Consider the following 72,089-nt stretch of genomic DNA (forward strand, 5'->3'; position numbering starts at 1 on the left):
CCTTACTGGATTTAACGGTCAAATCGGCCCCCTGCAACCTAGCAAAAACTTGCGGATATGTTCCAAATGCTATTGAAACGAACGACTATAAATTACCAAATCGTCCAGATAATTAAAAAACACAGACTAATTTCAAGTCTCCAAGCAAGTCTCCAGCAAACGAGTAAGGATGGCTGCACCAGTAGCCAAACCGAAGGGGACCCTGTTAAACTCAGATTCCAATCAGTACAGAATGCCGTAACGTGTTTACATTATTCAGCTATGGGAATCTCATAATAGGCCTGATTCAGATGAAGCACGGTGAACCAGTTAGCCCCGGCAAACCAAGTAAAAGACTTATGAAGATCAGGTAAAGGAACTGATTCTAGGATAACTTTCGTTTTTAGGCGACGGTAGTCAACAACAGGTCGAAAATCCCGCCCCTGATCCTTAGGGACGAGGAATGTAGGGGAGGCATAAGCAGATGTAGATGGCCTAATAAATCCTTACTCAAGCAGTTTGGAGATCTTTCCCCTAAGTATCTTCATCTTAGGCGGTGAGAGACGATATGGGGACTGCCCGACAGGAATATGGTCAGATAGACGAATACGGTAGTCAAGAACATTAGAAACACCCAGTCTGTCACAGAGAAGCTCTGGGAACCTCTCCAACAAACCCCCTAGTTCAGAGGCCTGTTGGGAAGAATATGAGTGAGATCAAATTCACTAACATTAGTAACAACAGCCAGCATTGCCGCATCTCCATGCACCTTACGTTTAGCATATTCACAGAACCCAAATTTCTGAGCAGAAGCGATCTTAAAGAAAAAGGCGTACCCGGAACAATCCAAGACAAGACCAGTTTCACCGATAACCAAGGACAAAGACAAGGGCCACGAGAAATCGCCAACCGAGATACTCCCTCGGACCCAACCATGCAGAGGCAACACCTGCCCATTGGCAACATCTCTGCACCGGAGAAGGGACCGACCTAAGCCTCGCAAGATGACCAAATTCAAGGAACCATTCCAAACTTAACAATGAAAATTAGCTACCGGAATCCAAAAGCGCACAAACAGGTTCACCACCAACTCGAGAACAAATATAAGGCAGAGGAGGTGAGGATCGCGTAGCGACACGGGAACACCAGGGTTTAAAGGCTCGATCCTGGTGTCAAAAATAATGGTTCAAATGGTTCTGAGCACTATGGGACTTAACATCTGTGGTCATCAGTCCCCTAGAACTTAGAACTACTTAAACCTAACTAACCTAAGGACATCACACACATCCATGCCCGAGGCAGGATTCGAACCTGCGACCGTAGCAATCGCGCGGTTCTGGACTGCGGGCCTAGAACCGCTAGACCACCGCGGCCGGCGATCCTGGTGTCGCTGCCCAGCCAGGCGTCATTTATTGACTCTGGGTGTCCGCAGCTGAACGCAAGTACGAACTAAATGCCCTGTCCGACCGCACCTGAAACAACGCAGCTGATGTAGATAATCCGGAATTCTTCTCGACAACGCCCGGGACTGAACTTCAACTTCACGGCACCTATCGTCCGAGAGCGGCAACGCGGATATCGCTACAACGGCGGCACGAAGTTCCTCCCAAGTGGAGAGACGACCACGAAAAACAAAGTGTGACTTATCCGCCGCTCGCATCCCCCTCAGGATTGCGAATACATAGAAAGAAGGATCCTTTACTGTATGATTATATGATAGCAGAACAAACATTGGTAGCAGTTACTTCTGTAAAATATCTGGGAGTATGCGTGCGGAACGATTTGAAGTGGAATGATCATATAAAATTAATTGTTGGTAAGGCGGGTACCAGGTTGAGATTCATTGAGAGAGTCCTTAGAAAATGTAGTCCATCAACAAAGGAGGTGGCTTACAAAACACTAGTTCGACCTATACTTGAGTATTGCTCATCAGTGTGGGATCCGTACCAGATCGGGTTGACGGAGGAGATAGAGAAGATCCAAAGAAGAGCGGCGCGTTTCGTCACAGGGTTATTTGGTAACCGTGATAGCGTTACGGAGATGTTTAACAAACTCAAGTGGCAGACTCTGCAAGAGAGGCGCTCTGCATCGCGGTGTAGCTTGTTCGCCAGGTTTCGAGAGGGTGCGTTTCTGGATGAGGTATCGAATATATTGCTTCCCCCTGCTTATACCTCCCGAGGAGATCACGAATGTAAAATTAGAGAGATTAGAGCGCGCACGGAGGCTTTCAGACAGTCGGTCTTCCCGCGAACCATACGCGCTTGGAACAGGAAAGGGAGGTAATGACAGTGGCACGTAAAGTGCCCTCCGCCACACACCGTTGGGTGGCTTGCGGAGTATAAATGTAGATGTAGATGTAGGATACTAGAATCTATCTCCTTTTCTGGCAATTCAACTAACAAGGCCAAACAGGCCGTCTTGACTCTTTCCACATATTGATGTAACTCAGAGGAGTTACATCAATATGGGACCATGGGAGTTAGCAAGCAGCTCGAGTGTCGGTATATTTGGACATACCAACACTCGAGCTGCTTTGCGAACTTCCATGGTCAACCTCTCGCTAATTACAAGCTCCCTCAACTGCTACAAGGAAAACCCTTGTGCCATGGCCCTGGATACCAGAGTCCTCAATTCGCCTCTAGTTAAAGGATACAATAGAGACAAAGCTACTTGATGCAAAATACCAAACGCATCAGCATGTTGTTCAAAGCGAGCCAACAACCATAACAACCTTTCAATTTGCTCGAGTCGGTCAACAACTAATTCCGTGATATCTCGAAAGAAATGCACGAGGACATTAGGCAGTTTAGCAAATGCCCCATCTAACCTCTCGGGAGACATAAGGGTGTTACTGCTGGGCTCGCTAGCGCACCGCCCGGACGATATCAAATCTGCTTCCCGATCCTCTGCCCATCAAGTTCTGAGCATGTGACCTTAAACTGCAATTTACTAACCAAGGATCCTAATTCAGCTGTTGATTTCTTATCACGATCCTCTACTCGCCTTAAATCAGATATCCGGTTGGTCAAATGTATCAACTGCGTCCGCACCCTGTCTGACTGACTGCCACTAGGTTGAGTGCCCTCCATGAAACCGATGTTATCCGCTAGTGGCAGCAGCGGCAGTTACCGATATCTAGTAACGGTGGTACTATCTTTGAGGCGACGTTGTGGTGTTTCCATGTTGTGTGAGTTGGCAGTTCGGTTGGGGACGGACCAGCAGCCAGGTCCACACAGAACGCGAAAATGCTGGGACCACTGGCGGCACGCATGCACTGCCGGATGGAAGGGCTGTAGTCGTGAGGGGTACAACCTCGTTGTCAACCGGACCCAGCAAGTTTAAGTTTAGTGGACCTTAATTCAAGTAGTGAAACCTCCACCATTGTGAGATCTCGCCATTTGCTTGCGTGTTGTTGCTCGCAGTGTCGCCGAGATGAAGAGCAGCGAATTGAACATTTGGGGAAGGCGAACCTAATTAGACTTCCTCCACTTCTTATTATTAATTGATGCATTCTACACTCCTGGAAATGGAAAAAAGAACACATTGACACCGGTGTGTCAGACCCACCATACTTGCTCCGGTCACTGCGAGAGGGCTGTACAAGCAATGGTCACACGCACGGCACAGCGGACACACCAGGAACCGCGGTGTTGGCCGTCGAATGGCGCAGCTGCGCAGCATTTGTGCACCGCCGCCGTCCGTGTCAGCCAGTTTGCCGTGGCATACGGAGCTCCATCGCAGTCTTTAACACTGGTAGCATGCCGCGACAGCGTGGACGTGAACCGTATGTGCAGTTGACGGACTTTGAGCGAGGGCGTATAGTGGGCATGCGGGAGGCCGGGTGGACGTACCGCCGAATTGCTCAACACGTGGGGCGTGAGGTCTCCACAGTACATCGATGTTGTCGCCAGTGGTCGGCGGAAGGTGCACGTGCCCGTCGACCTGGGACCGGACCGCAGCGACGCACGGATGCACGCCAAGACCGTAGGATCCTACGCAGTGCCGTAGGGGACCGCACCGCCACTTCCCAGCAAATTAGGGACACTGTTGCTCCTGGAGTATCGGCGAGGACCATTCGCAACCGTCTCCATGAAGCTGGGCTACGGTCCCGCACACCGTTAGGCCGTCTTCCGCTCACGCCCCAACATCGTGCAGCCCGCCTCCAGTGGTGTCGCGACAGGCGTGAATGGAGGGACGAATGGAGACGTGTCGTCTTCAGCGATGAGAGTCGCTTCTGCCTTGGTGCCAATGATGGTCGTATGCGTGTTTGGCGCCGTGCAGGTGAGCGCCACAATCAGCACTGCATACGACCGAGGCACACAGGGCCAACACCCGGCATCATGGTGTGGGGAGCGATCTCCTACACTGGCTGTACGCCACTGGTGATCGTCGAGGGGACAGTGAAAAGTGCACGGTACATCCAAACCGTCATCGAACCCATCGTTCTACCATTCCTAGACCGGCAAGGGAACTTGCTGTTCCAACAGGACAATGCACGTCCGCATGTATCCCGTGCCACTCAACGTGCTCTAGAAGGTGTAAGTCAACTACCCTGGCCAGCAAGATCTCCGGATCTGTCCCCCATTGAGCATGTTTGGGACTGGATGAAGCGTCGTCTCACGCGGTCTGCACGTCCAGCACGAACGCTGGTCCAACTGAAGCGCCAGGTGGAAATGGCATGGCAAGCCGTTCCACAGGACTACATCCAGCATCTCTATGATCGTCTCCATGGGAGAATAGCAGCCTGCATTGCTGTGAAAGGTGGATATACACTGTACTAGTGCTGACATTGTGCATGCTCTGTTGCCTGTGTCTATGTGCCTGTGGTTCTGTCAGTGTGATCATGTGATGTATCTGACCCCAGGAATGTGTCAATAAAGTTTCCCCTTCCTGGGACAATGAATTCACGGTGTTCTTATTTCAATTTCCAGGAGTGTATATGTTATTATTTGTTAAGTTCAACCAGTGGTATTTTTCCTGCCTAGTGGCCGCTAATGCCCCAGTTACTCGCCCTGGAGCTAGTGTATGTTACAGCAGTGTACTTTTCATCAACTTGCCACTGCTGTATGGTAAGGCATGTAGTTCGACAGCTTCCTTGACTTTTGGGCTGGATGGTGTTTTTTTCTGTACTCTGATAGTAGTGGTTCCTTTCTGCTTCTGGATGCTCTAAACACTGGAATCTGAAGACATAGTGCTGACTGCTGGTTCCCCACTGAACCCATCTCAGTCCTGGTCAACCAGCACCTCCAACCCATCCTTTGCAAATGAAATCAATCACTTCCTGGAACATTTCAAATCCATTCTCATCCTTCTCTCACCTGCAAGCATTCTTGTGATTACTGAGGTGACCTCACTTTATGCTAACATCCCAGACATACCAAGCCTGTTAGCTCTAGTAAACTACCTGTCCCAATGACCAACTGGAAGTCTTCCTAAAACTCATTTATTGTCATCATAGCTAACTTCATCCTTACCCTCCCTGAATCCATCAACACCTACACCAATAACTTCTCCAAGGACTTTCTCTCTTCTAATCACCCCATAGATCTTATTCAGGAACATTCTAATAGGCTTTATCCTCCTCTCACTGACTAATACAGCTCCCACTTCAAACAAAATTCAAAACAGTCCTTAGGCCTTGACACCCTAAATGCATTACTATGCAAACAAAGTCAAGCCTTGGGAGGAGACCTTCTCTCCCTGATATCCTCTCGAGACCAACCAACACCACCATAACCCTCCTAATCTCCGTAACAGCATAGTCAAACCATATGACAGTCCCCAACCATTATCCCTACCACAAGTTTGCAGCTCCTGCAATAATTCCCACTGTAAAATCTGCTTTGTGCACCCACCTACCCCAGCCCAGCCCTGCCCTGGTAAAGCAGAGCAACTTTCAAAGCCACATATGCCATTTATGAACTAAGTTGTGTCCACTATGTAACATTTCATGGAGGAAGAGGACCACTAAACCTGCAGAGCACACGGATGAATATAGGACAACTGTGCTTGGGGCACCTAGTAGCTAGTTCCTGAACATGCTTTCCTGCACAATTCAAGAGACCTGAGTGCCTGCTATACCACATGTGCATTTGGATCCCCCCCATCTGATACCAGTTTCCTTAAAATCTGTTGCTCAACACACCTCCTGCACTTAACCTCTGTTAATGCATTTCTCCTCCTATTACTTCATCATCATTTTACACACCTCACTGTGTTCCTTATTACTTTCATGTTTTAATTTTCATTTTGTTTCCTCCCCTGCCTCTCATTTCCACCCCCAACCCCCTTAGGTTTTAATTTTCTTAATTTCACTATTCATTTCTCTTCCTCTAATCCATATTTACTTTTCACTTAGTTCTTACCATCTCTGGCTTTTAGGCACTGTGCTTATGAATGTACTATTTTGACCTCTGATTGTCTCTGACAGCTGCCCTTCATCCATGTCGCCCCTGATCCACATAACTAGTGGCTCGTTTTCATCCTGGGGTGTGAGTGACCTGCACTTCTACCTTAACCTTCACCAAGCTACCCCTCTCACATCCCAAAGGGTGCAACTAATAGATTCTTAAGCTAGGACATGGTGTGTACTTTTATGTTTGTACATTGGTAGTGTTAAATATTTGATCTAAATGTAAACACCCCCCTGAAACTCTGTCTTATAAAAATACCATAATTATTACATTAATGTTAGGGAAGAGCATGTGGATCTTATTGAGTAATAAAGATTTTTTCTAATATTTTCTATTTTTTATTGAGTTAGGCCATGGAAGTTTTGGACAGATGACAAGTATTAGATTTATTTGCAGTCTCAATGTTGAAGTCATATTTTCATTGCTAGGGAAATTGGGTAAGTCATTTACCTTGACAAAGGATTTACTCTAAAAGATAGCAAGCTTCCTTCCTCATTTGTGTGCACCTGTTGATGACTTAAGGTTTCTACTATTTAGAAAGTAGTGTCCATTACAAATTATTCGCATTCCACCAGAAGATTTCTACTATATTTACAATTAATGATAGTTAAAACAATTCGTAGACACAAAATCATGGTACACTCACTCAATCATAGGAGTTATTCATATACAGGGTGAGTCACCTAACGTTACCGCTGGATATATTTCGTAAACCACATCAAATACTGACGAATCGATTCCACAGACTGAACGTGAGGAGAGGAGCTAGTGTAATTGGTTAATACAAACCATAAAAAAATGCACAGAAGTATGTTTTTTAACACAAACCTACATTTTTTTAAATGGAACCCCGTTAGTTTTGTTAGCACATCTGAACATATAAACAAATACGTAATCAGTGCCGTTTGTTGCATTGTAAAATGTTAGTTACATCCGGAGATATTGTAACCTAAAGTTGACGCTTGAGTACCACTCCTCCGCTGTTCGATCATGTGTATCGGAGAGCACCGAATTACGTAGGGATCCAAAGGGAGCGGTGATGGACCTTAGGTACACAAGAGACTGGAACAGCACATTACGTCCACATGCTAACACCTTTTTATTGGTCTTTTTCACTGACGCACATGTACATTACCATGAGGGGTGAGGTACATGTACACACGTGGTTTCCGTTTTCAATTTCGGAGTGGAATAGAGTGTGTCTCAACATGTCAGGCCAATAGATGTTCAATGTGGTGGCCATCATTTGTTGCACACAATTGCAATCTCTGGCGTAATGAATGTCGTACACGCCGCAGGCTGCCACAATACGTTGTCTCATATCCTCTGGGGTTGTAGGCACATCACGGTACACATTCTCCTTTAACGTACCCCACAGAAAGAAGTCCAGAGGTGTAAGATCAGGAGAACGGGCTGGCCAATTTATGCGTTCTCCACATCCTATAAACGCCCGTCGAACGTGTACCTCACCCCTCAAGGTAATTTACATGTGCGTCAGTGAAAAAGACCAATAAAAAGGTGTTAGCATGTGGATGTAATGTGCTGTTCCAGTCTCTTCTGTACCTAAGGTCCATCAGCGTTCCCTTTGGATCCCTACGTAATTTGGTGCTCTCCGATACACACGATCGAACAGCGGAAGAGTGGTACTCAAGCGTCAACTTTAGGTTACAATATCTCCGGATGTAATTAACATTTTACAATGCAACAAACAACACTGATTACGTATTTGTTTATACGTTCAGATGTGCTAACAAAACTAACGGGGTTCCATTTAAAAAAATGTAGGTTTGTGTTAAAAAACATACTTTCGTGTATTTTTTTATGGTTTGTATTACCCAATTACACTAGCCCCTCTCCTCACGTTCGGTCTGTGGAATCAATTCGTCAGTATTTGGTGTGGTTTACGAAATATATCCAGTGGTAATGTTAGGTGACTCACCCTGTATAATACAAAAGTGTACTGCTTTCTGAACTTCATTAACTCAGTAATATGTTATATAGGATAATACTATATTTTGTGACTGTAGCTAGTCTTACTTAGATGATATTTGTTTAGCTTTATTTTATGGAATCTTCAGTGGTTACTGTAACAACATGATTTGTCTTACAAATCTGTTTGGTATGGTCACACAAGGTTGCTGATCAAAACTAATCCCAAACAAAAACAAAATTGTATGTAAAGCTTTTTGATTCACAGATGATATCAGCATTTAAACATTTAACAAAAAGGTAAATATAAAATTTCTTTAAGTGTGGATGGACGACACTCCACTGCGAGACATACATAAAGGTACAAGGGCTATCCAGAAAATAACCTTGATTAGACTATAAATAAAATATTGGACTGTGTAAAACAAATTTATAGGAAAATTTATAAATGAAATATTTTACTTCTCTATATAATCAAACAATGTAAAATCCAAACCGCATGCACGCACATGCACACGCTCATGTGTACACGCACACACATGTGTGTGTGCATGTGTGGTCCTACATTGTGCCAGCTACACACACATTATGCTGGGTTAGTATTCCAGCAGGTGGACTATATTTGATCCTAGACAGTTGCATTGGGCTGGGCGTGGCAGCTTTGGTCTCCTTCACTCCTAAATTATTTAATTAGTACTAAGCATACAATTTAAGTTCATCTTGTTCTTCGTGCACACATTAACATCCATATAGTTGAGTGTAGATTTCATTTTCTGATTAGCATTTCTTAAAACTACAATTAGTATCCATGTCTCTAGTCTCAAATTTTCATTGTCCAAAGATAACTAAAACAATTCCTCATTATTCTATAAAATTCAATTTTGTCTAGTCACCTACTAATAGTATGTGCAAAATATTGCAGAACTAAAGTGTTCTTATAAGAAAAGTGTCCAAATTCAGTTTCCAGATCACTTCCTTTTATTTGCTTATGACCATTTTTGGGCCAGTTGCCCATATTCGTAAACATTTGTTATAGTTACACGATAACCTGTCGACAGGTTACTCTGTAACTGTAACAAATGATCTGAAACTGCTTGTATGGAAATAAAGGAAAGTTATTCGGAGACTGAATTTGGCAATTGTGGTAACTCCACTTAGACAAATATGTCTAGTTTTGATAAAGTGTACTTTATGATCTAAATGAAAAAAAATAACTTCTATTAACTGACTCAAGTACCCATTACTGTTTGTTGAGAAAAATGAGCTTGGAGAGTTTGAGCTGTTGTAGGAAAGTTAGCTCTGATGTGCTACGCAGCTGTAGTGAGGATAAAAGCTGGACAGATGGGGAAAATTTAGGTCCCTTAAGGGTTGGCTGGACAGTCCTAGGAATGGGAAGGTTGAGGGGTTGGGTGTGGGGGTGATGGTGGGGGTGGAAGGGAAGAATGGGAGGTGATAACAAGAAGTGAGGCACATACAAAGAAAATGGTATACAACAATTTTGTCATTGGCACAAGAAATGCCTTGGCCTTTCTACCTCAGCAAGTTAAGGGAAGTCTCAGAGTCTCAGGTAACGTAGTACAGCCATGGTTCAGCAGATAACTAATTGTTTCTCACATAGTAGGAAATAGGTTGAAAGTCCTTCTGATAGGTAGTAGTCATAAAAGAGTTGTGTGCCAACTATTGTAGGAAGAATTAGTGGCCAAGTATCATGCCACAAACTTCTACAACCCAGGTTGTAGAGGACAAAAGTTCTATATGCAAGGATTTTGGACAGGAGGTACATCTTATGAAAGTGGCTGGTGCAGTAGACAGTATTGACATGGATCTTGGATGTAGTATTCGTAATACCACCATAAAGATGGGTTCAGCAACAGTTCATACAAAATGTTGGTTTTGCTCCTGTTTTGGTGCATTACGATTGCCCCAAATTGAAAAGCTCTGCAAGGTCAGTAAGGAGTTACACTGAGGCTTCAGTCAGTTCCTATTGATGTTATTAGCAAATAAGGTTTTATGAATCAGTGGGAAAGAGATAGGAAAACTGACTGGGCTAACTATAGATTATTTAAGACCAGACACTGCAATTTGTGGAAACATTCCTGTAGTCACTCGTGTGAGGGCAACCCAGTTTTGAGGTTACCCCAAAAAACAGGCTATCATTATTTGAAGGTAGTAAAATAACTGATAATTTTGAACATGAACAATGTGAAGATAATAAAGGGAATTTAACTTACTGAAACAAAATAACAAATGGAACAGAAGGCTATAAATCATATACATACTATTCGTATTTCATTGGAATCTTGACATAGGAAACATGAATAAGGACAGATACAACTAAGCATCCAGTTGCTGCAGGTCAGGTATGGCAACAGAACGTCAATGTTTTTAATGTGACAACTACTCCCAAGATTTTGCAGTGATCAGCGTCTTTGAGTTTGTGCTCAGAAATAAATGAACATTTAACACTAATGGTCAGAACATACGGCACTCCAACTGGTAGTTTTGAGTTATTCATAAAATAACTTTATTCATTATTAACTTTTTTAACTCATAAATATAACAAGTTAACACTAACGGAGATTTTAATTTAACTGTTTAGAGAGTATCTAGTCTAAAATTATATGAGATTTCCTCGCCATTTCATATAATGTAGCTCCCTTACACAATTTTCAACAAGAGTTAGGGGTGTGAAGAGCACTGCTATCGATAGCAGTTTTATAGGTGCATCAAGACTGTGAAGTAAAAGTATAAATCCTATAGTTAAAGCTCTTTCAGAGCTTTCTGCTCAACTGCTGATGTTTAATACTGTGCTGCCCAACATAAAAAAATAAGAATGGAAGCATGCAAATGTAATAAATGAAACAAGGAATACAAAAAGTATTTGCAAAATATAGACTAGGAAGATTTAATCAAACATGCATGATGATGTAATTTTTTGATTTACAAAGCACAAATCACTCTGACCACAGGTTGCAAGGGACTAACCTATTGTGAGGATGAGAGAACACACGGGAAGGAGGGGGAAGACATTAATGTTTAACGTCCCATCGACAATGAGGTCATTAGGGATGGAGCACAAGCTCGGATTTGGGAAGAATGGAGAAGGAAATCAGCCTTGTCCTTTCAAAGGGGCCATCTTGGTATTTGCCTGCAGCAATATAGGGAAACCATGGGAAACCTAAATCAGGATGCCCAGATGCAGGTTTGAACCATCATCCTCCCAAATCCAAGTCCAGCATTCACTTATTATGAGAGAAGACAAAGATAAAGCAATCATTTACTTTATAACTTTCATAGGCTACTTTGAAACATTTCATTCTATAAAGACTAATTCACATAAGAAAATTACAGTAAATGTTCCTAAACATGAGTTTCAAATAGAATCACAATCTCATGCTAAACTAAGAGAAAACTTCCAATTTTAACAAAATAATGTAATGGGGTAAATAAGAAATCTACTCACCAAGTGGCAGCAGAACACTCACATAAAACAAGATTATAATTAGGCAAGCTTTTGGAGCAAGTGACTCTTTCTTCAAGCAGAAGAGTTGAAGAGGAAGGAAGACGAGTAAAGGAAAAGGACTGGAGAGGTCTAGGGGAAGGAGTAGATTTTGGGAAAGTCATCAGGAACTGCAGGTCATGGGACAATTACAAGACAGGATGAAAAGGAAAGACTGATTGTTGGGGACTGCATCGGAAAAGATTTGAAAACCCTAGAGCTTAAAGGTGGAAGGCAGGATAATATGCAAGAGACGGATTACTGCTTAAACATTGTGCACGAGTTAATAAGAGTGAAAAGCAAAGTGCATTGTACATAACAGAGGTGGAAGGGTGTTGGTGAAAAATAGGCAAGTAAGACACTGAAAGATGTAGAAAACTAAAACAAAGTGAAGAAAAGAGTAGTTACTGTCACGAAATGCTGAGATGGAAGAAATTAATGTAAATTAAGATTAGGTGTGTGGTGAGAACCAAGGATTTGTTGTAGCATTAATTCCCACCTGCAGAGTTCTTAAAAACTGGTATCTGGGGGAAGAATCCAGATGGCGTATGTGGCAAAACAGGCTCCAAGGTCAGGATTGTCATGTAGTAGAGCATACTCTGCAATAGGATATTGTGTGTTGCCTGTGTACACCGATGTAAAAGGCAGAACAGTATTTACGTAACAACTGGTATGGTGGTGGTAGGAGGGTGTATGGGGCAGGTCACGCAGTGGGGACGTCACAGGATTAGGAGCCGTAGGGTAGGGACATGTTTGCAAAAGGAGCATAGGGTCTGACAAGAATATTGTGGAGACTGGGATGGCAATGTAAAGCTATTCTAGGTGTGATGGGCAAAATCTTAGACAGAATGGCTCTCATTTCATAGCATGATTTTAGGAAGTCATTCCAGACCAGGATGATACTGAGTGAGCAGTGGTGTGGTCCGAAAGTTTTTTTGAGGGATCAGCAATACCAGGATTGCATCTGTTGTTGGCCTGGAAAATCTGGTTTTGTACTAGCCTGGTGGGGTACTTACACTCAGTGAGGGCTGAGGTGAGAATGGTGGTGTATTGTTGTAAAGAGTCTAAATCTGAACAAAAGTGTTTTCCTCAAATGCAAAGGCTCTATGGCAGGGAATATTTGACACGGAAAGGATGCAACAGTCAAGATTTAAGTGGTGTTGTTTTTTAGTAGGTTTAATGTGGACAGAAGTGTGTAGCTGGCCTTTGATGAGGAAGAGATCAACATCAAAGAAAGTGGCATGGGTTTTGGAATAGGACCATGTGAAATTTAATTGGGAGAAGACATTCAGAGATTCTAGGAATTTTAACAGCTCAGCCTCACTGAGTTCATATGGTAAAGATGTCATCAATGTATCTAAACCAAACCAGGGGCTGAAGGCTTATGTATCCCAGGAAAGCCCCTTACAAGTGACCCCTGAGAAGGCTGGCATAGGAAGGAGCCATCCTGGTTCCCATGGCTGTAGCCCTTATATGTCTGTATGTCTATTCCTCAAAGGTGAGGTAATTGTTGGTAACCATAAAATTGATTAAGGTGAGTAGGAAGGTTGTCATAGGTTTGGAATCAGGTGGGCTCTGACTAAGAGAATGTTCAGCAGCAGACAGGCCATGTACATAGGGGATGTTGATACAGAGGGAGGGAGCATCAATGGTGACAGGTAAGTTGTGTGGTGGGAGTGGGATGGGCACGGATTTCAGACGATCTAGGAAATGGTTGGTATCTTTGATATAGAAGGGAAGTTCCACGTGTTGATGAACCAAGGCAGATACGTGTTTGGTGAGTGCTTTGAAGCCAGCAACTATAGGATGGCCAGGATGATTGGGTTTGTGCATTGTAGGAAGACGGTAAAATGTGGGAATGCATGGTTTGGGTGGGGTGAGAAGTTCTATGGGTTGAGATGTTTGTCTTTGTGAGGGGTCTGAGGTTTTAAGGATGGACTGCAGGTCAGTTTGAATAAGAGGGATGGGATCTTGATGGCAGACACTGTATGTAGAGGTGTCAGACAGCTGGCGTAGACCTTCACTAACATACTCCTCTCAGTCAAGTGCCACAGAGGTAGATCCTTTGTTGGGATGATAATGATGGAGTCATCAGCTTTTAGGAAACATAGAGCCTGGAGTTCTGCAGAGGACAGGTGTTGTAGGAGCCTAAGGAAGGGTTATGAAGCAACGTTGGATGTGAGGGATTCTTTGAAGGCTTGTAAGGGATGATATTGAGGTAGTGGATCAAGTTGGGATCACGATTGGAACTGTTCAAGGCAGGGTTCTATGTCAGGTTTTGAAAGGTTTTGGGACTGGGTTGCAAAGTGATATTTCCAGTTGACATTACGCGTGAAGGAAAGCAGGTGCTTCACCTAAGCAGTATGATCAAATACAGGTTTACAGTTGCAAGTGAGACCCTTAGATAATACACATAATTCAAGAGGGGAAAGTGCTTTAAACGAGTGGTTGAGGACACTGTACTGTTGTGACTGGTTCTTGTGATTATGGATTATTCTTGTCTGGAGGCAGTGGTGAAGACTGTGGGATGTTAAGGAGATTGGACAAGCTCGGTTTGTAGGAGAGGAGTGATGGTTGACAGTGTGACTGTTTAGGGAGCTGCAGAGAGACAGGAAGGGAAACACCACTGTTCAGGTAGTTTAGGAGAAGGTGGGATAGCTCTTTAAGGTGAAGTCTGGCATATTGTTTCAGTTTGAAGTTGGCTTGGCAGATGATACCATAAAAGGAAACATGAGGGGCAGGTATCTACAGGTTTCTGTAAAAGGAGTGAAGTCTGGTGGACTGGAAATTGGCTGAGGAGGCACATAGTTCACAGATCAGCTGGCTAAGAGTAAGAGACTGCCGAGACAGAAAATTAATGTAAGTTAAGGTCAGGTGTCTGCCCCGATAGCTGAATGGTCAGCTCGGCAGTCTGTCATGCCAAGGGGCCCATGTTTGATTCCCGGCTGGGTCAGAGATTTTCTCCACTCAGGGACTGGTTTTTTGTGTTGTCATATACCAGCTGTTATGTCAACACTGTTCGGCCTTTTACATCAGCATGACTACCAAAAAATTGTCAGTTAGGACGAATGGGCATAGGCAGAGATTGTACACTGGCAAAACGCAATATCCTGTTGCAGAGCGTGCTCCACTGCATGACAATAAAGACCTCGGTGCCTGTTTCACCACACACACCATCTGAATTTTTCCCCAGACACCAGTTTTCAGAACTACGGAGGTGGCAACTAGTGCTACAACATGTCCTTGCTTCTCGCCACCCACCTGGTCTTGTTGTTGTTGTTGTGGTCTTCAGTCCTGAGACTGGTTTGATGCAGCACTCCATGCTACTCTATCCTGTGCAAGCTTCTTCATCTCCCAGTACCTACTGCAACCTACATCCTTCTGAATCTGCTTAGTGTATTCATCTCTTGGTCTCCCTCTAAGATTTTTACCCTCCACACTGCCCTCCAATACTAAATTGGTGATCCCTCGATGTCTCATAACATGTCCTACCAACCGATCCCTTCTTCTAGTCAAGTTGTGCCACAAGCTCCTCTTCTCTACAATTCTATTCAATACCTCCTCATTGGTAATGTGATCTACCCATCTAATCGTCAGCATTCTTCTGTAGCACCACATTTCGAAAGCTTCTATTCTCTTCTTGTCTAAACTATTTATCGTCCACGTTTCACTTCCATACATGGCTACACTCCATACAAATACTTTCAGAAACTACTTCCTGACATTTAAATCTATACTCAATGTTAACAAATTTTTCTTCTTCAGAAACGCTTTCCTTGCCATTGCCATTCTACATTTTATATCCTCTGTACTACCACCATCATCAGTTATTTCGTTCCCCAAATAACAAAACTCCTTTACTACTTTAAGTGTCTCATTTCCAAATCTAATTCCCTCAGCATCACCCGAGTTAATTTGACTACATTCCATTATCCTCATTTTGCTTTTGTTGATATTCATCTTATACCCTCCTTTCAAGACACTTTCCATTCCGTTCAGCTGTTCTTCTAAGTCCTTTGCTGTCTCTGACAGAATTACAATGTCATCGGCAAACCTCAAAGTTTTTATTTTTTCTCCATGGATTTTAATACCTACTCTGAACTTTTCTTTTGTTTCCTTTATTGCTTGCTCAATATACAGATTGAATAACATTGGGGATAGGCTACAACCCTGTCTCACTCCCTTCCCAACCACCTGGCCTTAATTTATGTTAATTTCTTCCATCTCAGCATTTCTTCATAGTAATTACTATTTTCTTCACTTTGTTTCTGTCTACTATATCTTTCATTGTCTTACTTGCCTATTTTTCCCCACCACCCTTCCATCTCTGTTATGTACAATGCACTTCGCTTTTCATTCTTATTAACTCATGCACAATGTTTAAGCAGTAATCTGTCTTTGCATATTATCCCGACTTCCACCTTTAAGTTCTCAGGTTTTCAAATCTCTTCCGATGCAGTGCCCAACAATCAGTCTTTCCTCCTCATCCCGTCTGGTAATCCTCCCCTGACCTGACGTTCTAGATGACTTTCCCAAAATCTACTCCTTTCCCTAGACCTCTCCAGTCCTTTTCCTTCACCCTTCTTCCTTTCTCTTCAACCCTTCTGCCTCAAGGAAGATTCACTCACTCCAAAAGCTTGCCTAATTATAATCTTCTTTTATGTGTGTGTTCTGCCACCGCTTAGTGAGTAGATTTTTTATCTATCCAATTAAATTAACATAAAACTTTACTTCATGTCAAGGGACATGAAAGATAGCAAGGTTAAATCCCATAAAAAGTGTATTGGAAAATTTTAAGCAAAGCCATCACAGCATCAAAATGAAAACTATCTGTAACTCAGTAAAGGTAAGTCAGCAAAAACAAAACAATAAAATGGTGAAGCTGCTTTGAAGGGAAATAATGAACTGATGAAATACAGCTCCAAAATTGCAGACCCTGTAAGAATATTTTTCAGTCAGTTGGAGACAGTTTGTGTCTGGCAGTTACACCACAAATATAATCGCTGTTGTTGTTGTGGTCTTCAGTCCTGAGACTGGTTTGATGCAGCTCTCACAACTCTCTCAAAAATAAATGTTCCAGTGGTTATGATAAACCAGTACAACAGTAAAATGATGTTCAGAAGAGCTTTGCACTGTGCTAAGTTATGTAGGTAACTAACCTTTCCAGTGTGGTATATTCCAGAAGGATTTAAATACACTGCTGGCAAAACACTTAAAAATTATAATAGCATTTGGAAAGTCCATGTTGGAATATCAACAATATTATGGAAAGGATAAATTGCACTTAATCTTTATATCTTTGTTTTTTTTTTTTATCAGAATGGGGATATGATACAATATTTAAAACAAAATCTTGGTTTTAACCACAAATCCATAGTTGTGATAGGTCATCGAAAACATTTGACTGATAATGTACACTACTGGCCATTAAAATTGCTACACCACAAAAATGACATGCTACAGACACAAAATTTAACCGACAGGAAGATGATGATGTGATATGCAAATGATTAGCTTTTCAGAGCATTCACAAAAGGTTTGCGCCGCTGGTGACACAAACAGCAGTTGACTGGCGTTGCCGGGTGAAACGTTGCGATGCCTCGTGTAAGGAGGAGTAATGCATACCATCACATTTCTGACTTTGATAAAGATCGAATTGTAGCCTATTGCAATTGCGGTTTATCGTATCGCAACATTGCTGCTCACGTTGATCGAGATCCAATGACTGTTAGCAGAATATGGAATCAGTAGCTTCAGGAGGGTAATACGGAACGCTGTGCTGGATCCCAGTGGCATCGTATCACTAGCAGTCGAGATGACAGGCAGCTTATCTGCATGGCTGTAACAGATTGTGCAGACACGTCACAATCCGAGTCAACAGGTGGGGACGTTTGCAAGACAACAACCATCCGCACGAACAGTTCGACGACGTTTGCAGCAGCATGAACTATGAGCTCGGAGACCATGGCTGCAGTTACCCTTGATACTGCATCACAGACAGGAGCGCCTGCAATGGTGTACTCAACGACGAACCAGGGTGCACTAATGGCAAAACATCATTTTTTCGGATGAATCCAGGTTCTGCTTACAGCATCATGATGGTCACATCCGTGTTTGGCGACATCGCGGCGAACGCACATTGGAAGCGTGTATTCGTCATCGCCATACTGGCGTATCACCCGGCGTGATGGTATGGGGTGCTATTGGTTACACGTCTCTGTCATCTCTTGTTCGCACTGATGGCACTTTGAACAGTGGACGTTACATTTCAGATGTGTTACGAACCGTAGCTCTACCCTTCATTCGATCCCTGCGAAACCCTACATTTCAGCAGATAATGCAGACCGCATATTGCAGGTCGTGTATGGGCCTTTCTGGATACAGAAAATGTTCGACTGCTGCCCTGGCCAGCACATTCTCCAGATCTCTCACCAATTGAAAACATCTCGTCAATGGCGGCCGAGCAACTGGCTCATCACAATACACCAGTCACTGCTCTTGATGAGCTGTGGTATTGTGATGAAGCTGCATGGGCAGCTGTACCTGTACATGCCATCCAAGCTCTGTTTGACTCAATGCCCAGGTGTATCAAGGCCGTTATTACAGCCAGAGGTGGTTGTTCTGGGTACTGATTTCTCAGGATCTACGCATCCAAATTGCGTGAAAATGTAATCACACGTCAGTTCTAGTATAATATATTTGTCCAATGAATACCCGTTTATCATCTGCATTTCTTCTTGGTGTAGCAATTTTAATGGCCAGTAGTGTATAATTGGTCCTGTCTGCATATGATATAAGTACAGCAATCAAAGTAGCAGCAGTCCTTTTACTGAAAGACAGTTAACGAAGTACTAGAAAACAGAAAGAGTGTTCAAGGTGAATGGACTATCATTACATTTTAAAAAGACTAAGTATATGAAATTCAATAATTCTGATACATCTCCTCAAGTTATAAACAAACTACAAAAATAACTGAAAAACAAGAAGTATATCACATTTAGTTTTTTGAGACTAGCTGAATTTGGAAACCCACACCCTAGAATTAACTAAGTGTCTTCGTTTAGCTACATTCACAGTTCATGATTAATGCAATAGGTGATTCAAACATGAATAAACTAATTTATTCTGCATATTTCCATTTACTGATGAATTAGAGAACCAGTTTTTGAAGAAACTCACCATACAAGAATATTTAAGTATTTTGGCTTTTGTTTCATATATTCATTAAGTCCTTCGCTCAATGATGGAATACAGCATGAATATAAAACTAGGACCAAACTCAAGCTCTAAAATGACTAAAGTGCTTAACATTAGTACAGAAAGGAGTCCACTACATGGATACACATGTATTCAGTAATCTGCCAGAGTATATTAAATGTCTTAGGCTCCATTGATAATGTGTTGTAGTTTAAGACAGAATTAAAGAACTTTGTATTGGACAGTTTCTTCGACTGTGTCATAGATTATCTTCACCAAAACACTTAAAATTAATTTTATGTTGTTCTGTACAATAATATTTCATAATGTTAAGCCATTTGTTGTACTGCACTTGTCTGTAGGGTTGACAGATATGACTAATGTATTGTAACCCCCTTATTAAAATATTCCAGACTATTATGCCAGGGTTAATGAATTTCTTGGGAAAAAAAACAATGTTTTGTTCTCATCTTGCTGAGGATATCTTCAAGAAGGCTCATAGCTTCTATTCTTTTATGGGGATGAAACACGGTTCCTCCAAGCCATTCATTTACAAGTGGCACAGTAGTATGGAATATTTTAATAAGTGTGACATTTCTTGTCATGAAATGTTTACATTTTACAGTTATAAACTGGCATACATCATTGGAATTATAAATCGGCAGGCATCATTGGTAGAACTTTCTGAATGCTCCGAGACAAATTATTGGTCAAAATAATTCACAGAAGTGGACCACGCATAGAAAGTTAGAGGTATAGTTTTGGCAGTAGGTATCTACACATCTTGTATATATTTCTCAAAAAAGTTGTATTTATGAACCATCATAAGCTGCTGATGGGAATAAATCTTTATGGAAACGTAGAGATAAAGGTTTATTTCATCAATATCCCTAAATCTTTTTTTAAAGAAGTCTCTCTTCAGATTAAAAGTACTGCTCCTCCCACTATATGCTCCTTTGATTGTGTGCTTTCATCATTATTTGAAGTGACTGAAAGTTTTGTACCTTAAAACTTCCAGGCAGACAAAAAAGCTGGGTAAGAACTTGCAACCTTATCCTTTGTAGGCACTGCTTTTGAGTTATTCAGTACCTATCCTCCAGTTTCTGAATGTCGCAAAAGTGAGTCGGGGTTTATGCCTAAATGGCTCAGTCAGTAACAGCATTCTCTGCAATAAGTCAGTTCCCAGTTTTAAATTCTGCACCAGCACTCAGTTTAAATCTGCCAGGAAGTTTCAAGACAGCCCACACTCAGCTGAAGGCTGAAAAACTCCATCTGGAAGCAACACCTAGATTTTGCCTATAACATACTTCCGCAAATCATAATAAACCAGGATCTGCAGGGGAGCATCTGTGGAGTTTGGAAACAAGGAGAAAGGTATTGCAGAATTGAAGCTGACAGTATGTCATGAATCATGCCTAAAAACAGTAATGGACAGCAAGAAAGGCAAGGTTCAACATTTGAGCTCCGACTCTGCAGAAAGTTTTAACTCACAGGAGGTTCTAAACACAATTTCTTTGATGCTGCAGCATGCATTCATTGTAAATGAAACAAATGTATAGTGCACTCCACATGAGCAAATACAATTAAAACCCACCTTGCATCTTCAATAAATTAATGATTTTTCATGCATCGTGAAATTTTATTCAATATTTTTTAGTATTATGTGCTTTCAGATTTATTCATGACTATTTTTGTTACAAAATTTCTTATGTAATACTTACTATTTTTGTTACAAAATTTCTTATTCAATACTGAAACTTCAGTTAAAATGTCAGTAGCAAGTCTTATTAATGCACATAATCAGAACTGGAAGTTGATTTACTATGTTCCATATGTAACAAAGTACTATTTACATAACATATACTGTGAACAACTCAGTGTACAGCGCCCACAAAAGATTTTGTGGCTAAAATGCACTTCCAGTGTAGAAGCCTCTTCCACTGCATGCTGCTATTGGCAATGTGTTCCTGTCAGTGGCAGCCAACTGGGGGACGGTATAAGATAGACAGTGAGAGTCAATGAATATAGTTTTTTCTTTCAGCAGAAGATGTAAATTGACTACATTTGTTTTTGATATGGAGAGTGGGCAGAAAACTGAATATGCTGACAGATTGATCTGTGGCACAATGCCAGGTGTAGGATGGGTAGGAATGTTGTTGTGAGTTGGTGAAGCCAACAAATCTCAACAGAAAAAACATAACTGTTACAACAGATTAATGAGAAGTGTAGCCCAAGATATAAAGATATAAGCCCACCATTGCAATAACCTACATGTGTGTCTTAATTCCAAGTTTTGCTGAAAATTCTAATGATGGGATTAAAGTTAACTTTTTGAGTCATCAGTCTTCTGACCAGTTTAATGCCACCAGCCATAAATTCCTGTTCTGTGCCAAACTCTTCATCTCAGAGTAGCACTTGCATCTACATCCTAACAGAACACAATACCAACTCATTACATTTACAAACCCTAAGAAATTAAGAATGGGCATTCTGACCTGCTACCGGCAACCAACTCGCAATCTGTCAGTTCACTCCTCATAATCCAGCCAGCCGGAGTGGCCGAGCAGTTCTAGGTGCTACAGTCTGGAACTGCGTGACCGCTACGGTCGCAGGTTCAAATCCTGCCTCAGGCATGAATGTGTGTGATGTCCTTAGGTTAGTTAGGTTTAAGTAGTTCTAAGTTCTAGGGGACTGATGACCACAGAAGTTAAGTCCCATAGTGCTCAGAGCCATTTGAACCTCATCATCCATCACACAAATTTTTATCAACTGTGGCACACAGTGGAAGAACCAGGTACACCCTAAGTACATTTTTACTGATTTTACAAGTACAGCAATCAGTTTTCACTTAAATGTAATACAGAAGATGACATGTAATTATATTAGTATCTCCAAAATGATGTTATCACATACAATGTTCATTCTCGTCCAAGAATTAGACAATAATGTGTTTTGAGAAATCTTTCCCAGATCCTTTTACACACATCAGATGTTAGCCTAACACCAAGTAAATCTGTTCAACAATGTGCAGTCATTGTATAACGTTATACACAGCAATTTCACAAAGATAAACTCTCACTGAAGTATAGTACGATGGCCATTATGAGTAGTACCTATTCACTTCTTTTATTAGTCCCATGACAGTATGCTCATTTATTTCCACAAAACGTTTGTTTTGCCGACTAAAATAATAGATGTCACCTGTGTATATATCAAACCACAGCGCATGTATATGCAACTGATGTGTTTCCAAACGTTTCTTGAGGAACCCGTAACTTGCGATGTTCTGTAGTTGCTGGAGACAATTGACCTAAAGTAGAAAAATTCTTAAAGTGAATTATCTAATCACTAGCAAATGTAAATACTGTGTAATTCAAAGCAAAAACATTTAAAAAGAATTCTTGTGTGATATTACAAATTGTTAACAATGAAGAATTAGAATGAAAGGTAAATGAGGAGGAAACTGATTACTATCAGTTATCAAAAACAATGGCTGTACTTAAATTATGGTCTTTGTATGTGCTTATTGATGATCAGTAATTATGAATTGTTATTGGAGTACATCATCAAACCAGTCACTTTGCATTATTACTTCCATTTCAAGGTCTGATGTATTTTTATAATCACTTTTTGATGACATCTATGACAAGGAGGACAACAGTTTTTTTTTTCCTTTCCAATTTTAAACATTTCACAGAAACCATTATAACCTTCCAAGTACATATATGCATTTGAAAACTCAGTTTAGCTGGGAACAGTAAATAAAGACAAATAACAGCAGGTGTCTGGCAACTGATTCATACAAAACATTTTTACTGGAAAAGTAAAGGATTTATCAAATATCAATAACAGTCTGCTTTGGAGTCATGATAAAATACTAAAATACAGATTAAAACCAAACAGAATCCTAACTAAGTGAGCACAGTCTGTCATAAATATGATGACTGAATAGAGTCATCAGATTTTCTACAAAATCCATTTCTAAAATAACCAGTATATTACTTTGATACTCTACCCAATTAATTAGTCACACTTAAAACCACACATCTAAATTAAAGTTGTTCACATGAATAATGACACCACACTACACACCTGTGACAGCTTGTCTTCAATACTGAATTTGTTATCAGGATCAATATATGCCACAAATTTGCGCATGGGAGTCTCAGCTTGAAATAACAATGGTTGGTGAAATCCTCCAGTCTCCAACTTTTCAAATTTCTTAAGTGATGCATTGGCATGGGCAATAAGCCATGCACGAAGAGGTGATATAAGCCTATTATCCCTTGAAGAGAATTCTTCACACTTCAGGCGATGCAGCAAATTCATTGCCTTATAAAAGCAAATGGACAAAAATAAATAACAAAGAGACAATAAAAATCAAACTACTAGTAAATAATCAAACAACAGAAAGTCCCGGATGGAATAACTGCAATATTATGAAAAGAATAGATCTTTACTTGCCATATACAGGAGGTTCTAAGTCACAAACAGACACAATTAAAAGAATGATAGACATTTAAGCTTTCATACAGAGGTCCTTCTGTGGAAATAGAACATGCGTGCATTCACACAAGCACAACTTTCTTACACACATGGCTGAGGACTTTTTCCCAAAAGCTTAAATTTCTGGCAGTCTTTTCACTGCACCTGTCTGCGACTCAACTCTGGCAGTCTTTTCACTGCACCTGTCTGCGACTCAATGCTTCCTCTATGTAGTGAGTAGTGATCTATCCTTTTCATAATACTGTCACTAGTAAATATTGCTTGACAAGGAATTTAAAAAAATCCTCCTCACATCTTCATGAGACATTTCTTATTATTAATTTAGAAGTTATTTTACTTATTTACCATCCAGTCATTTTCATAATGGTTACACTTTCAAATTTAGATTAGTAACACACCACAGGTCATTACAGAGTTGTGTTCAATATCAGAGAGAAAAAAGTCAAATAGGACATTAGGCAGTCAGGTAGGTACATGCATGGTATGATCACACCTTTTGCACAAATTAGTTGAGGAAGAACTTACATTAAGCTGACAAGTTTATGTGTCTCTGATATCTGAGTCCAACATGGTACAACTTTGCCAACTGTCTTGTACACAACAGGGAAACATAGCACTTTGTAGAATTCTTTGCTACATCACAGAAAGTTGTTTCAGAATGTTTATGTACACAATAAGAGTACCAAAACTTACTTTAAATTTACAGTTCTCCTCTGAGTTTAATTCAAGTACTTAATTTTATCCTACATGAAAAGCACAACTGGATGTGTCAAATTAGAACTATGTATTTCATACAGTTATCTAAACCTTACTATTCATGATTAAGTATCAATAAATTTAAATGAACTAACCTTGCAATCTGAGTGACCACATACTATAACATGTCTGATGTCATTTATAACACAACCAAGTTCCAATGCTGCTGGTTCAGTAGTTGTAACTTCCTCTGGAAAATTCTGTGAATTTGGTATCACATTACCAGCATTCCGGACTGAAAACAAATAAGTTTCAATTCTGGTGAATCCACAACATACCCATTGAAACAGGACACACATTCAATAAACTGCTTTAGTATCTGACATAAAAAAACACTCAGTTTGTCTTGACTTCATCACAGTGTTTAGAGGGAGAAACAAGCAAACCACCAGTTCCTTAAAGAATTGAACATCCATATATAAAACTGATTCAAACACCTAATTATTTTACAAATATTTAATGTTAAGAATGTAAGCAAAGAAAAGGCCTGAAAATATGCTTAAAGTTTATTGGAGTCATCATGAAACACTGGATGAACATAGTCTGGGAAATTTGCATTCCATTTTAAGCAAAAGCACATTTCTCATGAATCTCAATGTTTATCACATCATCTCTCCTGAACTGTGTCTTGTACAATGATATAATTTTGCAGGCACCATTTCGGTGGCATATGCAAAGACTGTCTGAAAACTATCTTGCGAATACGGTGGGTGATATGGAAGTAATAAATTAAACATAGTATCAGATGCTGAAGTTTGGCTGTATGAACAGCAAAAATGTAGTAATCCAAACTTTTTTCCTTTCATCATTTTCTGTGGAGTGTTAGTGAAAAAATGTCTCTTAACAATTTGAAACAATGCATAAAGTTTGTTGGAAGTTGCTAAGAGCTATCATTCTAAAATAACGGATGAATACAGTCTGGGTATTTGCGCACCACCAGTTATGCCACCTCAAGACAAACACAGTTTCTAACTGTAATATCTGTCTTACTGTGTTAAACTTCTAATATAAGATTATATATCTTAATGAACAGACTAAGACAGCACTTTAAATTTTTAAATTCAGGCAATAATTATTATAATATTGAAAATCAAATTTCTGTTGTCCTGGTAAGCCATTAGATAGGCAAGCTGCAACTGGTTCTGGGTTCCGGGATAGTCACTTTGTAATACAGATTACTGGACATATGCTGGAAAGAAATTTATAAAATAGATATTTCTGATGTAAACTGAACTATTTCCTTAAACATTTTTCTAAAGCTCTGACTCTTATTTTCCCCTGAACCATATTAAGGGCATAATTCAACATAATCAAGAATACGAGGTGAGTAACTCCTAGTATCAGAGCATCTTTTGTTAAGAACACAGAGCTCTACATAATTAAAAGAACTAGCAGTAGCCAAGATTAAAAACTCCATTAGCAAAATTACTGTCGAATTCCCCACTCTTTCATTAAGGTGTGGGCAGTGGGAGGGGCTGGAGATCATATACTGTGCTCAAAAAATTAAACACTCCAATAATAAGGGAAAAACTATGGTTTCTGTTGCTGATAATAATAACCAGTTTCAGTTTAACTATATTATACGCCATGAACCAGAATGGAGTTATGTACTCTGGTGGTAACACATTCACCAAGTTCCTGTGTAACATAAAGCAAGAACTTTCCTGGCATTTCATCACACAAGTGGATGGCATTGCCAAAGATTCAGTCACCACGGCTTGTGGCATACTGTAGTAGAGCCCTCAGTTGGATGTCACCTTCACTTTCACCAGTGTCTGAGGGCCTGGTCGTTACTGCTGTAACTCTCCCCTTGTTACCTGCAAACAGTCAGTTGCTGCAGCAGAGGAATATAGGATCACTTTGCCTTGAGGTGCCCTTCTTTCTTGCTGCAACTATTGCCATGCTTATGCATTTCAATGGCTCTCCTTGACAAACAGTTGTAGTGGCTCTTCTCCACAGCAAGAACTTCCTTGTCAGTGAATTTTATTCTTGCTTGGTCTCTCACTGAGTGAGCCCCACCATAGCTGATATTTATTTTCGATTATATCAATACTGGTGGGCCATTTGTTCATTCCAACAAGGACTTTAACACATGTACACAGTGTGCAGTATATTCCCAACACTGTGAGTTGGTCCACTTGGTACTTTGCCAATCTGAGACATACACTGCTCTTCTTGATCGGTTTGTACATAGTCTTTATGCTCTGTGGAATACATGGCCAAGTTTGTCACCCTGTGGCAGAAAGCCACATCTAACATTTCTTCTTTTTATATGTCACTACACCAAATGTTAGGTTTTGTGACACTTGTTATATAATTTGAGGCACAACCATTGTCCCTCAAAATTCATTTCAGGTGCTGAATCTCATATCTGAGGTGTTAAAGATTCAGTCTCCAAGAAAATCAGAGAATGGTTAATACCGGCAGATGGACAAAAAGGATACAGTTGCAATGCCTGGAATATACCGCATACTGCATAGACGTGGACAGTGCCTGGTCTGAATGACCAGATGATCCACCAGTACCAAGATTATTATCATAAACAATACTGCAGGGTGGGACAAGTTGAGAAACTTTTAACAAGAAAGAAGAAAGCCTCAAGATAAATGGACCCTTGATTCCCGTACTGAAGTGAATGACTGTTGCAGGTAACAAGTGAAGAACCACAGTGGAAATGATCGGGGAAAGACCCTTGGGAAAGGCCTTCACAAGTTGGAGCAACAGGTACGTATAATCTCTGGGTGTAGTCTCTACTTCAGTCCAACGCCAACAACAGAGGTTCAGTCTTTGTCATCCTTCCATTGGTGCTGGTGAAATGCTGGGCCGGAAAAATCATTAAATGAACATTGGTCAAAAATTCCAAAATGAAAGCTAACATACAATATATCATCAAGTGGCCACAAAAGGCTCAACTATTTTGTATAATTCCAGGAATCCAAAATCCTTAACAACTAAAACAGAAATTATAAACATAACTCACTAGCCACTCTATCCATAAATATCTGAGTTCCTGAATTCAGGGAGCGAGAAGTTCTGTTAACTAGATGGCAAGCAGCAGTGTTCACTACGAAGCTGAATTACAAGTAGTATTGTACTGTAAATAGGACTCGACACTTGTTGTTGTGGTCTTCAGTCCTGATACTGGTTTGATGCAGCTCTCCATGCTACTCTATCCTGTGCAAGCTTCTTCATCTCCCAGTACCTACTGCAACCTACATCCTTCTGAATCTGCTTGGTGTATTCATTTGTTGGTCTCCCTCTGCGATTTTTACTCTCCACGCTGCCCTCCAATACTAAATTTGTGATCCCTTGATGCCTCGAAACATGTCCTACCAACCGATCCCTTCTTCTAGTCAAGTTGTGCCACAAACTTCTCTTCTCCCCAATCCTATTCAATACTTCCTCATTAGTTACGTGATCTACCCATCTAATCTTCAGCGTTCTTCTGTAGCACCACATTTCGAAAGCTTCTATTCTCTTCTTGTCTAAACTATTTATCGTCCATGTTTCACTTCCATACATAGCTACACTCCATACAAATACTTGCAGAAAATACTTCCTGACACTTAAATCTATACTCGATGTTAACAAATTTCTCTTCTTCAGAAACGCTTTCCTTGCCATTGCCAGTCTACATTTTATATCCTCTCTACTTCGACCATCATCAGTTATTTTGCTCCCCAAATAACAAAACTCCTTTACTACTTTGTGTGTCTCATTTCCTAATCTAATTCCCTCAGCATCACCTGACTTAATTCGACTACATTCTATTATCCTAGTTTTGCTTTTGTTGATGTTCATATTATATCCTCCCTTCAAGACACTATCCATTCCGTTCAACTGCTCTTCCAAGTCCATTGCTGTCTCCGACAGAATTACAATGTCATCGGCGAACCTCAAAGTTTTTATTTCTTCTCCATGTATATTAATCCCTACTCTGAATTTTTCTTTTGTTTCCTTTACTGCTTGTTCCATATACAGATTGAATAACATGGGGGATAGGCTACAACCCTCTCTCACTCCCTTCCCAACCACTGCTTCCCTTTCATGCCCCCTCGACTCTTATAACTGCCACCTGGTTTCTGTACAAATTGTAAATAGCCTTTCGCTCCCTGTATTTTACCCCTGCCACCTTCAGAATTTGAAAGAGAGTATTCCAGTCAACATTGTCAAAAGCTTTCTCTAAGTCTACAAATGCTAGAAACGTAGGTTTGCCTTTCCTTAATCTAGCACTTACAGTTGTAAAAAAAAATATTTTCTTCGAAATACACCAGTGTAATCAAATAAATATAATATCCCTAACAGCAGATAAACAACAACTATGCAGTAAAACTAAGGAAGCAGCAGCATTTTTATGAAGTTACGTGATTAAATTTGGGTCACTGAAGTGTGAATAGCTTTAAGGAGTTTAATGACAGGTTACTGTTATATTCAGTTTCTACACTGTCATTGTCTTACATTAAAGTAAATCATGACTGACTCCCCATCTATGATGGTTCTCCATTTGATGGGATATGGAACATGATGGATGAACAAATGAATGCCCAGGGGCAGAACTGAATTACAACTTCACCCATTAGCTCGTTTTTTAGACCTATACTCACACTTGGACAAAGTTAGGAAAAAAACAGTACTGCTGCAAATGGTTAGTGACACATTCATACGACTGGAATACTATGAGAGTTGATTTTTCAACATACTGCTGTTATTTTTCTGTTTAACTGTTTCTCCCTGTGCTTTCACTATATTCAAGGAATTATTATTGAATATATTTGCTATCTGAGAGTCATCATTTACAACCCTTCCATTCAGTTCAATAGTGATGTTATCCCGTTCAGTGGCTTGTTGTCCTGTCTCTCATTTCACTACATTCCATAACCCACCTCCGTGCTGTGGTCACTAACACATACTTGTGCAGTGGTGCTCAACCTGGCCAGCAAGGGGGGAGGAGAGGAGGTGGAGTAAAGATCCTAATCACTAGACTTTGTGCCAATGTCCTTTTTTAAATACCGAACCCCTCAGCAGTGTCTCATGAAGTGAGGGCATATGACACTGTTGATGGTGATCTGTCCGTCGGATAAACTTGGTGGCCCCCTTGGTGCTATTCACAGAGAGTAGACTGTAAGGTACTTTAATCCCTCTAGTAGTCCATGGCCTTATTTTTTCAAGGTTAGTTAATGTCCTTTCTGATTAGCTTTTGGCAAATGCTATTTTCAGTTTATCGTAGAATAGATTAAATTTTACTTTAGCATTTGGTTGATTATAAATTTCATACTAGGTCATCTCTTGCAACTATTTTTAAAAACATTTGTCATGGTGTTATAAATTATTGTAATTTATTTCCACTGAGGAGTACCTATACTATAATGACGATGATGAAGTCCCATACTCCTTGACAGAGCATAGGGGAACAATGCGGGAGACCCACACCGCCATACTAGGCAAGGTCCTAGTGGAGGTGGTTTGCTATTGCCTTCCTCCGACTGTAATGGATAAGGCAATATATTATTTATTCTAATTAATTGTGTATCATGATCTGAGGAAGATTTGTTACAGGGTAACAGTTATTTTCTTGCTTTCAGTTCCACCTACGAAAACAATATCAGTTAGGGGTTCTACTGTGTTTACCCACCCATGTTGGAACCTTAATTAATAAGATCAAATTGTAAGGTCCAAATAATGTTTTCAGGTCTTTTTCCTTTGAGAATCATTTATAAAATCTACATTGAAGTCACCACTGACTATTAATTGCTTGCTGCTGCCAGAAGTAGCACAGTATGAAATCCAGATTCCCCAAGCAGCTCAAAGTTTCAAAGGGAGGGATCTATATACAGTAACAATTAAAACTGAACTGTTTTTCAGTATTATTCCACAAGCACATACTTCTGTGTGCTGATCACTACAAAATCCACTTCATCGCAGTGTTTCTGAACATCTGTCTTTATATACGAAACAACTCCTCCTTTTCTGACATTATTTCGGCATGAGTAAGCTGCTGGAATGTAATATTTTGTGTGTGATTATCTGGTGCTCAGATAGGAACAGGATGTTTATCTTTTCAAAGCTCTCTGAATTTTCCAAATGTTCTGAGTTTTTGCTCCATCTAATGACACCATGACTGACAGGACAGTAAACCCTGATCTTCCTTCCTTTGTCCAAAAAAGAAGAATGAGGGACAAGAGCAGTATACAACATGACAATGCATCAACAGACTGAATGTGATACAAGTCTCAAGAAATGTCACTAATGGGTCATTCCACACCAAGTGGTCTAAAACTGAAAAAAGTTCCCACCATCATGGTCTCCAATTTTCGTCAAATTTTAACTGTAGCTTTAGTCAAGTGTTGAAGTAAGTTTCCCAAGATTTCAGGCCTCTAGCTGCAATAGCTGCTGATCTAGACCCCCTTGTCTGAAGTGTACTTAGTCCGTGTGCATGCAACATAAAAAAAATGTCATATTTGGAGTCTAATAAAATCGAAACTAATTCATAAGAATGGTTAGTAAGATGCGACCCTGTACAGTTTTTTTTGCTGATTCCAACGAAATTATGTATAACATTACTCATGCAAACCCCGGTCAAATAACTCGACTCAAAGTATACTTCAAAATTTGTCGTGACACAACGCGACAAATTTTGACCAATATTAAGACTGCAATGATTTCCTTGCAGTTGAAGATATGGACTTGAACTTTTGGCCAAGCTTCATGCTTGTGCTAGACATAATGCAGCCGGATTTGCAATGATCCAGGCCATATGGTCGCCCTGCAGTATCTCTTCAAATTAGGCAGTGTCAGCACAAACGGTAAAATTTACCAAAGTTTCAAGCCAATTACTAAAAAATAGTTGGCCTGAATCTGCTTGTGAATAGTATCACCTAAAAGAGAAACTCTTGCTCTACAAGACTGACATTTGTTTTTTTTGCAACGCGACCATTAAGTACTCATTAACTCACATCAAAGTTGTTATATTTTGTATGCGCGATGCACTAATTTTTCTTCATTTCTAGGAATTTGAATCTTAATAGTCGCTTAGAATTACTGATATAATTGGATATTTCATTCGTGTTTTATTCAGTGATTGGCCAGTGAGAGATGTCAGAAGTTAATGAAGAAGAAGAATCGTTGGCCCCCTGTTCAATTGGAAAAGATGCTGCTGCATCGAAGTGCCATGTTATCTTCTATGCTAAGAAGACTGGATTCAAAGCGTTTAGTGATTTCACAGAATGTGACCAGAAATTGCTTGTTTCGCGTTCAGAAGCCAAACTTGACGAAAATTCCATCATTTGCTTCCACCATGAAGCCCTCTTCCTACATGAATATCAAGCGATGCAAAAGAAATGTTGCAATCCATTCAAGAAGAGGAATCACAATGTAAAAGCTGGACTTAGACTGCTTGATAATGAAACAGCTGCCAAACTTTGCCTGTTAAAGAAAAAAGAAGTGATTGATATAAAACCTGGTCAGAAGCTTTGCCCTCGCTGCATGTCGGCACTGAACCAAAAGCTAGAAGATTCATCATCACTATCAACCCAATCTGAACAAGATTTCACAACGGATGAAACTGAACCAGCCATCAACAAAAGTTTATCATTTATTGGTGCTTCACCATTGAAAAGAAGACAACTAAGTAAAAGAGATAAGCAAAGCTATGCAAAAAGAAAGATCTTGGATGCACAAAGTTTAATTGGGAATCAAATTGCTGCTGCTGTAGGAATCAATTACGATGAACAGCCAAGTTCAAGTAAAAGTCGCCCATGCAATAATTGTGCAGATCTTGATAATCTTATAGAAGAGTTGAAAGAAAAATGTAAAGTGTCAAATCGTAGGACAAAAGTTCAAATATTGACCTTGGTTCCAAGAAGCTGGACAATTAAAGATACGACAACAGCATTTAATGTATCAGAAAGAATGGTAAAGCAAGCGAGAAAACTGAAGAATGAGCAAGGTGTTCTAGCTTTTCCAGCAAATCGGCAAGGAAGGAAGCTTTCAGATGAAGTTGTTCAGAAAGTACATGACTTTTTTCAAGATGACGAATTCAGCAGACTTTGTCCAGGGAAGAAAGACTGTGTGCCTGTGAGAATTTCAGGAACAAAGGTGTACAAGCAAAAGCGGTTGTTGCTTTGCAATTTGAAGGAAATGTACGTGTCTTATCAGAAGCAAAATGGACCAGAAATTGGCTTCTCAAAGTTTTGCGAGCTTAGACCAAAATGGTGTGTTACAGTTGGCTCTGCTGGAATGCACTCAGTTTGTGTCTGTACAATACACCAAAATGTCAAGCTTATGCTCACTGGTGCATCAATCAATGAAGACTACAAGGAAATTCTTAGCAAAGCTGTTTGCAGCTTGGAAAACAAGGATTGTATGCTTCATCGTTGTGAAAACTGCCCTGGTCCAGAAGGTGTAGAAGCAGTTATTGCAACATATTTTGAAGATAATGACCCTGAAGAACTGATTGAGTACAAACAATGGATTCATACCGACAGGGATACTTTAGAAACAAAGCAGCTTTCAACAGAAGAGTATGTTGAAGATATTGCAGCAAAAATTTGGAACCTGTCTTGTCATCACTACATTGCCAAGCATCAAAGCCAGCACCTGAAAGCTCTCAAAACTGATTTGAAAGAAGGCGAATTCATAATACTAATGGATTTTGCTGAAAACTATTCATTTATTGTTCAAGATGCAGTGCAAGGCTTTCACTGGGAAAACAGTCAAGCAACAGTTCATCCATTTGTAGTCTACTACTGTGAAAACGAAGAGGTGCAATGTGTGAATCTTTGTGTTATTAGTGACTGCCTTCGACACGATACGATTACTGTCCATGTTTACATTGGAAAAGTAATCAATTACCTGAAGATGCAATTTTCCAAAATAAGCCACATCCACTACTTCAGTGATGGTTCAGCTGCACAATATAAGAATTTCAAGAATTTTCTCAACTTATGCTATCACAAAGAAGATTTTGAAATAACAGCAGAATGGAATTTCTTTGGAACAAGCCATGGAAAGTCGCCTTGTGATGGCATTGGAGGCACAACAAAACGGTTGGCAGCAAGAGCAAGTTTGCAACGTCCATATGAAAACCAGATTCTAACACCCAAAGATCTTTTCAACTTCTGCAATGATAATATCAATGGAATCAAATTCTTTTTCATCAGCAAAGAGGAAGTTGAAGAAGAAAAAGCTTCTCAAGAAGAAAGATTCCTGCAAGGGCACACTCTAGCTGGCACAAGAGAAAACCACCATTTTTTGCCCATTGATATGACGACAATTAAGGTCAGTAGAGTTTCTAATGATGCGACATCTTTTTTGGCCAAAATTAGTGCTGCTGAAGTAGTAGTTCAAGTCATGGATCTTCAGCCTGGGCAGTATGTTGCTTGCATTTATGAAAAGAAATGGTGGATTGGAAACATCGTTGAAATCTCAGTCGAACAGAAAGATGCTTTCATAAGCTTTATGCATCCTCATGGTCCTGCAAGTTCATTTTATTGGCCCTTAAGACGTGATACTTGCTGGATTCCAGAACAACTTATCATTGGTGTTATTCCAGCTCCATCAGTGACATCATCTGGTCGGCAATACAGTTTTCCTGAAAGCATTCTCTTGCAAATCAACGATGCTTCCAGAATGATGAAGTAACTGAGGAAGACAGGCTTGGGAACCTGCATAAAGAAACCCACAATCAGGCTTGGGATCCTGTGGTAAAGACACCCTGTAATCAGGCTTGGGAACCTGCAGTAAAGATACCCACCCGTGGCTGTTACTGCATGGCTATCGGGCGTGGCCCCTATGGCGATGGGGATGCTGGTTTTATTGTGATAACCAGTAATGGCTCAGCCATCATGGACCAACGCAGGGCACTGCGCACACAAAATATAAGATACTTTGACCTGAGTAAATAAGCACTTAATGGAAGCGTTGCAAAAGAAAAATATATCCATCTCGTAGAGCAAGAGTTTCTCTTTCAGATGATACTATTCACAATTAAATCCAGGCTGACTATTTTGTAGTAATGGGCTTTGAACTTTGGTAAATAAAGCCATTTGCGCTGACACTGCCAAATTTGAAGAGATTTTGCAAGGCGACTATAAAGCCTGGGTAGTTGGAAATCCAGCTGTATTATGTCCAGCACAAAGATAAGACTTGGTAAAAAGTTCAAGTCCATATCTTTATCTGCAAGGAAATTATTGCAGTCTGAATATTGGTCAAAATTTGTCGCATTAAGTCACGACAGAATTAGGGGTACACTTTGAGTCGACTTGTTTGACCGGATTTTGCATCAGTAATCTTATAATTAATTTCGTTTGAATCAGCACAAAAAACTGTACAGGGTCTCATCTTACTAACCATTCTTATGAATTGGTTTCAATTTTATGAGACCCCAAAAATGGCATTTTGTCTGATGTCGCGCGCATGCGAACTTACTACCCTTCAGACAAGGGGGTGTAGATCAGCAAGTATTGCAGCTAGAGGCTTGAAATCTTGAGAAACTTAATTTAGCACTTGACTAGTGCTACAGATAAAATTTGAAGAAAATTGGAGACATGATGGTGGGAAGGTTTAGACCACTTGGCATGGAATGACCCTAATGTGAAAACATGACCAAAACAAAAACAAACAACTAACAGATCCCCATTGATACAAGGAGTTTTGGTAGGATTATTCTCGTTTCAACTGCTTCAAACATATCAATCAATCAAAAAGAAAACCTGTCTGAAGACTTTCGTTGCCAACTCTCAGCCAATGCACAACCTTCCAATCTAATCAAAACTTCTGGCTACACTACAGCCTGCCAACACAACTTTTTAAAAAAAGGGGGGGGGGGGGGGGGAGTTAATTCACAATCACATCATTAAGTTACATAACTTAGACCTCAGGCCATACTACAACTCAGTCTCACCGCAAACTGAACAAAACAAGAAAAAAATAGTGCAGCTGGTGACATCACTTATCAGAGCACAATGACATTATCATAATATTCAATACACATGCTATTTCCAGTAAACATTTTATAATCTCTCCACTTTATCACCCACATGAACAGCATACTGCCTGAAAACATCCGATAGATACAAGTCACCATACTGACTATGTAATATAGTGTCATGCACAAGAAATATACCAATGTATCTTGTTTTTCACTAGATCACAGGGGGAGACAGTACATATAGTAGAGCACCTGTAGCTCTCAATTTATATTTTACATCATTCAACATGCTTGAAGCATCTCCTTCCTGAGGAGTTCTATTGAATACAATGTAAAAGCAATGAATGAATATGAAAGACAGGCCAACTTGAGCTTGATCAGAAATAGTCAGCCCCTCGTAGCTTTCACAATATTACATATTAATAAATGCGTATTATAATTCAGATAGTAATCTTATAGTTTTGTGAGTAATGCCACAAAAAATGAGCGTTTTAATTTACTGTACCACTTGTACACGACAGTTTGTTAAAAATAAAAATACATTATTAAAGAGTCTGGCAGAATTAAATTACCTTACCAACAAACATGTCGCCGATATTTGTCTCGGTGAAGCGCGTTGGAATCATTCGGCTGTCCATGCAAGTAAAAAATACTGCTTTGGGCTACAATCAAAAAATTTTCTAGCGTTACTGAGGCTGCATTTTAAAAGACAAGAGTAAAATCAGTTGTAAGAATACATACCTCTGGATTATCCCTGACTCTCTGAAACTGTTCTACCATTGTTTTCCTGTCAGTCGCTCTGTACTTCATTATACCTCGCAAAATCCTGTCCATCGTTACATGGATTATGTCAGCGCCTTACAGGCGCCGGCGTTCTATCATGAGCCTGAAGCGTGGTATTGAGACATGCGTGTATTTGAGTTTGGGCTCTCGTGATGATACGGCACTGACATTGAAACTGCTTTCACCTTCTCAAACTTTACGCGTCACTCGCTTCGCACAGAACAGTTGTGTTTGTTTATTCACAGTGCTTGTCATCACGCAAGGTCGCCAACATACCTATGAAACGCGAAAATTAGATTGAACCATGGTGTTTATTTATTTACCTTACAGCGGGGAAGTTTCACTGCATAGCACTCATAACCGCCTAAAAATGATATAGACCTGAATAATTAATAGTGTCGAGTAATGCAATGATAAAGAAGAAATACGAATTATTCATGTGTTTGTGCAACATCGGAAAACACGATCGTCGGCGGTGACGTTTATTTGAAACATTTAAAACAATATGAAGCAGTGCTGTTTCAGTGAAAATGAAGTCTTTCTTTGCTTTAATTTTCCGAAAATAAGAAAGTAAGGTAGTATACTAAGTTTAAGTACCTAATCAATGATAATCCGTTAATTTTTGTGGACATAATAATGCACTGTGTTTCCTTTTACACCTAGAACCTTGTTGTATTTACAGAAGCTGCAACCGCAGTTGATGTTGACTGATGACAGTGGTTGATAATGGCCAAAGAGATGAATGAATATTCACAAACTACAAACGTGAGCAGCCCTTCAGAACACAGTGGATGTGCAAAAGTTACTGGGTGTTATTCAGAAGAGTTTTCAAGAACTTCACCTGATAATGGCAGAAGAAACCCATTCCATATCAATTATTTGGACAAATTGAGGTACCCAGTTTGCAGTCCTTCTCTTTTCAAAAGCATTGAAAAAGCAATATCTATTCCCTGTCAAGAAACGGAAATATTAACATCTTGTGACATCAATGAAAGTGATATATTTTATGATGAAACATTGGACTCTGAAACAGAAAAAGCAGCACAAGAAACAATTTCAAAATTCTTTGAAGATGCCTCTAAAGATCTATTTGTTACACCTGACAAAGTGACAAATTCGTTTCTAATAGCTACAGGAGAGATGAGGGCAGATGAGGACATTTCTTTGAGTTATATCTGTGACCCATCAACTCTTCAACATGACATTCATCTTAGCACTACTTGGACACAAACAAACATTACATTCCCATCAAGTCTGCCTGAAGAAGTCGAAGAAGCTTTAACTTTACACAAAAAACAAGTTGAAACTGAACTGAAATTAGCTAAATGCAGAGTGTGTGATACTGTGTGTGGAAAGCATTCACAAGGTACCCAGACTGATGACTGGGAAATGAATGCTGTAAGTTTTAAAAAAGTTACAAAGTGCTCCCAGACAATATTGAGCTTCCCAAAAACATTAACAGAAGAATTAGAAGCTCTGTTGTCGTCATATGAAACTTTCTTTGAGGAAGTGTACACTGATATACGGATGTCAATGCTGAAACGTCAATTGTTCAGTGAACATTATGTTTCATCTCCACAGTTCCATAGCAGCAGCCCACTTTCTGTGTTAGATGATGGTAGTCCTTTGCAGAGTGAGTCATCAGTTACACCTCAGTGTGCTTCTGTGAGCTTAAGACATTATGGATCCCCAATGATGCCCCGTGATATTTTATCGCCCACTGGTATATCCCCCATTGTGAAACCTTCAAATACAAATAGATTTCTATCGAAACTTGATTTCGTGTCCTCTAATTTTGAAACACCACATTCCATGTCTCCTTCAGCATTCTTGCGAGTGAGAGGTGCTATTTTTCCATCTCTAGAAGATGTCAGCTGTCAAAGGAACTAAATAAACTACTTATGATATATGTGTTGCCTAAATTGTTGATCGGACAGTTTTTTCTTCATTTATTATAGTATATGTTTTAATCATTTTATGTGATTTTGAAGTATTAATGATGATACTTACTATTTTAAAGTGTGCACTATTTCTCCAATTGAAATCTATTGTATTATTTAGTAATTTGGGAGAAAGTGTAAATTTAAAACAGGTGGCCTAGTTTTCTTTTATAAAGCAATTTATAAAAGCTTACCATTTCTGTGACTAAAATCATAATGTTAAGAAATTTTAGATTTACGTTTGACTTCAACTTCAGTGAAAGTTTTTATAGCATTGGTAAATTACAATTTCTGTTTATTGTTTATTTGGTAAATCCCTAATTGAGAAGATTTGTAATGAATTCCATGGAACAAATATAAATTAAAGTAATTATGATAGAACTGAGAAATTTGTCTTTTAGTATAAACAAACAGTAGAACTATTTGCCTTAGTTGTTCTCCACCTCCCTCTTCTGACTCTTACTCTTCTGCCTCCTCCTGCTTTTTCTTCTTCTTCTTCTTCTTCTTCTTCTTCTTCTTCACCACTTCCCACATAGGCATTTACCTATTTTAACACCCAATTTTTCCTGTCTACTTTAACTTTTCCTCACTTGCATATTGTATGTGAAAAATTTAGGTGGCAGTCTTTATTCGCTCATTCTGCTAATGCCTTCATTCAGCTTTGTTCTGTTGCTGTCAATTTTTTCCCTATGTCACTGTTCTGAGAAATAATCATCTTGTGATGTTGCAGTTCTTCCTATGTCCTTGCTCGCTATGAAAATATGAGAAGGAATTCTGCCTTATGCAAGACATCGTCTCATTTTTATTTTACCCAGACATGTTTCAGTACTATTTGTGCTGTCTTCAGTGGGTTATTTTATTTTCATACTTACTTGAAGCTATTGAGAATTTATGTTGATAACTAGTCTGCTACATGATCTACAACTTCTCATGGCTTTGATGTTGTAGTGTTTTCTCATATGCTTTGTCGAGTTGAGTACGTTGATTTCTGTGACTTATAGTCATTTGACAATGCACTTTCTATGAATTTTCAAACATGGGCCGAGTTTTCGCTGCCATTTGTTACAACAACACGTAATGGCGGCAAAAACTCTTCCCATGTTTGAAAATTCGTAGGAAGTGCGTTGTCAAATGACCATAAGTCACGGAATCAGTGCATTCACCTCGTCAAAACATAGAAAACACTACAACATCAAAGCCATGACAACTTGTAGATTGTGTAGCAGACTGGCTACCAACATAAACACCCAATAGCTTCATGTAAGTAAGAAAATAAATTAACCCACTGAAGAGCGCACAAATAGTGCTGGAACATGTCTGGGTAAAACAAAACTGAAAAGGTGTCTTGTATAAGGAGGAATTCCTCGTCATATGTTCTGAGAAATTTCATTCTTACTACCCTAATTCTGTTCTCTAGCTTTTTATACACAACATGTGCTTCACTTCCACAAAATAATGGAGGAACAGTTATGGCTTAAAAAATTTCAGTCATGTCTCATGTTGTGTTTTTCAGTCTCATATTTATTGTCCCACATATATTTGTAAGTTTTGCTTGTTTCTTCTCTGTATCCATATCATAATCATATTTTATACCAGAAAGTAGATAATGAAGATGTTTAATTTTTTCTAATATGTCATTATTAACAACAATTTCTGTTCTTGTGGAGTAATTTTCTTTAAAAGTCTTATTTTTACTTTTGTATCAAGAGGAAAATTCTTTCAAGAAAACTATAAAACTTTGAGATAGAATTGGCACCCAGTATTACTCGCCCATTTCTGTACGTGAAATGTCAGTGCTGCTTATAGACTCATATCTACATTCATATCTACATCTATATATAAAAGTACTTACACTATCCTAAGCCTTAGAACTTGTAGCACCTTCCTCGGGGAGGAGAGGTAGATAGACTGAGGAACATACAACAGTGTAATTATCCACTGTCGTTGATTGTGTTGATTTTCATTTGCAGTCAGTGCGACTGACAAGATGTCAAGTTTTTCTCCTTTCTTATACAACTCAAGAGACACTTTTTTTATGGAGTGGAAGGGTGGGATCTTAATTTATTGTTGGACATCCAGAGTAATACATAGACTGCACATTGTATGACTTCTGATTGCGTTCTGCAGAATGATAGGTGTGATGCACTCAATCTCTGATCCCTCAGTCAGAGGAGTAGGAATCATATTTTAATGATGCCTCCACTGATGTACTTATTTCATCCAATTTTCTTTTAAAACACGAAAGACAGTATTTTCCATTACTGTAAGATGTTTGGAGTTAGGAAAGTTATTTCATGTATAATGCCTTGTTCATCACAGATTCTTCTAGAATATTATTCTAGAGGGGATGACTGACAGAATGGGCAAACAATCTGCTCATTAACTGCATTGGAAATGGCCCACAGTGTGAACAGTGTCACCATTTCCTTTTCCATGAAGACCTAGATGAATGTCTGGTGTGCAGAACATACCTCAAGCCATGTGTTGTTCATGCAGTGAACTACAACTGCTGTTACTATAATAAGTTAACAGTAACTGATACCTCAGACTACACTCAATCGTGACTCTACCACTCAGGGTATTAACATAAACTGTACCCTGAAATATAGAAGAATTGGATGTAAACATAGTTCTGTTTATGTCTCTAAGAGGTATAGGAAGTTGATTGCACAAGACAGCAGCAATCAGTTTCCTTAGGCCTCATAGTAAATAAATAATGAAATGTCAAGCTACTGTATATAGCCAAAATGAAGTGTTGGTAATAAGGCTGAAAGTTTATTGTTAAGCAAACTGTATAAACACTGTTCACTGGCATCCATTATGAGCCTGAACTGGTACTAACAGCAAAATCCTGTACTAAATGTGCATAAATAGTATTCAAGTCCATTAACTGTATCATGAGCTCTGTTACATTATAGATAACACTAAAATTTTTAAGTTATGGCCATTGATGCCCCAAATAAACCATTGTTCAGCTAATGAGCAGTAAATACAAGTCCCAGTTGTTCATTACAGCACAAAAATAAATGTAAGTCACGACTGTGGGTGACACAAATAATTATAAGTTCTGCCTGATCTATCAGCCACAAATAAATACAAATCCTGACTGTGGATAACTTTTGAAAAATGCAAACACTTTATTGAAAATTCACACCAAAAAAAAATTGGCAGAATCTTCGAAACCACCAAATAAAATCAGAGTCCAAACTGTGACTGATCAGAAAAATTTTACACACGAATTATTCCAAGTTCCAACCGAAACAGACAGCTGATTCGCTGTGTAGAGTAACAAAAGTCCTGCTTCTGGTGACGTCTGAAACTTAGTTTCCTCCAGCTTTTTTCATTTTTCCCCTCCTACAAAAATTGGAGGCCCTACATGCCAACACTTTCATGCTGACCATGCAAAAATTCACTGTCACCCCTGCCATAGTTAATATACTACTGTACAGTCGCAGAATACAGGTCTGTGATGTTATCTGTTAATGTTGGATTTACCCATTAACACGGTCCCACCTATGAGATAGTGGACTAAGCAACTGAAAAAGCATGAGGGTTGGAATGCCACAGCATCTGCAGAATGGAATGAAAATCTGTTGTGAGAGTATGACTGGGTAGTAGCGTGAGTGGCGGAATGAAAGGTACATGCCGCTCGTGGCAGCTCTTGCTTAGTATTAGGCTATGTTAGTAGATGGTTCTTAAATGTATTACCTTAGTCATCAGCACCTGTGATGTCTCATAGGCTGGCTTGTGTGGAATAATTGTTCCTGTCTAATTATATGGACCATTTTGATTATAAAACTTGTCTTTCAGTGTAGTAGGTGTGTGGGACAGTTTATGAGGCAAGATTATTGGTGTTGCTGGTAGTTATCTGCCAAGTTTCATCATAGGCTGATACAGCCAGTAATTGTGTTATGTCACAGGGGGTTTGCTGATTTGTGTTGTCTGTGGTGCATTAGCTGTTGGCCACAGTCGGACAGTTACACTTGTGAAAGTGTGTTATTTATTGGTTGTCGTCACAGCTTTCCAGACTTAAAATAAAGGAGTTATTCAACTGTGTCATCAGCAGGCTTAAATGAGTCATATTCATGTTACTACCCACCATCTTATTCCAATGCTTTTCCAGTTGAGCATTGGTTAAAGTAGTATGGGGCTCACATGTCTGTTTATCGTGTACTGCAAGTCATCCTCCCAAGTGACTTTCCAATCCAGCCAGGCACCAAGCTATTTGATCATCCTGGAAAAGCATGTTGGATCTGTGTGTTAGGGTATTCTGTCTGCAGAGTTCATATTTGTTCAGTTGTCATGGCCTGCATGTGAACAGGGCTGCCCCACACTTTTAAACAATTACTTTAACTCGCCATTTGTCCAGCCTGTGCTTGACGGTCCAGAATTTTGCCTGTAGGTGTGAGTTGCTGGTTAATGGTTTCCAATCCTGTGCCTGGATAGCAGTGTCATCTGCATGTATGATGACCATCATGTTATGTGTAGTTAGAAGATTGTTAATGAAGAGGTTAAACGATAGGGGCATTAGGCCTCAGGGTACTTCTATCTGAATACTGTGTAGTGCTGATCATTTGCCCTGAATGTCAGTTTTTAAACTTATGTAAGTACGGTGTGAGTGAATGAGACATACGAATGCAGCAGGGGACCTAGCATCATTCAGTTCATGTCTGATGCCTTTACGCCAGATGTGATGGCATTGCAGCCATTTATGGTACTTGTTGCGACCCAGGGAGAAGTTGTCATGTAGTGATTCCTGAATAAGAATTGCTCCAGTCTTAGGATGTTTATGTCTATGCAGTACTATATCTTTTCCTGCCTCTTTGTTGAGAGAAATCAGCAGGCTGATGGGTCTGTAATTCCATGGGGAAATCATCCTTTCATGGCTTCCTGAACATCAGGATCTCAGCCTTCTTAAAGGTGGGCAAATGTTGTTGTTGGCGAAATGTTGTTGTTTGTAAGACATGTTAAAAATTATGTGATAGTAGGCTTTCCCAGCATATGTGTTGTTTCCATTGCTCTCAGGTGCCCAGCTGGATGCAATCGTTGAAGTCCCATGATATTTTGGCAAATAACCTTTCTGCCATCATCAGGTAGTTCTGATGGAATGGTCTGTCTGCTCATTATCAGTGTTATTTATGTCCATCAGTCGGGAGTCGACTCTCTGCGCCGACAGTCCAATTGTGGCTGCTGACATTCCGATTGCAAGCACCGACACCTCAATTGCGGCTGCCAACAATCTGTTACAGACACCGACCCAGGTCCCCGGCGTTGCGCCAGGTGGTGTAGGATGCAGAATCCCTTGGAGTGTCCTCTGCGACCGTCGTGTAAGGATCTTGTGTTCGCTTGAGGCATGACTCCTTGATGGAGCTAAGTAATGGTGTCCATGTCTTGCTGAGTTGAAAACCTGTGTCTTGGTTTATGAGATTGTCTGTTACGCGAATTTCAATGGCCTCCTTGAAGATGCTGTCCCAGTAGAAGCTGGTAGGGGCCAGAATCTTGGTCTCTTCATATTTCACATTGTGTCCAGTTTCCAAGCAGTGTTCTGCCAGTGCCGACTTGTTAGGCTGGCCTAGGTGCGTGCGGGAATTGGCATTCTTTGCAGCAGTCTTTGACTGTTCGGATCGTTTGACCGATGTAGGATTTGCCACAACCACATGGAATATTATATATGCCCTCTTTCTTGAGGCCAAATCTGTCTTTCACTGTCTCCAGTTAAAATTGTTCTGTGCGGTCCTTGATTAGTCAGTTTTTAATGCTATCTGGACAAGGATGAGGTTCTTGGTCGCCTCTGTGGTTTCAGATATTGTGGTTTGTATGATTTAGTTGCAAGTTGGTTGAGTAAAAAGGCATGCTATGTCCCCATCTATTTCAAGTGTTAATGTTGGCCCTGAAGGGTTTGCATTTGATATAAAAGACTCTGTGAGTGATGGCCATCAGTTCCTCTTCTTCCTCACAGGATTAGACTGGTCCATCAGATCCTTCTTAGCATGGGAGTGTAGTGTCATCTGTGGTGAAGGGTCTTGCCAGATTTCAGATGCCTAGTTTGGTGTTGTCTAATCCAGCAAGTTTCTGACCCCGAAGTGTGTTTCTTTGTGTGCGTATCTGTATGCACATAATGCCCTAAAGTCTAAATATGCAGTTGGTATTCTACCAGTACTTCCTGAATCAATTTGTCAGCGTGTTAAGGCCTAGGATTTTCTAAGGCTGAATCATCAAATGATGTGATGTTATTAGTAGATTGGCATCAACCATTGCATCCTGGATGGCAGTATTAAGTGTAGCTATGCTTTCATAAATTTGAGCCGTGTTCATAATTTGCATGTGTTTCTTAGATACAACTATTGAGTGCCTTGTACAAAATCAAATTCATTCCCTTATGTGTAGTATCCAGCATAGTTCTGTGTACTGCACTCACTGTTCCATTTGAAATGGAACTGGTGTGGGGTTAGAGTCCAGGTAATTTTTCAGTGGTAACATTAAGACCAACATAAAAAACAATAAAGGCAGCTTGGAATAGAATTAGTGTCAAAAGGAAGGAAAAAGATGGCTCAAACAAATAAACAGAGATTAGGTAAAAGAAAATAGATAGTGCAGTAGCTACAGATGGTAGAGAAATAGCTAACATACTCAATGATAACTATATAAATGTGGTAGAGAACTAAATATCGGACAGGAATAGTCTAAAAAAGGTTACTAAGGTATTTAAAAAAAAAAAAAAAAAAAAAAAAAAAACAGGCAGAACCACGTTCGTGAAACCAGTCACAGAAGACGATCTGAGGAAACAAGTCCAAGAATCAGGTGGTGGCGACGAAACATTACCTCACATAATAAAGCTAGCGAGCGAGCAAATTATCACATCATTGTTGGATACAACAGAGGTGCCAGTGTACAAGAAAGGGGATAAGGATGATCCCAACTACTATAGGCCAGTCTCACTGATACAAGATTTCTCAAAAATCCTGGAAATGCTTATGTATAATAGGTTAATTGATTACTTGGACAAATATAACATTCTTGTACCATCACGCCATGGTTTCAGAAAGGGTAAATCTACAGAATCAGCAATTGACAGTCTGACTGAATACATAATACAATCCAGAGATAAAAACAAGTTGTATCTGCAGTGTTACTGGATCTCTCTGAAATATTCAACACTATTGGCCATGAAATACTTATATGAAAATTGGGATGTTATGGTATTTGAGGGCAAGCAGGGAATGGATAGAATCATCCTTACACAACAGGAAACAATATATATCAATAGGCAACACATATAAGTCAGAAACCAAAGCCATAAAATGTGGAGTGCCGCAAGGATTAGCAATGGGGTCATTGTCATCAATCTGTCCATTAATGATGTAAGTATTTAAGAGAAAGAGAGGAAAATATCATATGCAGATGACATGACAATACTGAACAATGACCAAAATGTGGAACAGCTTCAGAGAAGAGCATACATATTTGCAAACACCACAGCTCAATGGCTATTGAGAAAATGGACTGGTTGCAAATCTAAATAAATGTTATCAATGTAGTGTTCAGAAACAAAGAGAAGGCTGTGCACGTGGATGTAGAGGTGGAGGAAACAAGGCTGGAAGAAGTAGAATCTACTAGATTCTTTTAGGTATTACTGTGAATAATGAGCTGAAATGGAAATAACATGTTAATTCTGTCCACAAGAAACTCGACTCCATCATAGTCACAATGAAGCAGCTGTCACAGTATGCAGAAAAACAGCTTCTGTGCACAGCGTTATCATGGACTCCTTGAACCATACCAGCAGTATTGAGTGATGGTGTTTGGGAACCCTAAGAAAAGAAGACAATTAGGATCATGTTAAGAAGAAAGGCCTCTGAAATGTGCAGAAACTGCTTAAGAAACCTAGGCATCATAACTTTTACATCTTTATATAATATATAAAACAATAATACAAATCACAATAGATGGTGCAGAATAGAGTACAAATGCCATTCTACACCCACAACATGTGGAGGAAGAATGACATATGAAGCATACTCCACTGACTGACAATCCTTGAAAAAAGTCCTCAATACTCAGCTATCAAATTTGTAAGAAGCCTGCCTAAAAACCTGCATCATAGTATATATGACACTAAATTTGCAAAGAACCTCAACGACTGTATGGTTAAAAAGGAACTTGATGGTATCTGTTGAGAGGCCAGATAAACTTATGGTTCCCGAAGAGAAGCAGCAGCCTTGTCAGTAGTTGCAGGGGCAACAATCTGGATGATTGAGTGATCTGGCCATGTAACATCAACCAAAATGGCCTTGCTGTTCTCGTACTGTGAATGACTAATAGCTAGGAGAAACTACAGCCATAATTTATCCAGGTAAAATTAACAACTGCTTGCTACAAGATAGAAACTCAACTTGTGAGGGATGCCATAACAAGCCAGGAGGCCACAGTGTCCGAGAGGCTGTGGTGCAATGGGAATCAGCGCACTACCTGCACCAATGTGGACAGGCTATGCCTGATGAACCGGTGGGTAACAGATAACACACTGGGGCAGCACATCCAAACACTACGAACCACTTGGAAATATAATTCATGCATAATAATCATAGAATATATGAAAATGCTCAAACCAAGACAAGAAACTCAATGTGAGCATGTCCCCAGGCCCCAACCAATCCTTACATACTACAAGAATAATACAGTAAGAATAACTAGAGGGTTAACTGGTTAATCTTAAAATATAATAAGTCAATGTAATAACCAAGAAATCACAGGGCTACTCAGACACATTAACTTAAGTGACTTAAAAGTTAAAAGGCAAATCTTAGGGCTAACACTTAAACAACTACAACAGTAATCGTATTTAGAACAATAAATATTAATTTTTTTCTTTTGGAAAGGGGCAAAATATCACCAGACTTGTGGAACTTAATTAACCAAATGAGCCAAAATTCACTGGGGCACTAATGTTTGTTTACCAAAGCTGAAGGCAATTTTATAGTTGTTACATCAGTCAGGGAAGCAACAACCTCCAATACAAATAAGACTCAATTTCAACCTCAATGGTCACTAATATGAGTAACAACATAAGCAGACACTGACCAAGTTGCAATTAAAAGAAATTTTAAAACACATTGAATATCGCACTCACATAATTTTAAACAGAGGCACAGGAAAGTAAATTTAATACTTGAGACAGAGTGAAAAAGAACCATAGGAAATCCAGCATAATGGGAGCAACTTCAACATGGGAGCACAAATGTCAATCAGGTAATGAGTACTTTACCCTCAAAGGGCAGAACAGATGGCACCAGAAAATGAACAGCACTCTAATACTCACATCAGCAACTATGCTTCCTTAATCCAATGTAAACTGGCTGCGTCCACATTAGGCCCTAGTACTGCCGACCAACACAACTCTACCGACCACCAGCTGCTTAGACAATGCTGCGCCCTTAAGCTCCGTATGCCACATGTGCCTTCTCTCTCTCTCTCTCTCTCTCTCTCTCTCTCTCTCTCACACACACACACACTGACAACCCATGTGGTCACCAACCCACTCCAAGAAACTACCACCAAAGAGTCAACTAACAGATGACTGAAGCACCACCCAGGTACTAGACAGAGATGGATCATGCCAGCAGGCAAAGATGTAAGAACATAGATGTAGGTGACACGGCTAATGTGGGATGTACTTTTCTCCACTGAGGAACTGCAGCAAGCTTGTGTAGTCTGTTTTAGTTAACATATGCAGTGCAGTGTCCTCTCTCGTGAATTTGGTGTGGAAAGTGATGGGGCTGTACCTGGTAACCAATAGCATGCCCCTCTTCATGCGATATATCTTGAAGTTGGTCCTGTACATATTGGTTGTTTCACTGCGACTCACTTGCATCACATTCGCTTGTTACCGACAACAGTGGCAAAGGAGGAACAATTCATGAAACATGGTGTGTGTCTCCATTCTGCAAATTTTTTAGAAAATAATCCCAGAAAGGCCCACTTCCTAACCTCTACCAGAAAGTATTCAGAAAATGATATCAGCGTTCTAACTGTACCGATTTTTCGCTTGGTTGACTCTCTTCCTCATAACTGATATGCACAAGTTTGACTTTGAGATATGATGCACACAGTAACTACCGTGTTCTTTTATTATCTGATCTTGCATCTTTTGACAATTTACAAGCATATTTACATGTGATAGTTTAAGGTTTTTATGATGCATATAATCTGGTCTCTAGTCATAACATGAACTCTAGTAACTGGAATCAAGTGATACCAGAGCGCACCAGCCAATAGGCTGACAGCCCTAACAGGGAATTGCCAGTCCAATGCAGACACACACAACAGGGCAGGGATGACTGACACCACAGATCACATGGTGAGATAACAAGACCAGAGAGCAAAATCAAATCTGATAACAAGATGTAGCAACTATCAGTGACCAGAGCAATGTTGAATACATAAACAATGATGAGCGCTGTCGGAACACAACTGCGGTCTGACCTTTTGCGCTGCTGGCTTTATAGGACTACCATGAGCACCAATAGGCCAGCATGGTGGGCTTGCCTATGCACAACACTGTGGTGGTGACAGCAGTACTTGCAGATTAATGGGGCACAATCTAGCAGCTGTCATCTACATCCATGCCTCCTGGCAGGCTGTCAAAATATCAGACTGGGATACCAGATTAACAACATTACTTGACTTTTTAACAGCATATTTATGTCATTTGGAATGCATATGCAGTTTTGCGTATTCATGAAACTTATTTGAAATTAGTGAATGGACTGCTTATGAATGTGCCTTGATGACTGCCGTATATTATCTTGAAACAGCATACATGACTTACTAAGTGTACTTTTAACTGCTTTAGAATACACCAATTGTGGATATAATGACAGACAGACTATATGTAATGCTCTCTTTATACTGTCTATACCATTCTTTAAATCACATTTTTTGTCAGGTTGCCACGAATACAACAAAATTTTATGCTTTAGGGAATTGTTAATCTCCTTTTTTCAAAGTAATTTCTGACATTGGAAATACTGCCACAGCCTTTGCTACAAACAGTGAGTAGCAGTTAGTATTGCTGGCTGGCATGATGTGGGGCATCAGTTCAAACATGAACACCAGCAGTTATTTCTTTTTATGTACAATTATAATTTCTAGAAATTTCTTATGTGTCTAATGTTAGTATATTTTGGAATATTCAGTGTTTATGTAAATGGGAGCACACTCTTTCCAGGAGTACAGTTCTGTTCTCATTGCATACAAGTGTTCTTTCGTTGTTGAGCGTTGCACTTCATTGACACACTAATTAAAGATTTAGACTTGACTATGGTTATGACATGATATGCTGACGAGAAGACCACTGTCCTTTTTATCAAAGCTCTTGAAGCAGCAAAGATACTGGCTAGTTCTATATTTCTTCTATCTGCACAATTTTAAGAGAGATATGTGAGTCTGACTCACACTTTTCTTGTTATATTTCATTGTAGGTGGTAAATTTTATGGTTTTCTCACTCTCATTCTTGGTTTTCATTTGTTTATGAGGAACAAAAAATATCAGTCAATTCTTCACTCTATTCACTATTCTTGTACGCCTCACAATGTATGACATTCAAGTAAACCTCATTCATGCACCATTGCTCTCTTACAACTCATTGCTGATTATGGAAAAATTGAGAAATAACTTCATTCACTACTTATAACACTCATGCTGTTCTGATCAGATGGGTTTCACGACACCATATTATAGAGATGTTCGTCCTCAAATATGGTGCTTATTTGCAATAGTGATTATGAAATTAATCAAGTTAAGGCTGTTGTTCAACAATTACTCAATGAGTATCACACACTGTTAACTCACATGGGTTGGCAGTAGTTCCAGTGGTCACGTCTTCCTACTTCTACGAACATGTGGCGATCAGTAGTGACACTACAAATGAACACACATGCAACAAATGAAAAGAAATGTAACACAGTGTAGTACTAGAAACTAGCACCTTACAGTTGCTAACCATTATTAGAATTTTGAAGAAGTAAGCTTTTTTCAAATGTGTTTTGTCAAACAGGTGTTCTGTTACACCAGTAGCCATTTGAGGTCTATGAAGTTATGAAGATGTGAACACGTAGTGATGTGGAAACAGGGAAGAGAACTTTTTCATTCCACAGGAAGACAACATTTCCAAGACAAAACTCTCACCATGGGTATCTTGTTAATGGGACAGCACATACGTATAGCATTTTCATATCTAAGTTGACCAGCAGCTTTAATTCACTTTAGTATGGTTTATTAGCAATGTCCAGGGTTTGTTCACATGTAATATATTTTTCCTTATGTGATACATGCTGTTCACAAGTTCTAAAACCCCAAATATAAATTTAATTTTGCCTTTTTGGTCTTGTTGGTACCATAGTGTACTTAATTTTTTAAGGATTATGTCATTTTTAAGATTTTACATCATTTTCTACATGATTTTGTTTCATGTCTGTTTATGACTCAACTATTCACTCGTTTACTGTTGGGAAGAACAAACAATGTATGTGCCTCTAGGAAGAATGCAACAATAAAAAATGGAAACTCCATATAGGAATATCAGTAATGTAGGAAAAGATAGATTGCTACTTACCATAAAGAAGACACGTTAAGTTGCAGACAGGCACAATTAAAAGACACTTCACTTACACAAAGCTCTTAGTCACAACCTTCATCAGAAAGAGAGAAACACACATCATTCATACACATACCCAAGCCATATGTATCCTCCCCTCGACCACCAGCTTTTCTTTTCTAAACAGTCCTGACGGTAGTTATGGTTACTACACATTCTCTGTTCCAGTAATTATCCCGGCCTCAACCTATGATATCACACTATCCCCACACACTCCACCCAACCGTTTCAACCCCGTCTGTCCTGTCGTCTCCCCATTCTTGTCTTCCAGCCTCTTTGTTTGCCACCCTCTGCCAATAGACCCATCCATCTTTCCCCACTCCTCACCTTATCACTCCGTTTTTCCCCACCTCCCTGCCTCAAACCCTCCTGATGCTGCTTCTGTTGGCATTCTAGTTCCTGCACACTCCACTAGATAACTTTCGTCTGTCCTCCCCTCCCCCCTCACCCATACACTACTGTCCCTTCCCCTTCCCTACCTTCTCCAGATTGCTGCTGCCATCCCACGTGATAGTTGCATTCTGGCCTGAGCCGCCAGAGTTGGCAGTCATGTACATGAGGTGTGCTTGCTTGTGTATGTGAATGGGGTGTGTTTCTCTTTTGCTGATGAAGGCTCTAGTGGAAAGCTTTCCTACATTGTCGATATTCATATGTGGAGTTTCCACTGTTTGTGTAAGTGTCTTTTAATTGGGGAACTTAATATTTCTTCTTTATGGGAAGTAGCAATCTATTTTTCCAACACTGTTAAGAATGCAACACTGTTGCTCAAGAATGTATTTGTATATGTTGTAAATAAATTGAGGGTTCATTTGCTTATTGTCACTGTCACATCACTTTGCTTCAGGAAAATGCCAGAATAGTTCCTTTGAAAGGGCACGGCCAACTTCCCTCCCCATCCTTGACACAATCCAATGAGACCAATGATCTCCACCAAGTCAACCAACCGACCACATCAATTTCTGTCATTAACTTATACCAGGTATGGGTATTCAAACAAAACTATCAATATTTTATATTGATATAGCATCAAACGTAAATCCATTTGTGAAAAATTGATATTCGTGTGTCAGCTTGTTAGATTTATTTTTTAAACTCCAGTTGTTTCAGCAAATGTTGACAGATCATTTAACTGCAAGTATGTGTTGCCCAACAACAGGTGTTACCTCACTTTAGAGAACTTCTGCATGCTGGCTGTCATACACCGCAGTAGCTGATTATGAGAACAACCAAATGAAAACAACTGATTCATTCAGTTGTTGAAAAATAATCAGCTCATTCAGCTGTAGTTGTGTGTATCAGTTGAATTATTCATTGATTTTTTTAGTGAAACCAGTCTATAGGAGAAATCAAATGAAAACAATTGATTCATTCAGTTTTAGTTTTGCATGTAGATTAGACTATTCATTCACTGTTTTGACTAAAATAAGTGTATCGTACCAACAGGATGTAAAAAGAATTGATTCAGTCGTTTCCAGTTTTATGTGCCAGTTAGATTATTATTCATTCATTCCTTTCGAGTGAAACCAGTCTGTGGGAGCAACCAAACGAAAACAGTGAACTGTCACCTGACCCCTGACACCTTCAGTTCTGAGCGGAAATATTCAATCTTTTTGGCATAGTTAAATCATTATTATCAACTTATCACCTGTCGACACTGTTACTGTTGTTGCTTTATTTGCTTGCTGTTGAGTGCCAATAAGTATCTTCTAGGTCAGTTTTTCATCCATGTTTATGAACAGGCATTCACTTAACTGTGAACTTTGGATAAAAATGTCAAAATGCTCAGTAGCATGGAAATGGAAGAAATCACATGACTGAATCAGAAGTAATCATCAAGATAAATTCAGTACATTATACAAGACTGTGAACTGCTACTCATAAGGAAAAATTAATTAATTAACTAACTTACTCTTTGACAAAGATAAGACAGGTACTGCATTAAAAAAAGCTGTCTTTTGAATTTTGTGCCTAGATGCGCACATTATAAAATTTTTACCTGTCTATTACAAACAATGTGTGAAAGTAATTTGACTATAGATGAAAGTGTTTTCTTCATGGCTGCTGTAAGGAGAGATCAGGTTAGGTACAGGATGAGTTTGTCATCAGGGGTTTCTTCTTCTCCGGTTCTCAGAGAATGCCAGGCAAAGTCAGACAAAACTGCTACAACTCACGATGAAGATGCCGTCTCCCTTAGCAGCTACAGTATTCACAGTCACCATAAGATTTTCTTTTCTGGAAACACTTTCAAAATGATAAGGTTCAACAACAGTGGCAGTATGATATCTTCTGACTAACAAACTAGTTGCATAGGGAACGTCTTGAACATACAAGCTGACAGCGAAATATAGTGCATCGTTCGGACCGTGATAGTAGCAGATGGCCCACTGTTGTTAATTCGTGAAGAAATCTCTGTGTACTGTATTGCTAAACACAATAATAGTTTTTATGAAGGTATGAGGGGATCCAATGTTGAATAAAAGTTCGTAAACAATATTTACCTTCTTTTTTCCACAAATTCAATTTTTATTCTTGATAATCACAATTAAATGTTGACCTCCGCACTTCAAATTACTTCTATATGCAAACTTATCTCCAACAATTACAAGAAAAAGTAGATGCTCCTTTTTTTCCCCCAGCAAAGAGCATTGTTATCAAAGCAAAGAGCACTGTCGTATCAAATTACGGTAGTGCATCATCGCTGGTACTCGCAGCCAGAATATTAGAATCATATTACATTATGTAGGGACATTACAACTGCAAGTGTGATTCACATTCTGAAACTATATCAACTAACAAAATTCAACAGATATCACTTGCAAAAAAAAAAAAAAAAAAAAAAAGAGAATATGTCCAACAAGTGGCAGTGTATGGTTAAAAACAAGTGATCAAGTAGCCAAGCAAGTAAATATTATATCTTATGTACTCTCTGTTCACATCACCTCACTGCCCCATTGGCATACCCTCTGTGAGTACCCCTTGCTTGATCCGATGTGAACAGCCCACTGAGACTGAAGCTGGCTAACAGTGAAGTGGAGAGACCCACTGAGGAATTGCAACCCAAGGTTACTGGAGCTTTAGAGTCAGCAACTTTTCTATTGAGTGTTAAAACACCTTGGCAGATTATAGATGCAAGTCTGATGGGCTCCTGGAGAGCTTCACTTCTGTTATTGCTTCATCTGCCACTGCTTTTTCAGCCTACACTGCCCCTTTTATCTGCTGCTGCTTATCACTGAGTCAGGACATCCACTCAGTTCCACTTCTTCAGTGCATTTTTTCTCCCTCCAGCATTATGTTGGTCATTATATACCCTCAGGCTGGACACTCTGAAGCTACCTGTCATTAGGCTCAGAATTTGTCCCAGAACAACATTACAACTTCTGTATCCTTCCATTGCGCAAGCCCGTGACTAGGCTATTGGCCTGACTGCAGGTAGAGTGCAGACTTTTTTCACCAAGGCATCAGGAGGAGAAGGTTGTGGGCCAATCTCCGCAGTCACCTTGTACCACAGGGAAAGATCCCTGGTACTCATTTGAAAGCAGGCTGAGTGGGTCTGCTGTCACCCTCGAGGGATTGGAATGAGGAAAAATCTCCACCCCTATACATGGTTGGACCCAGGAGCTCCAGGGTCTGAGTCTAGCACTGTACTCACTAGACTACTACAGCCACTCTGTAACCTTAATGCACCCTAAAACTTTATCCACACAGTAGGATGCAAACTTTTGTGCTGATTAATTTGAAATTTCACAGTAAGTTGTGCAATGGATGGTTCACCCACAGTTAATCTCTAATCTCTCTATATAAAAGGCAGTGTCCTGACTGACTGACAGACTGACTCATCATCACCCGCCCAAAACTGCTAAGGATAGAAACTTCCGATTTGGAAAAGGTGTGGATCTTATACTGCAGGCATTGTTTAAGAAGGGATTTTTTAAAATTTCAACCCCATGGGCTATTAAGGCAATTTTGATCCTAAGCTTCGAAAATTGGTATTTGGTTTCTTGGTCAGAAAAAGAAACACACATTTCAGCATTTTTGGCAATTTGACCCTTAGGGGTGGTGAAATAGTGGGTGAAAGCTTTATTTGAAAATGTGTCATAATTAAAGAACTGCTAAAGCATTTTTGAAGCTAAATCTATGAACATTGGTGTCTAACTTCTCAGTTACAAATAAAAAATACATGTTTCAGTGTTTTTGAAACTGAACCCCAGTGTGGATGAAATAAGAGATTAGATTTTTATGAAGATATTTTATTATGAAAGCATTTTTAAAGCTAAATATGTGAAAATTTAAATTTGGCTTCTCAGTTAGAAATAACAAATATGTGTTTCTCTGTTTTTGGACATTCAACCCTTATGGGGGTGAAATCGGGGATGGAAGTTTTTATGGAAATATTTCATTGTGCAAGCATTGTTGAAGCTAAGTCTATGAATATTTGAAAATTTGTATTTGTCATCTCTGTTAAAATAAAACATGCACAAGTCACTGTTTTTTAAAATTCAACCTCTAAGGGGGTGAAATAGTGTCAGATTGATTCACTGTCTAATCATCACACAGCCGAAATTGCTAAGGATAGAAACTTGAAGTTTGGAGAGGGTGTGGATCTTATACTGTAGGCATTGTTTATGAAGGGATTATCTGAAATTCCACTTCTATGGGAGAGAAATAGGAGATGGAAGGCTTTTTGAAAGTATGTCACTATTAAGGGAATTTTGATGCTAGAACTATGAAAACTGATATTTAGTTTCTCTGTAAGAAAATAAAAAATACATGTGTCAGCAGTTTTGAAAACTCAATCACCAAGGGGATAAAATACTGGGTGAAAGCTCTTTTGAAAATAAATTGTTACTAAAGACCTGCTATAGGATTTTTTTAAGGATACATCTATGACAATTAGTATTTGCCTTCCTGGTTAGAAATAAAAAAATACATGTTTCTGGAAATTCGATCCTCAAGGAAATGCAACAGGGGATGAAAATTTTTAAGAAAATATTTTGTTACATTAAAAAATTCTAAAGTTAAATTTATGAAAGCAAATATTTTACTTCTTGGTTAGATGTAAATAAATATGTTAGGGGATGAAAGTTGCTACGGAAATATTTCCAAAGGAATGCAAAAGGCATGATCAACAAAAACTTTGGACTCCAGCTACCAGGATCCTTTTTGGTCAGAAGTACATTCAGGAAAGACCATGTTTATATGGCCTTAATTTGTGTGAAAAGCTTAGAAGGTGTTGTAATTTGTGAACAACATAAAAATTTGATTAAATAAAAGCAAAAAGATCTCTGTGGGCCATACAGTCTATGTAAGCGAAGCAGAGGTTGCTAAACTAGCTAAAATATAATTAGCATGATTGAAAAATTTTACTTAATAATTAACAGAATCTAAAATTTATTACTGACAATATGTATACACAGCTGATCTAAACTTCACTGAATTCATGCATTCTCAACATAAATGTAGCAGGAGGCCTCTAGGAAGAATGCAACAATGTTTTTTTAAGAATGTGTTTGTACAGATCCATGCATGTTATAAATATGTGTGTGTGTGTGTGTGTGTTTTTCCACATCTCCTCCTAAACCACTGGACTAATTTCAACCAAACTTGGTACACATATCCCTTACTGTTAGGCAACAGTCAGTGTAGGACTAAGAGCCACCTTCCTATCATACTTCAGGAGATATGATGTCATAAACAGTGAGATTCATGAAAAACAACCACATCATGCGTGATGTTTAAATTTATTACTTATGTGCTACTAACTCTTCTCACAACATATTTTGCAGACATTATCCTCATATGCTGCTGAATGTTCCTACACAAATACATTATCATACAACATATAGTTTAAGAGGTATGACATCATAAACACTGACACACGTGAAGAAATACCACATCTTTCATGAAGTTATAATACTATTATATTGAACTATATGAAATAAAATTGTCATAACTTCTGAACGGTTCGCGTCAGGATGTTCAAACTGCATGGTTGGCCACAGGACATGATGGGCATTAACAGGCACTGTATGGTTTGGTTTAGTGATGAAGCCCATTTTCATTTTGATGGGTTCATCAATAAGCAAAATTGGCATATTTGGGTGACTGAGAATCTGCATTTCATGGTTGAGAAGTCTCTTTACTCTCAACAGGTGACTCTGTGATGTACAATATCCAGTCATGGAATAATCGGTGCAATATTTCTTGGTGGCACGGTGGCTACCAAACAATACATGTAGGTTTCAGAAGAGGATTTCATCCTCATTATCCAGAGTGATCCTGATTTTGACAAGATCTGGTTCATACAAGATGGAGCTTGACCCCATCAAAACAGGAGAATATTTGATGTCCTGGAGGAGCACTTTGGGGACCATATTCAGAGGCCACTGGCATGGGCCTCGATTGGCTGCCGTATTCTCCAGATCTGAATACATGTGACTCCTTTTTGTGGGCTATATTAAAGACAAGATGTACAGCAATAGCCCCAAAACAAATGCTGAGCTGAAAACAACCATTCAGGTCATCAGCAGCGTCGATGTTCCAACACTTCAGCTGGACATGCAGAATTTCACTATTCGTCAACACCAAATCACTGCCAATGCAGGCATATTGAGCATGTCACGACATAAATCTGAATATATGTAGTGATGTTTTCATGTTGAATGAAGTGTGTGCATACCATAGTTCGTAACTAATTTACATTTTCTTTTTTTCTTCATATAGTTCAATAATTGTCACCCTGTACTTTACTAGTAAGACATTCCTACATCGAGCCAAGTTAAGGAAATCCCTGACACCTGGTTGTGCTTTTGATAGCTTTCAACAGTGAAGCGCAAATGACTGTAGGTGAAAACAATAGCCCTCTAGAGAGCTATGAAGTCGCATTGCCGTAGAGAGTGTTACAAAATCGTGTTGTAGACATGCAAAGCAGCTGTGCCCAGCATACAGAAACTGTCTGGAGTATTCTGCTTATACCTTTAAACAATGGAAAATCCAGTGTGGAATATAATAATATAATGAAAATGATTGTTGCTACTCACCACATAGCAGGGATGCTGAGTTGCAGAAAGGCACAACAAAAAGACTGTCAGAAAGTTAGCTTTCGGCCAAAAAGATCTTTGTCAAAAATAGACACGCAAATGCACCTCACACACTCATGACCAAAGTCTCTGGCAGCTGGAGCCAGACTGCAAGCAGCAGGGTATTATGGGATAGGCAACCGGATGGGGGTGAGGAGGAGGCTGGAGTGAGGAGGGGGAGGGATAGCAGGATAGGGGGGGGGAAGTTAGTGGAAAACAAGAGAAGTAAAAAGAGTGGGTGTATTGGGGGGATAGAGGGCTGTGTAGTGCTGGAATGGGAACAGGGAAGGGGCTAGAAGGGTAAGAATATTGACTAATGAAGATTGAGGCCAGGAGATTTATGGGAACCTAGGATATATTGCACAGAGAGTTCCCACCTGTGCAATTCAGAAAACTGGTGTTGGTGGGAAGGATCTACCTGGCACAAGCTGTGAAGCAGTCATTGAAATGAAAGACATCTTGTATAACAGATCTCCCGTGTCTTGTACCTAGATGCAAGACCTGTCCCATACATCCTCCCAACACCACTTACTCCAGTCCTGTCATAAACATCACCTACCCCATCAAAGGCAGGGCTGCCTGTGAAACCAGTCATGTGATATACAAGCTAAGCTGCAACCACTGTGCTGCATTCTACATGGGCTTGACAACCAACAGCTATCTATCTGCATGAACGGTCACTGACAATCTGTAGCCAAGAAACAACCGGACCACCCTATTGCTGAGCATGCCACCGCCACCCAACATGATGTCCTTTATTTCAATGACTGCTTCACAGCCTGTGCTATCTAGATCCTTCCCACTAACACCAGCTTTTCTGAATTGTGCAAGTGGGAATTCTTCCTGCAATATATCCTACATTCCCATAACCCACCTGACCTCAACTTTTGTTAGTCATGATCCTTACCCATCTAGCCCCTCCCCAGTTCCCATTTCAACTCTACAAGACTCTCTATACCACCAACACATCCATCTTTTTGTGTCTCTTCTTTTCCATTAACCCCCCATCTCTCCCCTGCTCTCCTTCTAACTTCCTGATTGCTCCTAGCTGCCCCATTCTTCACCTCACCCCTGCATGCTCCCAGCAGCACTTTACTGTCCCCCACCTGTACCCTGTTTTCCCTCCCCCTCTCTGCCCCAGCTTCCACTTTATGCCTACCCAGTTGCCTCTCTCATAATGCCCTGCTGCTCCCAGTCTGACTCCAACTAACAGAGTGTCATGACTGTGTGAGGTGAGTTTTGGTGCATTTGTGTGTGTGTTTGTGTGTGTGTGTGTGTGTGTGTATGTGTGTGTGTGTGTGTGTGTGTGTGTGCATTTTGTCTATTTTTGACAAAGGCCTTGTTGGCCGACAAAGGCCTTGTTGTGTCTTTCCTCTGCTATATGGTGAGTAGCAACTATCCTTTCCATTATATTGTTACTTAAACATTTGTACATTATGTATATTTATTTGTATGATATAATTTGAAAGATGTTTTCATGAATGCGTGGAAATGAAATATTTTTGATATGCAGTCCATTTTTTGTTTTTGTTTCTAATATAAAATTGGCAAAATATCCAGGTAATGCCAGGTTTGTCAGTTAGTTGAAAATTACCTGATGATTCATCCACTTATTGTCACTGTCACATCACATACTGTCGTTAACTTATATGGGTGGTTATAATTACAGTGCAGCTGTTCATGGAGTTCCACTGTGGGCCGTAATTATTGTATGATAGTGAAACTTGCTAGATGCGCTAATGCATTAATGTGCAACCAATTTACAATGGAAAAAAATTAGTTCCAATTTTGGCAACCAGATGCATATCTGATCTCCAGTGCTCATATTGAACAAATTGTGTAAGTGGCAGTTAATAATAAAATCAGCATTATACCTTTCACACTTGTTTGACCTTTTCTGCTCACATCCTGTTCCTAATCCATTACATATGGAAACATTTCTGTACATCTTCCTTGCATTCACAGTGTCAGATATGCACCTGGTGGCCAAAATTGCATCTAATTTTGTTTTTTCATTGTAAATTGGTTCCACATTGACACATAAGAGTATCTAACAAATTTTACTATATATAAAAACAAAGATGAGGTGACTTACCGAACAAAAGCGCTGGCAGGTCGATAGACACACAAACAAACACAAACATACACACAAAATTCAAGCTTTCGCAACAAACTGTTGCCTCATCAGGAAAGAGGGAGGGAGAGGGGAAGACGAAAGGAAGTGGGTTTTAAGGGAGAGGGTAAGGAGTCATTCCAATCCCGGGAGCGGAAAGACTTACCTTAGGGGGAAAAAAGGACAGGTATACACTCGCACACACGCACATATCCATCCACACATGTATCCCCACACATGTTTTCCCCCTAAGGTAAGTCTTTCCGCTCCCGGGATTGGAATGACTCCTTACCCTCTCCCTTAAAACCCACTTCCTTTCGTCTTCCCCTCTCCCTCCCTCTTTCCTGATGAGGCAACAGTTTGTAGCGAAAGCTTGAATTTTGTGTGTATGTTTGTGTTTGTTTGTGTGTCTATCGACCTGCCAGCGCTTTTGTTCGGTAAGTCACCTCATCTTTGTTTTTATATATAATTTTTCCCACGTGGAATGTTTCCTTCCATTATATTAACAAATTTTACTGCCATACAATGATTAGAACCCACACTTGGCCTATATGGCAATATTTTGTACTGTTATTATACCAAGCTTAATGTCCATTTGTGAACTATTGATATTCATGTGTTGATTTTTTAGATTCATTTTGAAACTAAAGAAAAATATTGAAGTACACATTCTAGTTGTTTCAGCAATTTTGAAATATTTTCTAACTACAAGCATTTATTGTCTAACAACAAACATTCCGTCACTATAGAGAACCTCTGCATTTTGACTGTCATACACTGCAGTAGCTGATGATGGAAACAAGCAAATGAAAAAATTGATTCAGTCAGTTGTTGCAGAACAGTTTTACTATATTATTGATAGTGTCTAAAAATTATTTATAACAACAAACACAGGGTGGTCAGGAACAGCCTGAAAAGCTTGTATTTGTGTTTCAGGATAGGTTGTGCTGAGAAATAATTGATAAGAAAAAGGGTCCGATACATTCAGCCATTTCCGAGTTAATTAGCTTTGACATTAGCCAATCAGATGGTTGTGTGCACATATTCAAGCAACCTGCCAGAGACAGGTCACCAAACATGTTCTTCATTTTGTTTTCTAAAATTGATGAAGAGAGCAGCACAAAAACTGGACATCAAACTCAAGTCGAAGACTGATCAGTCTTGTGCACAATGGTATGAGAACAACTGACATTAATTTTATGTGGTGGGCAACTTGAATTTGCACTCGCAATGGCCTGATTCATTAACTTCAATGTTAATTAACCCAGAAACAGTGCAAAGATTTGATTTTTTTTCCTTAACAATTATTTCTCAGTACAGTTTACCCTGCAACAGCCTTACAAGCTTTTCAGATTGTTTCTTACCATACTGTACACGAAATTGAACTAAAATTGACAGAAGAGGTTCTTATGTAGTTATGTATCCTCAATGTAAATACAGCAGGAGGACCATACAGTTCAACAGATCAACAACTCAAGCAACTGCTTCAGACTGACAGAAACGAAAATGACAGTATCCAACAAGTGTGTAGCAACTTTATCATCATTCCAAATTGGGTATGATTTATAAATCTTTATCCGGATTCTACATCTCACCCATGTTCAGTTAGTCTTATCACTTATTTCTCCCCCTTTCCAGTAGCCACAGTATAACAAATAGGAACTTCAGTACTAAGAATACAATAAAAGTGTACTCTTTGGCATACCCTTGCTGTAATATTAAGGGTATAAACATGGCTGGAGGGCTCATAAATCAATCAAGATATGTCTTTCATGTGTAGTCTCACTCTGGCTCTGTAGCTGCTTGTTGTGTTGGGACTATCAGGTTATGCAAAAGCATTGGATAAGGCTGTCTGAAGATGGCTATTATGTTAAAACCAGTTGTAACTTTATATGCTACATGGGATAGTGACTGAAGTAAGGGTACTATATAATAACTGTTGGTGCTGTATTCATGTCATCTTATGGTAAATTTAAATAAAATATTGATCAAACACAGCTCTGCTAGCCACTATCCAGGCAAATTTAGATAGGCCAAGGCAGGCAAGGAAATGCATTGCTATGAACTATTGGCTGATCATAAATTGTTGACGGTCTATAGAAAACCAGTCACAAATTGGTTTTAGGTTACTTTATTTAAAAAGTACCATTACTGGTTTCAAATTTTTCACAATTCATCATCAGACTGTTTTTTCATGCTTTCACCAAAACAAATTATACATTGGTTTCCTGTGAGTCGCCCTAGGATAAGCAGTGATTCACAATTGTAAATGTGTAACCAAATGGGTGCACTACATATTTGTGTTTGAATGCAAGTTACATGAAATGTCCATCTGACGAATTAGTTTCTGCAGTTTTCTTGCAATGAAATAAACTCTCAAGGATGTTGCTCAGCACAGTAAACCACGTTCATTTAGTCTCAAAACAAATTTTCAATGCGCACCACATGTTCTGATTCACAACTTACAAAAGCAAATACATATCTTAAAAGGTATATGAGTGTCAAAGACGCTAAAATGCAGTGCAGTGCAGTACACCATCAGCAATTTATTTCATATAACAGTCACAGTCTCCAAACATGTCTTTATTTGACAACATTGCATTGGCTGATCAGTTTACAGTCAGCAGTTTCCAAAGTGGCTGAGCACATTTGTCATGCCTAATGAAATTCTGTGTTACATTCAAGTGCAGAACCTAATTCTTGAACAACAAATCCAGTTTCGAAACTGTTGTTCCATACTTCCGGGGCTAGCTTGTATGTTATGGACATCATTAAATGCCATAAGTATTTCTAGGTAAGATTTCTATTCTGCAGAGTATTTGAGAGTGGGGGTGTCTGATTACTGCAGACTTATCTGTCAGGGAGAATTTCCCTTATGCACGAACAGGGTAGGGTATTTCCAGTGCCATTTATCCACATAATTGTTATAAGTTTTGCTAGCTGTGAAAGCTCTTAGCTGTTAATTTTGCTACACAAGTCAGCCACTCAAGTCCCTTCAGAATGAATGAGACAGTTCATTGCCTTGGCATCTATGTAGCTCCAGCACATTGGAACACTTTGATGCACTGTGACTGGGCACTTTTGACTTATTTCTCTCCTTGCCAAACGCCCCTCTTATCAACAAAGCCACTACTTCTTGCTGTCACACTATATGAGACACTGCTCAGGAAGGAAGATTAGTGTTCAGAGTCCTATTGATGACAAGACCATTAGAAACTGAAGCAGTCCTTTCTCATGTATTAGATAAAAACACTGTAACATTTGGAAATGTTGTGCAAACCTGCAAGCTCAAACTGGCTTACCGACTGGCACAAAGCCACTCATACAAATCTGCAACTAATCAGTGATACCACAAAATAGAACAAACATTTCATGAATATCATGTTAGCAGACTAAGAAAAATTGCAGCAGTCTGACTAAAGTCACGTTTGGTCATTAAGTCCACAGAAATGTTACAGTCATATGGTGGACATGCTGAATCATTAAACTGATCAATGAAAGAAGGCAAGAGCTTATGCAACTGAAAAAAGCAAATAGTCACATGACAAATAAGCAAAGAACAGCAAAAATTGAAGTACTAGCTGCTGTTCTTTGTTTTTGTTGTCATTGTAGTTACTGTCAGCCATTAGTCATCTGTTGCCCCATGCACTGCAATCTTCCGTATTGTTTCTGGATATTTTCATATTTCTATATACCTTCCTTCAGTTATATCATAGACTCAGTCTTTTCTTTTATCTTGATGTCTTGGAATCCAGCAAAGAATTTCCTTGGTCTTTATGTGTTCCATTAGCCAGATAAATGTTTCACCAACCTCCATTTCATGTTGATTATGTCATAATTTAGACTTCTCACCCCTCTTGATTCCCAATCCAGTTGTTTGTTTTCTTTCTTCTCATAGTAATTCATATCCTACATCCCTCCTTAGCCTACTTAGCTTCCCTCCAATCTTTGAGTGGTTTTCACATTAAAACTCCATGTCTCACTGCCATAAGCCATAACTGGCAGTACACACCTACAGCAAACTCTCCATCTCAAGCACAATGGACTCTTCATTTTGAAAACTCTATTTGCCCTATGAAAAGCACTTCCAAACATTTTTATTTATCTGTTTATACTCTTCAATTGCCATAAATACAAACACTCTTTAACTCATTCTATGATTTCATTGTTAATTTGTGGTATAATATTTCAATGTATTGAATAATTTGTTTCACTCATATTATCATCGATTTTTAGGCCTACTTCCAACCTTCTGTATCTACATCTATGTCTACATACATACATATTACACAATCCAATGTATAGAGTGTGATGCAGGGTACCCTGTGCCATTTTCTTTGCTGTTCTACTTGCAAATATAGTGAGGGAAAAATGACTGTGTATATGCCTCCATAAGAGCCCTAATTTCTCCTCTCTTCAAGGTCTTTACTCAAAATCAACATTGGCGGCAGCAAAATCTTTCTGCAGTCAATTGAAAATGGTGGTTCTCTAAATTTTCTCAATATTGTTCCTCAGAACATTGTCTTCCCTCCAGGGATTTCCATTTGGGTTTTTGAAGCATCTCCCTCATACTCATGTGTTGTTAAACCTACTGGTAACAATTCTGGCAGCATGCCTCTGAACTGCTTCGATGACTTCCCAAGCACTTGAGCAGTACTCAAGAATGAATTGCACTAGTGTACTACATATGATCTTCCTTACAGATGAACCACCCTTTCTTAAAATTCTCCTCATAACCTGAAGTCAACCATTCACCTTCCCTGCTACAAGCTCTACATGCTCAATCCATTCCAAATCACTTTGCTATATTTTGCTTAAATATTTAATTGATGTGGCTGCATCAAGTAGCGCACCACTATTGCTGTATTTGACCTTTAGGGTTTGTTTTTCCTACTACTTTGCATTAACTTACATTTTTCTACATTTACCACTAGCCGTCATTCATCGTATCAACTGTAAATTTTGTCTGTCGTGTTGTATCCTCCTACAGTGCAAAATACAGGATAGGATGATGATAATATTATGAAAAGGATAGAGTGCTACCCACCATAAAGTGGAGATGTTGAGTTAGATATAGGCACAACAAACAGACCATCAACAAGTAAGCTTTCAGCCAAAAAGGCTTTCATCAGGATTAGACAAAACACACACACACACACACACACACACACACACACACACAGTGCATTTGTGCGAGTGTGTATGATGTATGTTAATTCTGATTAAGGCCTTTTTGGCCAAAAGTTTACTTGTTTGACTGTCTTTTTGTTGTGCCTATCTGTGACTCAGCATCTCTGCTATATGGTGAGTACTGATCAATGCATTTCATAATATTGTCATAATTGTACCCTCCACTGAATGATGACACCTTCCTGTACACCACAGCATCATCAGCAAACAGCTGCTGACTGCTGCTCACCCTGTCCACCAAATAATTTATAGGTATAGAAAAATTACTTCAGTCCAATCACACTTCCCTGGGACACTCCCAACAATACCATAGTCTCTGTTGAAAACTCGCCGTCATTGACAACATACTGGGTTCTGTTACTTAAAAGGTCTTTGAGCCAGTGACATATCAGGAAACATGTTCTGTGTGCTTGTATCTTTGTTAAATTCTTCTATTAGTTATCGAAATTCATGTACACTGGAGCAAACATTACAGTGCCATCAGCTAAGTGAATATAGTTCATAATGTTCCATTAACATTGATCCATTCTTCTATTTCCCAGATTAAGGTTCTGAAAACTAGAAAAGTTTTAGTAATATGGAATCTTCTTGCTTGACCTCTCTTTCAGTTATGAATTTACAATTATCATGATGAAATGTAATAGGTGTATTGACATATTTGTTTCTTCAGTCTTCAAAACTAGTTAAATCAACACCTTTCAGAATGAATCTTTCTTTCTGCAATGACTTTGTGCATTCTCCTCTGTAGAGATATAGATTCATTCTGGTAAAGACCCTTAGTGTATGGTGGAGCCATTTAGGATGATACTTCTTCCCTGTCCTCACCTAATCCTATCCAAATTTGCTTATGTTTTTATACAAGGTGTACAACTTTACTTCTGCCATTTTTTCCCCAACATTTGAGGCTTTAATGAAACAAATTGGTTACACATGTATCGTTCAAAGTATTTTCCATCACTGGCCACTACTTTCTTCCATCTTTTGGGCAGTGTATGAATCCTGTGTCGAAACAATTGTTCATCTTTTGAAGCAATCCACGAATCAATCCAATTTGTGACTTCTTCATGAGATCAGAAGTGTTGGTCAGCCAGGTCATGCGCCATTGATCTAAACAAGTGACAGTCAGAGGGAGCAATGTCTGGAGAATACAGCAGGTGGAGCAGGACTTCCCATTTTAACATTTCCAAGTACGTTTTGACCTCTTTTGCAATGTGGGGTTGAGCGTTGTCATGCTGCAAAATCACTTTATTGTGCCTCTTGCTGTATTGCATTCGTTTGTCTTTTAATGCTCTGCTCAAACACATTAATTGCATTCAATAATGAGCACCTGTGATGGTTTCACTTGGTTTTAACAACTTATAGTACATGACACCGAGCTGGTCCCACCAAATGCAGAGTGTGATCTTGGAGCCATGAATATTCAGTTTGGCCGTCAATGTGCAAACATGGCCGGAATATCCCCATGCTTTTTTGCATTTATGGTTATCTTAATGAACCCATTTTTCGTTCCCGGTCACAATGCGACGCAGAAATCTCTTCCATTTTTGCCTCTGAAGCAACTGTTCACAAAGACTCAAATGCTGTTCAATGTCTCTTGCTTTCAGCTCGCATGGGACCCAAGTTCCCTCTTTCTGAATCATGCCCATAGCCTTGAGACTTTTTGAAATGGCTTGCTGTGTCACTCCCACTAATCATGCCAATTCTACTTGAGTTTCACACTAGTCTTCACTCAATAATGTCTCCAATTCTGCATCTTGGAAAACTTTCTCTCTTCCACCACTACGCTGGTCTACAATGTTAAAATCACCATTCTTGAAGCATTGAAACCACTCATGACACATTCTTTAGTGTCCTCACCATACGTACTTGAGAGTATTTGATGATACTGAGCTGCTGTTATCTACATATTGAAACAAAACAGTAACACTTCCCGCAAATGACAAGAATTAGGCTCATAAATGGAAATTTTCAATCAAGAACAACTTTATGATGCAGACACAAATCGACTAATGTTCAGAGCTGAGTAGTGAGCTTTGTCTGGAGTGTTCAGTTGATAAAAACATTGCCTATGAAATGCAAGATTCTGGATTTGAGTCCTGGTCCAGCAAACAGTTACAATTTGTCATGAAGCTTCAAATCAGCGCCTTGTTTCTCTTGAGCTGCTACTAGAGATTTTGTTGTAACTAAGTCAAAAGCTTTCTCAACATCTATGAATCTCAAGCCAAGTGGCAATTCATATTTACTGCTATGACTTATAATTTCATTCATGATTTTCAAATGGTGCTATGTGGATAATGATAATTTTAGTATGAGTAAATATTCAAAGCCATCAGGTCTAAAATTTTTGTATGTTACCAATACCTCTCTTATGAAGTCAGATAGTTACAGCATTTTTTTTCAGTTTTCAGATAATATTCTGCTTCCCCAGATATCCTGCAAATAATTTTACAGGTTTGTTTTGTATTACTTATGCTCTGATTTTCTATTTAAAATTCTTAATTCTCTGATGTCCTTCCTTTCTTCGTAAGTCAAATTGCATTACACATTTCATTTGATATTATTGGTGAAATATCATTATTTTCTTGTGTTTCTTTATTGTGGAACCTGCAGTATATATTATGTCACAGTAGGACATTATGCAGAAAATTGGTAGACAGTATGATGTGCTGCTTGATATTTTATTTTGGTATATAAGCTTATTTTGGCTGTATTGCCTTCATCAGTACATGTCCTGATGTAGATGGATATGTCAAACTTGAATTTCTATGCCTATCAAATAATAAAAAATGTATTATAAGTGCAACAACAGATTATTGAACAACTTTAAAACATCAGTGAGAAAAATATTGCATCCAATAACTACAGACAGCACTAATTAGTTTACTCAAAGTTGACATATGTTCATCTACAACATCTACAACGTTAGGACATGTACTGACAAAGGCAATAAAGCTGAAATAAGTTTACATACTAAAATAAAATATCAAGTCAAACAACATACTTTCTACCAATTCTCTGCATAATGCCCTAGTGTGTCTCATTATTTGCATCATTTAACATGTTCATATTATCCTTTCCTTGAAACTTGCACCTTCCCTTTTAAGAGCTGCTGTGTTCTATCTGAAATTTGCTTTTCATTTGGTTTCATCATACCTACAGCATATTTTATGTTGCTGAAGTACCTTTGTTAAATAACAGAACTTTTGTGGATGTCTGTATAAGCTTCATTTTTCAATATAATCAGTAATGAACTTTTGTTTAATTTAATCTAGTGTACCTGTTTATCATTAAATTTTCATAATCTACGTTTCCTGGCTGAATAATTTCTGTCTTTCTAGACTTTTGTCTATTTTTACTATATGTATTGGTGGTCTGTGGTAATTTGAAATTCAACACTGGTTTAGGGCCAGCATATCTTTCACAATTTCTGAATTGTTTAGTGCAAATATAGTCAGTTCCATTTTCAAACAATGGAAATTCCATGTTGGAATATCAACAATATAAAGAAAAATATGACATGTTGAGGACACATACACACACACACACACACACACACACACACACACACACACACACACACACACACACACACACACACACACACATATTCATTCACACAAGCAACAAGCAAGCACACCTCATAAGCACACCTCATGCACACGTAGGTGCCATTTCCAGCAACTCAGGTTGGTCAGGGTGTTGGAGATGGTGCTCATGTGTGTGTGAGGTGTGCTTGCTTGTGTACGTGAATGTGTGTTTCCTTTGGTGAAGATTGTTTTGGCTGAAAGATAAATGTGTAACAGTCTTTTCATTGCGCCTGTCTGCAACTCAATGTGTCATCTTTACAGTGAGTAGCTCTCTAGCAGCTTCAGTCTTGGTTCCATTTGTTTCTTGCTGAAAGACTAGTCTCTTCTTGTAGAATGTTTTAATCCCAACATGTTGTTCATTTGACAATTATGACTATGAATATATGACCCACGTCATTCCTGCCACCACATCCAAAGTTTCCCACTAAACAATCACACCTTCGTTTTTGTCTTACTTTTGCATCATAATCACCCCTGTATCCTGTTGTAGTTTGATTTTATTTTTGTTTGATCCTGTAGGATTACATTGTGTGCAGCAAGTAATGTAGAAAACATCAAGAACATAAAACAGTATCATAAATTTCTTAAACGGCAGCCATTTTTATTAGAGTTTACAATTCTATCAATTATTTAGAACATTATTTGCTGATTTAATTTGTTATGTTGTCTCTCACAAACAGTTTTACAGATAAACAATCATAAAGAGACATACTCACAATTGTGAAATGAGTCAGATTATGCTCTAACTTGCAGATGCAGCCACTACAGATCACTGTTGTGAAATATACTAACAAGCGGTTTCAGCTAGTGTGAATTTTCTCAGATTGATAATCAACTGCTGTGTTTATCTAAGACTTCAAAAGTAAGCATTACCCAACTTTACAAAGAGCATTGCAAGCTGCTGTCTGCATACTAATAAAGTTAAAGCTTGTTTAGTGTGAACGTTACTGTTGACTGGAATTTATATCCCTTAATACAAGCACAGTATAATTACAAATGATTGATTGAGTTTTGACATCATGTAGCTTCCAATATATGACACCCACTCATTTGTACTAGTAACCATTGCAAAGAGCATATTTTAAAGATTTGTTTATGTCACTGTAGGTTACATTGTGCAGCAACATCGTTAGGGAGTTATTGTATTGCGGGTAAGTACAACAATGTAAAGTCCCTGAAGAAGCTTCTGCGAGATGATTGGTTATCAACTGTACATGATATTCATATCTTACTCTTCTGTAGAATGTGAGTAAATACATTTTGAGTGTAGCTGAACTGCCCCAGTGGATTATGTCATAGGACAGTATTGATTGAAAGTATATTTGCATTTGCACATTTTTCTACATTTAGAGCAAGTTGCCATTCATTGGACCAAACAGAAGTGCTGCCCAAATTATCCTGTATGCTCCTACAGTCAAACAATAAAGACAGTTTCCCATACACAGCAGTGCCATCAGCAGATAGTTGCACATTGCTGCTCGCCCTATTCATTGGGTGGTTTTGTCTGTAGAGAACAAGAGCAGCCCCATACTCCTGAGGATACTCTTGCCCTTGATGATGAATACACACTGTCCTGAACAACACACTAGATTCTATTACTTAAAACCTCTTTGAGTCATTCATATATCTGAGAACCTTTTCCACGTGCTTGGGCCTTCATTAACAGTCTGCAGTGAGGCACTGCATCAAGTGCTTTCCAGAAATCTAGGAATCTGGAATATGCCTATTGCCCTTCATATGTGGTCCAGTGGATATTGTGTGAGAAAAGGGTAAGCTGAGTTTCACATGAGTGATGCTCTTGAAATCTGCACTGGACTCTGGACAGAAACTTTTCTGTCTCAAGGCAATTCAATATTCAAACTTAAGATATACTCATGAATTAGGCAGCAACCAAAGTTTAGGAAATTGGTCTGTAATTTTGTAAATCCGTTCTTTTATCCTTCTTATATGCAGGAGTCACCTGCATTTTTTCCAGTTTCTTGGGATTTTGCACTGGGTGTGGGATTTGTGATAAACATTAGACCAGTTAGGGGGCCAATGCTGGGTGTACTCTCTATAAAATCAAATTGGGAATTCACTCACACCTAGCACCATATTTATTTACAACTCTTTTACTTACCTGTCAACACCAGAAGTGCCAATTTCCTATTATATCCTCCATACTGCTAGAGTCTGTATGATAGCACACTATGGGATGTCTGTATGATCCTCCTGCATGAATGACATTTTTAAGTGCTAAATTTACAACTTCAGCTTTCCTTTTACCATCTTCCATTGTTGCACTAGACTGATTGGTTGTTTGGCTTAAGAGGAGGGGGGGAGGGGGGGGGGGGAGGCAGGCCAAACTGCTCGGTCATCGATCCCACACCAGACTGGTCAATGAGTGCTGAATAGAAGCCTTCAACCTGTTTAGCAATTTTACATAGGACAAGAATTTTCACAGGCTCTCAACAAGACCTTACCCTAATGTATGACAGAGGAACTTCTTGTATGCTTTGCACATTGATCTTTTTATTGACATGCACATTTATACTAATGCTTACATGCCAACATTTCTGTGTTATTTTTTGAACTGAAAGTGCAACAATCTATATTCCCTCAGTATTTTTGCAAATTTTCTTGTTAAACTACAATGCTCTTTTCCATCCTTAACCACTTACTCAGCACATACTTCTCCAAACTGTGATTTATAATCAGTTTAAAATCTGCCCAAAATTCCTCTATGTCCATGATACTGGACCTGAATGAGATCCATTCATTACATAAGCAGGATGCTAACAACTGCTCATCTGCTTTTTCAAGCATAAAAGCTCTCCTAACCTTCTTCATAGATTTATTAACTTTAGTAACCATCATCACTATGATGACACCATGATCAATAATCCTGATCTCTATCTGACACTGCTGATAAGGTCAGGTCTGTTTGTAGCTACATGGTCTAAAATATTTCCATTATGTGTGGTTGTTGAACTAGCTGCTCACGACAGTTTTTGGAAAATGTGTTTAGCACTGTTTCACCAAACTGTCTGTTCATACTACCTGTGATGTTTCCATAGACGTTTGCGTCTATACTCACTGGTTTAAATCACCTCAAACTAATATTGCAGTATTGGGGTGCTTACACACTACTGGGCATAGACTTTCTTTGAAGTATTATGCAACTGTAATGGCAGTATTGGGTGGCGAGTGAAAACGTCCGATGATTGACTTGAGTTCACCTAGGCTAGTTACTCCTGTCCAGATAGCTTTGCAGTCAGAGTCAATTTGAACATTAATAGGCATAATATTTTTATCAGTTGCAATGAACATTCCCTTTCTACAGTGTCTAACTCCTTTCTCTCTTGTACATGTGTTCCATGCCTCATTAAATATTTCAAAGCTTTCTATTTCAAGTTTTATCACCCTGCCAGTTTCAATTATAATTTGAGTGCTACAGCTTTCCTGGAGCGTGGTAAATTCTGGGACTTTGCTTTGAATGCTTCAGCAATTTACTGTTAAAATGTTGAACTTTGGAGTGTCTTTACTTTGTTTGCAGTCT

At 39.3% G+C, this 72,089-nt stretch overlaps 2 protein-coding genes across 3 annotated transcripts; one reads left to right on the forward strand and one right to left on the reverse strand.

Annotated features, from left to right (window-relative positions):
* Positions 1 to 20,817: 20,817 nt before the first annotated feature.
* LOC126457641 (beta carbonic anhydrase 1) lies at positions 20,818 to 36,200 on the reverse strand. Its single transcript, XM_050094112.1, has 5 exons — positions 35,948 to 36,200; positions 35,784 to 35,868; positions 24,375 to 24,514; positions 23,110 to 23,349; positions 20,818 to 22,327 (listed from the first exon to the last, which is right to left on the reverse strand). The coding sequence occupies exons 1-5, from the start codon at positions 36,038 to 36,040 to the stop codon at positions 22,118 to 22,120; spliced, it is 768 nt and encodes a 255-aa protein (XP_049950069.1). The 5' UTR covers positions 36,041 to 36,200; the 3' UTR covers positions 20,818 to 22,117.
* A 116-nt stretch (positions 36,201 to 36,316) lies between these two features.
* Positions 36,317 to 38,286, forward strand: LOC126457639 (uncharacterized). Of its 2 annotated transcripts, none has more exons than XM_050094110.1 (2): positions 36,317 to 36,564; positions 36,672 to 38,286. In XM_050094110.1, exon 2 carries the CDS (start codon positions 36,716 to 36,718, stop codon positions 37,877 to 37,879), a length of 1,164 nt encoding a protein of 387 aa, XP_049950067.1. In that variant the 5' UTR covers positions 36,317 to 36,564; positions 36,672 to 36,715; the 3' UTR covers positions 37,880 to 38,286. The 2 variants fall into 2 exon arrangements, with proteins under 2 accessions (XP_049950067.1, XP_049950068.1); XM_050094111.1 differs by having other exon boundaries at positions 36,317 to 36,559.
* Positions 38,287 to 72,089: the final 33,803 nt, after the last annotated feature.

Source organism: Schistocerca serialis, chromosome 2 (genome assembly GCF_023864345.2).
Source record: "Schistocerca serialis cubense isolate TAMUIC-IGC-003099 chromosome 2, iqSchSeri2.2, whole genome shotgun sequence".
Classification (NCBI taxonomy): domain Eukaryota; kingdom Metazoa; phylum Arthropoda; class Insecta; order Orthoptera; family Acrididae; genus Schistocerca; species Schistocerca serialis.

What these genes read in the sequence shown, in the direction of transcription:
- LOC126457641 (XM_050094112.1), bottom strand. Translation starts at nt 36,040, where the DNA reads ATGGACAGGATTTTGCGAGGTATAATGAAGTACAGAGCGACTGACAGG. An exon ending in TATCGGCGACATGTTTGTTG is followed by an intron (nt 24,515 to 35,783) that starts GTAAGGTAATTT and finishes ATTTGTTTTCAG; the next exon opens with TCCGGAATGCTGGTAATGTG. An exon ending in TTGAAGACAAGCTGTCACAG is followed by an intron (nt 22,328 to 23,109) that starts GTGTGTAGTGTG and finishes TTTCTACTTTAG; the next exon opens with GTCAATTGTCTCCAGCAACT.
- LOC126457639 (XM_050094110.1), top strand. Translation starts at nt 36,716, where the DNA reads ATGGCCAAAGAGATGAATGAATATTCACAAACTACAAACGTGAGCAGC.